The sequence below is a fragment of the Euprymna scolopes genome, chromosome 5 (genome assembly GCF_053919585.1).
Source record: "Euprymna scolopes isolate OS-2025 chromosome 5, ASM5391958v1, whole genome shotgun sequence".
NCBI lineage: Eukaryota > Metazoa > Mollusca > Cephalopoda > Sepiida > Sepiolidae > Euprymna > Euprymna scolopes.
Genome location: NC_136486.1, coordinates 143,653,355 through 143,725,443, shown reverse-complemented (window position 1 = coordinate 143,725,443; position 72,089 = coordinate 143,653,355).

Sequence of the window (72,089 nt, the reverse complement as noted above, 5' to 3'; positions counted from 1 at the left end):
AAACAAAGGCTTCAAAGTCAGTTTTGAATTTCGAAGTGACACGTTCGTATACAAACAATCGGCCATCTTATCCCTATATTAAGAGACTAACAGGGACCCGTGGAAATTCCACGGTACTTTCTACATCAATCTGTATAATTTGCTCTTTTTGTTGTTATTACGATAACGATGATGATGATGGCGATAATGCCGACGACGGCGACAATGATGATAATAATGACGATGACGAGGATCAGAATCAGAAATGACAGGGTCATTAATATGCAGAAAAAATGTCTCTTTCTTCTTTAGTAAAAATAATTATTATTTTCAGCTAAATATTATTTAAATAAATAAAACGATTATGTTTCTTCTTCCTTTATTTATTGACTTACTAGGAGGGCGCCTGGTGTTGCCCAGTCGGAAAATTCGTTTAAATATGTTATTTTGATTTATGCATATTTCGTGTTCTTTTGAGTGTATTGTACCCAATATATAGTAGTGATTTCAATGCTATAAAAAGCATGACTTAGATGCCATCAGTTAGAATCGAAGCCAAAACATTTAGTGCTCCAGCCTTAGTCGTTACTGTTTGATCTATTGTCAGATGGATGGGAAATAGTTAAAAATGAACCGACTTTAACTTATAAATATATATATATGTGCTTTCGTACAAATAAATACGTTTGTAAAATTCCATTTTTTTTTAATCTTTTAGCTTTTAGCAACTACTTTTATATCGAATAAAAACATAACACAACAATCAACAGAAAATGCAATCATTTGACCCGAATCGCACGGCTCTACAACCTTGCATTTCCCAGACAGATAGACATAGTGAGTTTTATAAATAAGAATTATTTAAACGTTTCGTGATATCTTTTTAATGCTATATTCTCTGTAATAATAATATTATAATATGCATCTGCATAATCTATTGAAACATCATTAGTAGAAGAAGCAGAGCACGACAGCGAGAAACATACGTTGACAGTCTGAATACCTGGGCAACATTAAAAATGATGAGCAACAATGAATTCATTAAAACTGAGAAAGAAACAGATGGAGATTTGTACCAGATAGGACACCGCTTGATGAAAATTATAATATATTGTAAAAATGATTGACTAAGTATTGTTTTAATCATTAAAACGAATGTCACTTTTAAAAATAGTTTTGTATAAAATTGGATTGTTTTAGTCAGCGTAACCAAATAATTTGGTTTTTGAACAATTAAGTTTAAAATAGGTAAAGTCGGAACTGTTTAGGTTAGCTACATCATATAAATAACTAATCACAAGAGAATATTTTCCTCATTGTTTTGACTCTCGGGTATATATCTGACACAGACACGGTTAATCAATCGAAGGCCACATCACTCTATCTAAAAGTACATTAACTGATATATACTCGAGAGTCAGAATAATGGAAAGAATATTCCCTTGTCATAGCTCTACTAATCACCACCTCACTCCCGGGGTAATTCTCCACCTATACAAGAGACAAATGCGTCCTAAGATGGAGTCTTGTTGCCATATATGGGAAGGAGTTCATAAGAATTCACTTTCCTGCTTCGATAAGGTACAAATGTGGCACTATATGTTAGTGCCCTTGTGGTTAACACATCCTTCGGCATGGCCAGGTGGTAATTCGACCGTGGGCGGAAGGATACACAGAAATGCAACCCCATTATTCCCTTTCGTTTTTAATCGGCCTCTTTCTGCCCCTACAGCTATGAGATGAGCACGCATATTTCTGTCTCTCTGTAACTGAGGGGGGGGGGGGCACCCTTCCCTAAACAGTCAGCTGGAAAGCAGGAAAACGGAAGACAGTTCCAGGGGCGTGCAGTTCTAAGAAAGAAGCTTTGTTCATGGAATCTACGTTTAAGTTTAGGCACAGATAAAGAGTGGAGGGAATTATTGATAGTGTTTTAAGCTAGACGAGTGTTTCGTGTGAAAGTTTGGCGAGGGGGTACCATAGATTGAAGTTCAGTCAATTTTGTGTCATTTAAATATTCCTATTCCAATGGAACGTATCGTCTTAAAAAAATTGCTTTATGACAAAAATAAATTGATTAGTTAATTTACAATCCTAAATGAAAGGAAAAAATATTAACTGTACTTCAGTGGTATGAAAGTACTAAATGAAATATGAAAACTGGAAAAAAGAACATCTTTATAATCAACTCGCGCATTCTGTGCATAGGGGTTGCTTACTAAAATTAAAGAATAAAATAAAACACGTGCCCCTACAGCTGCGCCTCATGTATGTATTTTATTCTAATTTTAACTATGTATGAATATTAATGTTCTAAGTTTTTAATGAGAATTGGCTATTTGTACTATAGCAACACTTTAAAGGCCAACAACGAGCAAGATCTCTTTAAGTATCTCCACTTCGACCTTGAGCTCGTGGTGAAATTGTTATTTAGGGAGGTGGATTGATATTCAAACAGTTATATTACATAGTGAAAGTGGAGGGGAGATATTGTTCTTATAACTGGATCAGATATAGACGTATAAATCGTATGTATGTTTGTTTAGTCAGAGTTAGAGATATCGACGTATAAACTGAGTCATGTTGTATCAGAGAGTTATCACACGGGTATATTTTACAGTTCATATATAAGAATAATACATGCTTCATACCGTCTTTCTTCATGAGTTCTATCTTCCTGCTGAGCTCCGTGAGGAAACATGAAATGACAAACACCATCCAATTGAGAAATATGTTCTTCCTTTATTTTGTGGAACCACAGAACAACACTTTATATTTTTATAATATAAATTTATTTCAGTTGTCTCAAATGGTCGTCACAAAGAGTCTGCTTACGTGTCTACATGCTTGTTCTTACAGCCCGCTTCCTGGCTTGGAGTGCGTCTATTCACCTGCGTGACTAGACTCCAAATCTCTGACTCTTCAGCTGACTAAAACTCACGACCTCTTGACCTCAGTCCTGGTGACGTAACCAATTAAAAGACAAGTCTCTTTAATGTGACCTCCTTGTCACGTACGCCTGTTCAGTGTTATTTTGTTTATATTTAACTTAACTCATTTATATAAACATCTCAGCTAAAATCCCTTGCTACACTTTATTCTATAAACAATAAATAATTCACAATATAAACTATTTTAAGAATATCGTTGAATAGATGGATAAATAGATAGACAGATATATCGATAATAACTAATATACTTTTAACAAAATGAGGCACAAAAAGTAACTGGTTAATTTTAACGCATCCAAAACCAAACTTCTATAGTTTTACCATAAACGCTTGGATTCCTCACTTGTCCTTAATTGATATGAATAGCTTTCGCCTAAAAAAAATCCCTGCTTTCACAAGCTTATGGGTTTGACCTTTACTCTTGACATGAAATCGAAGACTTACATCAGTTATGTTGCCAAAATCACCGGAAAAATACAAAAGATAACACTAAAATAAAAAATCAGTAATTAGTATAAAACGCTATGCGGAAATTGTGCCTCCAAACAACATAAAAAATACATACTAAATATATACAAGTATATACACGTATGCTTGCATATACTCATAAATCCAACCATGTACATTTAAAAAGATAAACTCACCAGAAGCAAACCCAATCAGGAATCAGGATAAATCTATAGAGATATCATTCACCGTATGAATAGTACATTATCTTATACAACCCTATGTGCATAAACACCAAGAAAAAATATTGCAAGTCCCGAAAGTCGCCTGGGTGATCTTGTAAATAGTTGATTGTAAGATCGACTATTATTATTAAAAGTTAGATGTTTATTCAAAGAAGCTATTATTTTGAAAGAACATTATTATTATCAATATAAAAATTAGATTATGTTACAAGGAAAAATGGAATGTAGTGGTGATCTTAGGAACAATAAGCAAATGAATAGGAATGTCAAATACATAAACAAAATCGGTTTGCAAATATATGTATAAACAATAAATTTGGCCAGAGAAAACGTGACTGAGAAGTCACCTGTTAAGTCAGTGTGTAGCCGAATGACGTAAGCACGAAAGATTAATTTTTAATATATACAAGTATAGTAATTAGTTGAAAGAGGGGGTTGAAGAAGAGACGTCAGATAGTCCAGACAGGATGTAGAAGTCGGAAGAAGAGTTGGTCTCTTAGAAGCGATGTATTCCGAGATAGCTAAGAACGTTATAATCCCTAAATATGTCCGGACGGAAGCAGGGAATAGATGTTCTTATATATAAATATAACAATTGTGTCACGTCGTCTTTGTACAAACAGGTGTGTGTTTATTTGTTGTTTAAAATGAACTGTTTTACATGTATTGTCTACAACTGTTGAACATACTATCATCACCCGATATCTTAAATATATGGACGGTCAATAGACCGTCCATATATTTATACCACTATGATATACACTCTCTTCGTCATTCATCAAAGAACTCGTCTCCCTCTCGTCGTCATGTATGAGCATTCGTTTTTACAAGTAAGTGTCTCTCCCTCTCTGGGAACATATTGTCAATACGTCCAGGTCATTGTTTCGTGTCAACAACACAACACAAGTAATACGTCTATAAGATTTGACCTGCCACTGACATGTAAAATTTGTTGCAATCATTTTATTCATACAGAATATATATATATATATATATATATATATATATATATATATATATATATACGCGTATACAAGACACCCGTTATGTATATGCACCTAACTATGTAACAATCATTCTTTTTTAGAATCTGAAAGTTAATCACAATAATATGTTTTAAAAGCAAGAATAGTAATGGGAGCAATTTAACGAGGTTCGAGTTACCTTACATTTACATAGAAAACTGAACACTTTACTAAAATTATAATAAAAACAGCATCTTATCTTTGTTATGTTTAATGTCCTCCACTTAGCAAAGTTTTATTACTATACTAGCGTTAACCCTAACTAACTCCCACGCTAGCCTTTACCCTCCCCTCGCATAGCAGAGGGTAATTCATAAATGCATAAGGACAACAGAACTGATACTATACTGTTCTTTTAAAGGAAGATGAATGCCTGAGAGGATGGTATCAAGTTGGATAAACGTGCATGATACAGCCTTCCTTCCCCGAAGGAAGGCTGTATCATGCACTGCCCTTGAGGATAATATAATGACGAACGAAGGCACATATAATATGAAGAAATTTGCGTGCAGGACATTTAAGGGAAATAACCCGAAAAGTATATGCGTAATGAATAGTTATTTGTTTCGTGAACAGAACAGTTTTAAAGACGGGGAAAAACTGCCATTTCATTTCGCTATTTTTAGAAGTGTGTCTTTAGTTTTTCTTATTCATTTCTTTTTTATTGATTGGTAATTGTAAAGAATAGGTATCCCCGTCATTTCAGTGCTTGAAGTATCAACGGAGAATCCCAGATCAGTACCGGAAATTGAATTTTTAAAACCGTGAAAGAAAGAAGTAAAAAGGCCAGACGATACTATACATTCAACGAGTTAGTTTATTGGCTAAGTTTATGATTTAAAAGCGAAATTTGCTTCTAAAAAGTTATTTTGAAAAAGTTGAAAGGAAGGTGGTTTTCCAATCGTTAACTGTTTCAGACATTTTTGGGACTAGCTTGGAATTTTCCTTCGGGATAAAATTGACTAATAACTTATTTCCTTTCTCGAAAAATAGTTCATTTCAAAGTTAATTGAAGAAAAGGAGGTTGATTGAAGCCCGAAAATTCAGAACCGAAGTTGAAAAATGAAACGAAATAACAGTATAAAACGACAGTGTTTTATTCTTCCTGAAATAATCACACAATTATTTAAAAGTGTATTCGAGCCTTGAAAATCGAACAAAAAACACAATAAAATTTATGACAAAATGCTGACAGAAATCCACAGAAATGCGAAAAAAAAAACAATGAAAATACTTTTTAGGCTTTTTTCTAAATAAACCCAATAGCATTAATGTAATAATATGTATGCACTGAATTTCTGTCAGTATTTTCATTTTTCTTCGATTTAGTTTTGGTTGGTTGTTTTTGTTTTATATGGCATATCAACCTTTTCAGGTTATTTAATGCCGAATCCAAAGATTTTGAAGAAAAATTTTTTAATAGATTATATTTGCTGTTTTCAAGTCGGTTTCTATTTAACCCATAGTTGGGACCCTAACAGGTACTACCACTCCGGGTCAGAGTTGACCTGGGAGCAATGGTAATTAAAGAGTGGCTCCACACTCCCCAAAACCCGCAAGCTGGGGCCTCACGATTGGATATAGTTTAAGGTCTTATCCAGGACCTCGATTTAGTTTTAATTATTTCATTCTTTCAATGCAAACCTTAATAAAATTCGAAAGGTAACCACCACATATACTGACAAATGAAATGAAATAAATAAAATCATAAATAAAACACTATAATAGTAAATAAAATACCACAACACATTAACTTTTAATTGACATGAATTTATTGGGAATAAACATGCAGCGTAACATTTTGCGTTATTATTTAGAGGTCAATTCTGAACATCGAGAGAGTTTTTTTGTAAGTTTTCTGCACTTTTACCTAACAATTTAATAAAAATGATAATGTAAAACTTGAATTTAACTTGAAAAATTCTATTAAAACCAATAGCATGGTAACTTGAAGGCATAAGCACAAAAAATAAATAACCCTTTTTTAATATTTCGTAAAACTTGAATTTAGCTTGAGAATACAATTAAAATTTAATTTAGCTTGAGAATACAATTAAAATTGAATTTAACTTGAGAATACAATTAAAATTGAATTTAACTTGAGAATACAATTAAAATTTAATTTAACTTGAGAATACAATTAAAATTGAATTTAACTTGAGAATACAATTAAAATTGAATTTAACTTGAGAATACAATTAAAATTGAATTTAACTTGAGAATACAATTAAAATTGAATTTAACTTAAGAATACAATTAAAATTGAATTTAACTTGAGAATACAATAAAAATGGAATTTAACTTGAGAATACAATTAAAATTGAATGCAGAAGCACGAAAATAAATAAATTACTTTTAAAATATCAAAATAATATTTCGTTTCATTTTCCATTTCGGTGTTTTGATTTCTTAAATCAACTTCGAGATGAACTATGTCGTCTGCGGTGATTCGGGCCGAATCACTTCGAAAGTAAACGATTATTCACTTTTATACTCCCCCTATACTGGTGACTAACTTGCTAAATATTGCAATTCTGCGGATAACCATACTTAGCAAGCATCGATTGATTTACCTACCGTATATAAGTTAGCATATACTCAGGTAGGTAATCATTTTCAAGTATTACGAGTCTGTATATAGGAAACCAGCTCAAAATCATCAAAGTTAAATTCTCCCCGTCAAGAAATGTAGACCAGGATTTCATAATTAGGATTCCGCAGAAACCTGGGGTTCTTACAAGATATGGTAATCTGGAAGAAATAGAAAGAGCCTGTTTCCTCTGTTTAACTATAGGTGGCGTTACTGTCTGTCCACCCAGTTATGGAAGCACAAAATGTATATAATGGCACCCTTGAAATAAAAATAAATGTTTTTGTTATATTTTAATTTTAAACATTTTTTTTGCAAATATATTTAAGTTTGTTTTTTTTTTCAAGCATATTTACGTTTTTTATTTGTTTTTGCAAACATATTTAAGTTTTATTTTTTTAACCATTTCCAGATTACCCAAGATATACGGATAAATGAGCTAATATTATTATGCTTTTGTGCATATGTGCAAATGCATTTTTCAGTTTGTTTTTATCCACACTCCTTTACTGATGAGGTCCTTAAATGCCAGAAAGCTTCCTACTTTAATAGCTTCCTCTCTCGAACAGCTAGACATTATGATTCTCTTCCAACATCCAACAGCGTAAACCAATATCTTGTTAATCTTTCCTGTGCACGCTCCCAATTAGTTAGTAGCCCTTTTACGTCCAAGTTGCGATATGCCTTGTTTGGGATGAAAGTAAGTAAAAAAAAACTTAAACAAAAAAAGAAAACTAGAAAACTAACTTAGACACGTAAGGAAATATTTTGTGAAATCCTTGGGTTATCGTAACGATATTTTGAAACAATAACATAAGTATTGTAAGTATAATAGCCACATATAATATATTTATAGAGTGCATTTGATAAAGTAAAAACAATAACTTAACTTGCTCAACAAGTGCAGACTGATTTCAGCAACACCTAAGTCTGTTAAACCGAGTATAAAAACGAAAATATGTTGCTTACATTATTAAGAAAAAATAAATAAAATTATAGAGTATTTTCTTATATAGGGGTTCCTTGGTACATTATTATTATTATTAGAAGAGTTCAGCAGAGGAAAACACTGTTCCAGACACTAAGGAAAAGTGTGGGATATCAGACAAAAACCCGAATGTGTATCCTACCTTATGCTTTTAAAATTATGTAAAACCACAAGATTTCTAATGTTTCCGCATCATATTGACATATGCTTTATCTTTAAGTCCGTTTTTTTTGTTCATTGCCGCTCTTTTGAGGTTTCATTTATGACAAAAAAGACTTTGAATAAAGAAGACAAACAAACTTACATGAGAAAATATAAAAAACCAACTATTAATAATTGCTCTCCGCCGCGCGATAACCATGGAAACGTAAACATCAGTTTAAACGTCCATTCTTTCTGTGGATAGTTCGCACATTAGATTCGTGTTTGGGTTGGAATACCGGGGAAAACCACAGGGACATAATAGAGAGAAAAGAAAGGATAAACAAAACGAACAGCCCCTCCGAGAGGGGGGGTGATAATGTGCTTGTTCAAAGGTAAGTCTAGGTATGTACCCTCAGGGAAGGGCTGGACCAGCCGCACCCACACAATGAGAGGCGGTTAGATAATTACAGTTAAAAACAATCGTCATGTGGAGAATTTGTTGTTTTTTCCCACTCGATGAAACTGTTTTCACGGTATTATTTATTTATTTATTTATTTATTTATTTTATTTATTTATTTTTTGCTGATTTTTCTTTGCTTCAAATTTTGTCGCCAGAAATTGAGAGAGAAATAAAGGAAAAACGAATGGATGCTCTTAAGATCCGTCCATTCTGTTTGCGCGGTTAGCGATCAAAATGCTATTTCATACTTGAGAACGATCAGTATACGAACAATGCCTTTTAGAGATGCGTGGAAGAATGTGAAACTTCATTTAAAAAACCGTGACAGACTGACGAAATAATATTTTGAAATTAAGCATGTCAATAACAAAATAACAGCGCGTTTTAAACAGCATAAAAAATTGCAATTTAGAAATGAAAACGCGCTAGACAAAATTGGCACTTTAAGTGATAGATTAAAGAAAAACTTAACATTTATATGGTGACAGACTAAAGAAAAATGTACACTAAATTGTGAAAACCCAAAGAACTATTCCGAAAAATACTATTTCAAATGTACACAAAAAACTATTTCAAATGTACACAAAAAAAACTATTTTAAATGTACACAAAAACACTATTTCCAATGTAAGACAAAAGCACTATTTCAAATGTACACCAAAAATACTATTTCAAATGTACACCAAAAATACTATTTCAAATGTAAACCAAAAAATATTAATTCAAATGTACACAAAAAATAGGATTTAAAATGCACAGCTAAAAATATTGTTTTAAATGTACACCAAAAATAAAATTCCAATGCATACCAAATAAATACTATTTTAAATGTGCACTAAAAATACTATTTCCAATGTACACCGAAAATACTATTTTAAATGTATCCCAAAACGTACTATTTGAAATGTGCCTTAAAAATACTATTTCAAATGCACATTAAATAAATACTATTTCAAATGCACACCAAAACATACTATTTTAAATGCACACCAAAAATACTATTTCAAAGATACTATTTTAAATGAACACACCAAAAAATATTGTTTCAAATGTACACCAATAAATGCTATTTCAAATGTACACGCAAAAATACAATTCCAAATGCACACTAAAAAATACTTTTTCAAATGTATGCTAAAAAAACTATTTCAAATGTACAACAAAAAAACTAGAATTTTAAACGCACATCTAAAAATACTATTTCAAATGTACACAAAAAATACTATTTCAAATGCACGCTAAAAATACTATTTCAAATGCATACTAAAAAAATAATATTTCAAATGTACACCAAAAAATACTGTTTCAAATGTACTCCAAAAAATACTATTTCAAATGTACTCCAAAAACTACTATTTCAAGTGTACCCCAAAAATACTAAATCAAATATACATTAAAAATACTAATTCAAATTTAGGTGTATCAGACAAAATGCTTTTTGAAATTGAGCGTGTCCAACAGTCAAAAATACTGTGTTAATGCATTTGGGACAGATGCTACACTTTATCTATTCTGACCTTGATTATTGAAAAAGAAATTCTACTTGAGGGAGGCAGTTTTTATTTTCTCTCAATCGCTAATGGCTTGACATTTTTCATTACAAAAGTTCAGAGTGATACTTTTCGAAGCTGAATCTTCCTTATATTAAAAACGAATATCGTGGGAAGACAAGTAAATAGAAACAAACTGACCGACGGACAAAACATTAAATATGCATTCAATGGCACATCTTAAGAATGGCAGTAGCAATCAAAAAAAAATAATTAAAATTTTGTTTTTCTCGAACTTATCTTTTTTCCTCCATTTTCGTTGCTATAAATAGTCATTTTTCTTTTACGATTTTGCCGCTAAAATATAACAAATACGAAAATAACGCCATAAGTACTTTGAAAAGAGCGTTTAATAAACGCTGTACTGCTTTTTACTTTTAACTTTAATATAAAGTGTACTTTTTTGTTTTGTTCGCATCTGTACTTCTTTCCTATATTTTGCCAACCTAGTTTTGTTGATTACATAAACATTACGAAGAGAAATAAGGGTCGAACAAAAGAGACATTAAGAAAATCAAAAGGTTTTACTTAGGGAAAAGCGGCACCTGTATGTGTCGACTGAAAGACTAAAGTTTAAAAATTACCTCCCCCTTTTGAAATGCGACTAAAAAGGTCAGAAATAAAACAAAAATAAAACGAGCCGCTTTACTATCTTTCAAGTTTTAGAGGAAACTCTTCACTTTTCCATTTTGCTTTCTATTTTTTTTTCAGCGAGGGGAGGGAGTAGCAACCCCGTTTGCACAAAAAGATAAAGAGAAAGTAAATGTTCTCACGAAAGTAATAAATTACCAAGCGTTTTAGTTCAATCGAACATAATTTGCCGTTTGAGAAAAGTGTTTGCTTTGTCTACCGATTTCATATTCTGTTATAGTTTAATATCTTACTGAGCATTTCTGTTAGGTTTGCGGATTTGATATTACGTTTCTGAATTTTTTAAATGAAGGTTAGTTTTCTAAATAGTAATTTACTTGTCCATACGTCCAGTGTCACAAAAAACTTCATCATCACAAACAATAATTAATGAGAAACGAATAAACTCACTCTATAGTTGCTTTTTATCAGTTCAAATTTATTAAACCCATTTCCTCTCCAAAATTTTCAAAATAGAACATGGCTGTTTACGATTTCATATTGCTATTTTATTTTATAATAAATACGCCATGTTGAGAGAAAACGAAGTTTTGTATTATAGTTTCGTTTTTAAATTTAAAAAATAGTTAATGAATTGCCATCTGTTCCTTAAATAATTTATATTAAAAAAATTATTCAGGAAAAAACAAAACAAAACAATATGCTGTGTGCTGAAATTTCATTGAAAAATATGTCAATTTTTTAAATCAATTCTTTTTGTTTTAAAAGATTAAAATTGGATTTGCTAAAAATTGTTTTAAACTCATAGTCATTTGTTTTATTTTATATTTTATTTATTGTATTTATAATGTGTTTAAAAAAGATTTCGAACAACCGTGGAATTTCCACAGATGCTACTAGTTCGTATTACTTGGACTAGCGGAACCTGTGAAAATTCCACAGCGGCATCTGTCATGCGTAATATTATTACTGCTGGGCATTCTGTGAGCGTTATTGTAGCCCTTTTGTTTAAGCGATAAAAGTATTGATCTAAATAACCTGTTTAATGTAGTGTCAGAATATATCTGGTTATAGTTTGTGGTATATATCCATTGTATGGACGCCCGGCTCGAATGGAAACCCCACGATATCATTATACCATATCTAGACATAACAGATACTACTTTTGGATCCTAGCCAGAAGACCAGGAAGTTATATTTTTATTCCGCTTACGGTCCAAAGACGATATCATTTTTATTTAATTTTTTTTTTTTTTTGACATTGTGTCTTCAGTGATTGAGAGATTTTATTTATTAAAAAAAGAGGATAAAAGGTTATAATATACTACGAATAATTACATTATCGTATCTATCTACTAATACAATGTTCGTTGTGTGTTATCACCTTCAATCCTTTATTTTAATAAATAGGATCTCCCGATCGAATAATTTATAATCTGGAAACCGTGACACAAATACGTACGTACGTTAAAGATACTCTAAAGTATTAATGTATAGATTTTTCGAACAACTGTTTTCATTATAATCACAACGATCTTATTCAATGCAGGCGACACTTAAAATACAGTTGCGAATTGCTTAGGACTTCTACCCAGTCATGGCTGACGGAACAAGAGTTGCAACCCCGTTGCTTAAATAAAGGGTCCCGTTGGAAATATCGTGCAGATTCCAGAGATCGACAGAAAGTTCGAAACGATACACTTGAGCAAAATCGAAGGTTATATCAGTAGAAACGTAAAAATACCACAAGATGAAAATAGTAGTCCGAAAAATTCAAATCATACGGATTGTAGACTTCATTACAAAGTTTAGATCTAAAGTTAATGTTAAGCTTCAAATCAAGAATGATTAGCTTTCAATATATTTATTTCCTTTCGTATTAATGAGATGATTCTGTGGTTGGCATTAGTTTCTCCAGATATCTTTCTAGTTAAACTTCTTTCTAGAACGATATTGGATACTTGCAGGCTAGGGAGGCCACGTGAACGTTGCCAAACTGTTTCTGTGGAACGAATATGATTCAAACTTAGCACACTCAAGTTGCCGATCTATATCCTTAACTACTGAGCCGATGTCACCTTGCTTCAAACTATATGACAAAGCAACACTTTGACAAAGTTCATTTTAAATAAAAAGATTACGCACAGATGGAGGTAATCAACTGTATCTTAATATCACTTATCTTTGTATAATCAATCTAAAAGAAAGTTTTTCACGGTATGTCAACCTTTTCTGTTGGATTTGGGACCATATAATATAATATTGCGCATAAATATGCTAAATTGTTTACTAGTCTAATAACTAGGGCTAGGACAACAACATATTTTTCCCTTGTTTTGACTCTCGAGTGTGTATCCGTTAATATATTATATGCTTTTATATAGAGTGATGTGGTTCTCGGTTGATTAACTGCTTCTAACTGTGTCAAATATATACTCGAGAGTCAAAACAATGAAAAGCATATGCTGTTGCCATAGTCCTACTAATAAAAATTTGTCTATTATCACGAGGTGCCTTCAATAAGTTTCCGGACTTTTTTCGTATGCGCACGTTTATCGATAGTACATGCATGAAACTCTGATCCCATTCGAAGTAATCTCCTCCGGTTACAATGCACTTGACCAGTTCCAACAAAATCTGGAAAGCCCCATCAAAATCCCTTTTGTCAATGACTCTTGTCACAGCCTCTTTCATTTTCTCAATTGTCTCATACCGATAGTCTCCAAGGTTTCCTTAAGCTTAGGGAATAAGTCACAGGGGGCACGGTCTAGAGTATAAGGAGGGTGAGAGACTGTCTTGATGCCCATCTGGTTAAATATTCTGTGACAAGGATGGCTTTGTGGACTGGTGAATAGTCCTGCTGGAAATGCCACTGACCCGATTTGAAGAGTCCTGGCCTCTTCCGACGGTATCTCTTCCTGAACTGCCTTAAACCTCAACATTGGGAACCCAGTACTAGTAAATCATACCCATGCTGTCAAAAAAATAAATAAATTTCTGAGCGGATTTGCTCTGTTTGGCCTTCTTGGTTCTGGAAGAGCCAGCATGCTTCAACTGGGAACTTTGTCTCTTGATCTCTGGATCATAGCAGTAGATCCAGCTTTCATCACAGATCACGAACGCATCAAAAACTACGGGATCTGAATTGATCAGATCAACCATTGTCCTGCTGTCATGACGTTTATTTTTGCCCTCTTTGAGCACTCTTGGGACAAACTTCGCACCAATCCCTCACATCTTCAGTTCCTCGCGAATAATTGTGTGTACAGTGCACACACTGACATCAGACTGTGCACTTATTGTCGCTATAGACACACGACGGTCCTTATCCATGAAATTATTTATTAGGCCAATCATATCTAGTGTTCTAACTTCCTTACTTCTCGCACACATCTCATCATCCCTCACAGACTCCCTGCCTTCCTTGAATCTCTTATGCTACTGAAAAACTGATGCATGCAAGATGGTCCAAAAATAGCCTGAAACATTCTATACGTTTCTGTGTGATTTTTCCAAGTTTAAAACAGAATTTTATTGCGTATTGTTCTTTAAATTGTCCGCACGTCCAGATCATATTTTTGAAATTCATCAGCTGCGACAATCGGGCTTTAGTTGGGTGTACTCCAATTCCTGCTCTAGTTGTCCATTTGAGGCTGAAATCATAAAAATTGGTAAGTCATCTCATAAGATGTATAACAATAACATACTAAGTTTTCAAGAGTGTACGACAATTTCAAATCGTTGTACAAAACAGTCTGGAAATGTATTTAAGATCCCCTCGTATATGCACGTGGAATTAATCGCCTTTTTTATTTTTATGTACTTTGTGCATTAGTTTCCCGTATAATGTTATATAGTACCACGTGTTCATATTTGGGTGCCAATGAATTTAATCTCCTGTTTTCAATGAGATTACTGATTGCTCATTATTTAGTTGTTAAAACCGTCTACACACACTTCTACTTTCAAAACTTGACTAATCTTAATCAAAGTAATTAAATTCAAATTGTTTTTCAGATTTAGTAAAATTAAACTTATAATCTAAAATCCATTTAATGTATTTTAAGACAAATTTACTTGAATTTAGTTGTGGCATTGAACACATATTGAGATAAGTTAGTAACTACTTGTGACGGGATGATTCCAATAACTTTTCCTGATTCCGTACGCAATTCCTGATTCCGATAGCATAACCGATTCTTTATAAATCACTTATTATTTAACTATAGAGTTGTTATGTTATTTTACAATTACCACAAAATTTTAGTTGTATTAATAGTTTAAAATCAATAAATGTTTTATAGTTCATCATTACGATCAGCAGTGGGAGATATTTTAAACAAAAGCAAATAAAAGATATAATTAAAGAATCATTTTTGGCGTCGGAAAATAGACACAATTTTTTGCGATTTTAATACCTCCAATACTTCCGATTTTTTCGATTCCCGATTCTGATTAATTATTCCAGCACAAGTAACTACATAATATAAATACTATTTGATACAGAATGTTTTGTTAAGTAAATTAGGGTCTGTATAATTGCCCTTGCATAAAAGCGCAGGACACAAAAGATTTTCTTATTCTAATTCTGTTTATCTAACTATATATATATATATATATATATATATATATATATATATATATATATATATATATATATATATATATATACAGGGTGAACAGAAAGTCCTTGGACCAATTCAAAAGTGGTTTATTAATAGAAACTTACAAAAATATAAATTAAACATGAATGAAAATTATAAGTTAGGAAACCAAGAATAAATTAAAATTATTCATTTTCAATGTGATGTCCCTTCTTTACGATTAGACGTTCAATTCTCTGTCTGAAGTTACCAACCGAGGCACGCAGCGTTTCCTGGGGTATTTTAGCCCATTCACTCAGAAGAGATGTCTTCAAAGCATCAACACTTGGATGAGCAACAGAACAAACCTTTGCCTCCAACAAAGACCACACCGAAAAATCCATGGGATTCAAATCAGGCGATGCAGGAGGCCACATCTCCTTACTCCAGAATCTTGGAAAATGACGTTGGCACCAGTCCTGAGTTTTTCTGGAGGCGTGGGATGGTGCTCCATCTTGTTGGAAGGTGAAAGGCTGATCTTTGAAGTGTTTCTTCATCTCTTCAAATGCTGGAACCAAAATATCGTTAATGTAGCGATCTATGTTGATCTTAACCCCCTGCTCCACGAAAATCAGGTGGACTTCCAAGATTTGGAGACTGCAGCCCACACCATCAGGGAAGACGGCTTTTGTCGGCGGAAAACTATTTTCACGGAGTCATCAATGTCTGCTGAAGATTTTGCGTAGACTCTGTCATTCTGATTGTTAACAGTCGCTTCAATTGTGAAGAGTTTTTCATCAGAAAAAACGATCTCTCGCTCTGCCGTGCCAGCCTTCAGTTCTCCAAGAAGAAGCTTTGCTCTTTCAAGTCTCTTGTGCTTTTGGGCAGGTGTGAGGTACTGTCTCTTTCTCATCTTGTAGGGGGACAACTGGAGATCGTTTTTCACGATGGTTCTCATCGAGGTTACGCTCACATTTATGTTTTTAGCCATTTGTCTTGCAGATCTCTTCGGGTTCCTCCTTACCCTCTCTCGGACAGCTTTAATCACTTTCTTTGTTCGAGCAGTGCGAGGTCTTCCACTCCTAGGACGGTCTTCAGATGTACCAAGTTCCTTAAATCTGTTCACAACATGGTACACGGTTGATTTAGCCACTTTCAAGAGCTTAATAATCTCTGAGTTTGTCATTCCCGCGCAATGAAGCTGAATTATGGCCTCTCGTTTGCTCATTTTTCTGAAAGTTTAAACAAAATTATTTTAATATTTTTGTTGAAAATAATTAGATCAATAGTTAGACTAAATACTTACTTTATTCGAAAAGAGAAAAAGTGATTTTAACAATATTTAATTTTAAAACTAAAAATGGCCCAAGGACTTTCTGTTCACCCTGTATATATGTATAAGGAATGAAAAAATACCAGCGGTGGTTTACGTTATGTTTTAAGAAAAATAGAAAAACCGAATGAAATTATTAAAAATCAACGTTTCGTCCTTATTTCAGAGGACATCTTCAGGATAATTGAAATAAAAATGTAAGAAAAGAAAAAGTCATAGATCGTGCAAAAAAGACAGTTTTGGAATCCTACCCATGTCGGGAAGGACAAATATGTGTGCGACATGGGTAGGATTCCAAAACTGTCTTTTTTGCACGATCTATGACTTTTTCTTTTCTTACATTTTTATTTCAATTATCCTGAAGATGTCCTCTGAAATAAGGACGAAACGTTGATTTTTAATAATTTCATTCGGTTTTTCTATTTTTTTTAAAACATATATATATATATATATATATATATATATATATATATATATATATATATATATATATATATATATATATTAGTAGGCCGCCCGGCATTGCCCCGATGTAAAATACGCTTAAATATGATATTTTCATCAGTGCAGATTTTGTATTTATTATTATACTAGCAGTTCAGTCTGGCTTTGCTCGGGTCTTATGTATTGTTCATAACTTTATGTGCATATGTATATATAAATTAAAAAGTTTAACTCAGGCCAGGGTAAACTACATCTAAAATTTCAAGTATTTAGATCCAAAATTGGCGGAGAAGTTTGGTACATCTGCAATGGTCAACTCTTTCAACTTTTACCTCTTGGCAGCCAAATTTTCGCCCAAAAACTCATTTAAAATCTTGCTGCATGTCTGAATACCCTTTATGTAAATTTTCAAAATTGGCTGAATAGTTTGCTAGAGACCGCAAAGGTCAAATCTTTTGAACTTTAACCTCTTGGCAGACAATTTTTCGGGCAAAAACCGATTAAAACGCTTGCCCTATGTCTGAATACAGTTGATGTAAAATTTTAAATGTTTAGACCAAAAACTGGCTGAGTAATTTGGTAGAGACCGCAGAGGGCAAATGTTTTTTTTTACTTTGACCCCAATTTTGCTCCCTTAAGATTCATTGTTTTGGGCTCAAATAAAATTAAAAAGTTTAATCCATGTCCAAGGAACCTACATCTAAAATTTCAAGTGTTTAGACCCAAAATTGGCCGAGGGGTTTGGTAGTTTTCAAATGTCAAATCGTTGAACTATGACCCGTTTACAGCCAAATTTCTAACCGAAACGGATTAAAAACAGTTTCCTCAATCTCAATACCCCTTATGTTACATCTCGAGTCTGTGGACCGAAAATTGATAGAGTAGCTTGGTAGGGAAATGTACACACACGGACACACACAGACGCATACACACATAGACAGACAATTTCACTTTTAAAGATATATCGATTATATTGGACCTAATATATAGTAATAAATTTTAAAGTTTTTAAAAAATGTCTCGCGCACTACCACCGAGAACCGAAACCAAAACGATTAGCTTATAATTTATTTTTTCTTTTGACATTAATGTCTGATCTATGAAGACATGTTTGCTGCAAGGCTAAAATTAAAACATGCACCAATAGCTATTACGTTACGCATGCATATTCGTAGTGGCGTCGTTCGGCCGTCATCTAGCAAATTCCATTTCTTCACTTTGAATCCTTTTGCACCGATTTTCCCCGGCTAAAACCCAAGTATAAAGTTTTGCATGAGTTTGAATACCCTATATTTTAAGTTTCATGTCTGTAGACCAAAAACTGACAGAGGAGTTTGGTAAGCAAATTTTTAAACAAATATATATACGCATACATAAATATATACAGATTATATTAGTCTCTCTTATATGTAAACTCTTTTACTTCAATAATCGTAATACTAAACTCTCAAGAAATGCTTTAGTCTCTTTTTCTGTATACGCTAAAACGTTGTATTTAGCTCACTCAACTGATGACAAATCACGATCAGGCGGAAAAGGAAGACAAATGAAATTGTAAATAAATTTTTTACGGCGGCAACGAGGGGGACAAAAAATGCGATGCAACAATGAAGATCAAAAGAAGTTATGGAGAAAGAATATTAAAATTTGTCGTTTTAAAGAAAAAAGACAGAGGTAACCTTTTTACGCAAATATTACGCAAGTATAAATCATGTAGAATATCTGCATGGATATAATTACACTAAATAATTAACTAAAGATGATAAAAAAAACTAATAGGGAATTGATTAAAATTAATTTTCCAAAGAATATGCAAAATAACTACATCTTTTGCAAATGAATACAATTCCAAAACCTATATATATATATATATATATATATATATATATATATATATATATAAAATTTTAATTTCTTTTTAATAAATAGAAAATAGGATTTTTATATGAATATCAATACACAAATATTTTTATAGAAGTACTGATATATATATATATATATATATATATATATATTAAAAGTAAAAAACAAGGATAATGAGTGCTCGATATGTTAGTAGAGCTAAATATGAGTTTTTTATTATTACAATCTCAAGTGTATTAACGTAATTCATTGCAAATTGTTTCAATAGACAGGATAAAAATCATCCGTCCATATCGTCAGATAATTCAAGTTAAAATAAAAATAAAAAGTGAAGATATGGTTTTATTAAAAACCAAGAGAGTGGAAGGAAGTGCGCGAAAGAGAAGGAAGGAAACTAACACCTCAAATACTTACTATTGTAAATACTTCTTGTTTTTGTTAGACGACTTCAAAGGCAGCTATCTAGATTTTCTATTTTTATCGTTCTTATTTCTGCGATATAACAGATTGGCGACAAATAAATCTGAATTGACTATGAAATAACTACAAATCTAAAACATCATTTTGGAATTAAAACGAGGAAAAATAATGGAGGACTCGTGTTATCCAATGCACAACACACTACCTCGACAACACAGTGTTTTTACTTCATATCAATGTAAAAAAAAATCAAGTTCAGCAACGCCTTACAACATAACAACCTTTTCCAGCAACAGACGTGGCAAGCAACACACAGAGACATTCATCAAACATTGTAAATTCCCGAAATTCACGGCGACCTCACTGACAGAAGTTATCCCAGCTAACATAAGTTAAGCTGCAAAATGCACAATACAAAACTTAATTCTGGGCGGTCAATGATTTAACTCACTCACTTTTTATTTTCCTGCATAAACAGTCAATTGCGACATTTCAATCCCAACTTCGATAACGTACTTAAACGAAACGGAATCATTTCCTCGCAAACTCTTTGCGACCGTGCGCTACTAACTTAAACTTCATCCAACAATTCACAACGGTCGTCTTGTGACCTTTCCACACTAGTACACGGTTTCGACATGCCATAAACTCTACTTCTTTGACACCCTTTTTTGTCGCAATCTATTTTCTCCTTAGCCTCCGGTTATCTGGCGGGGTATATTATAGGCATACGCTTTTCAGGCTGATATGCGAATATGTATGTCGCGCGCACATGCACACAAACATTCAGCGATAACGCAACGGTTATTTGCTCTTGCTGGAGTTTTCGATTTATTCAAAAGGTTGCGTCTCTTCTTCCTACTTTCGTTCTTTACCTATATCGATCTCTTTTGCTCGAACTGCTGATGTAATCAGACGTAAATTCCTTTCGCCTTAAGATAAAACGAAAGTACATCTTTTCTCAAGATAAGACCACACCTGTGTACAACAACATTAACGAACTTATCTAAATATTCGCTACACACGCATTCACAATGAAGTATTTCGTAACTTACCAGTTCTCACGCATTTTCATACAATGAACTGAAGCATGATATCCACGTGGTATCATCGAAGAACTTATGAAAACTTACGCTTTCGTATGTCGACGTATTGAGAATAGATTTTATGAATATTAATTTACTTGTTAAATAAATGTTTATTTTATATAATATATCTCGGTTTTAACGTCCCACCTTTTGATGTCTCTCCTTTAAATGTATTTCCTTTAATGCAGTCATCCCCTTTTATCCGAAGTTATACGAACACGTATATCTGGTGTATAAAAGATCAGTGTCGAATATCTCTTCTCAATATGCTTAGCGACCTTCCAAAAACAGCCAACACTACAAGTTCAAGAAAAAACGTCTACAAAGTTGTAGAAGCCTTCAAGCAAATATAGAACGACAGTGTAGTTTATATGTATTCGCCCCTCGCCCAAGAAAATAGTTTAAAAAAAAAAACAAGTCGAGAGCGTACGCAAATCGAATTCTTGGAACCGAACTAAACAGCTCGGTACGTAGAAAGTCGAATGTACACCACTGCCAACAATCTTCTTTCTTTTTTTAATTTATTTATCACATACAGGAACCAATATTTCATGAACATGTTTAATGACAAGAATTATGATTTAAACTCAAGAACAGTTTGGCAAAAAATGATTGAGCAAACTAGAATTCTTTTCAGAAGGGTCGATTTTATTTAAGAGTCGGTAATTTTATTTTAAAAAGAATAAGTTTCATTCAAAGCATACGTTTAAAAAAAATAAATAAATAAATAATGATAATAATAATAATAATAATAATAATAATAATAATAATAACAACAACAACAACAACAACAACAACAACACTAAATTCTCGGTCGACTAGAAGAAAAGATTTTTACTCAGAAAATTCGGGACAAACATGGAAAATATGCAAATTTTATCCTGCCAAGTCGACCCGGTGAAGTGATATTCCAAGAAAGGCTATTTATTTGCTCCCCCCCCACCGAGCAAATAAGGCACAAGGCTGATTTTGAAAGTGAGGAGTGAAGGGGAAATGGGGACCAATTCCCCGGGGAGTAGGGGAGCTGGATAGTGACAATTGGTATGAAAGGTTGCCCCTACATTGACCAAAGTCTTATATGTGGGGTTGCCCTCACATATGGTCTTTGCTTGACACTTGTTGTCTAGGCCCCGAAGGACCTGGGCCGGGGAAGTATGTGATATTCCAAGAAATTATACAAAAATGAACAAAGATGTATTGGAAACAAAGCCAACTATGTAATACTTGCCGGCAATATCTAAGTCTGACGAAAAATGAAAAATGAGGAATACACAAAGTATGCCAGTTCAATGATTATATAATATGGAAAGTCCTAGTTAATCGGGACAACGTCCGTCATGTTTAAATGTTTAAATTCTAATATTTATACAATGCTTAACCTCCACAACAGAAATAGAAATCAGAGCCCTGTTACTAACAAAGAGAGCAGAATCAATAATTTAATAGAATGCCAGAGAATTCTAAACTTAAGAGTGGACAACGTAAAAATCAAATAAAGTGCTATAGCAGATATTCACACGTTAGAGAACAAGTCGCAGCGTTATACAAATTTAGCGCTGTTTTTAACGAATAGATACGCGTCCATGTTCTGTTGCTGATTGTACCAAGAACTATTTTGCCTTTATGGCGGGTTATGTAATTCATCTTTTAGTATTATTTCTCGCTTGTTATTATGATCAGCGAAAGGATTTGTTTTTACTTGGAGTCATCATTTATCAAGGCCTGAAGGCCACTCGAGAATAAGGGGTAATAATTGTAAGGTGGTAGTGTAGTAATCGGTAATGGTGTAAATTGGGTACGGGGACGGATCAACAAGAACTTGTTTTACATTAGATTTGACGGCTACAATGTTGTATTCAACCGGGAAGCAGGCCAGACAGTGAAACTCTGTTAGCGATTATAATACGTTATTCCATAATCGCCAAGATAGAAGACACTCATTTGACGTTTTGGGGAGGTAATTCCCGTAAATAAGAACGATTCTGCTTCCTCGTACGATCCATTTTTAGTTCTTACACCATCGTCTTTTAAATTTAGATCATTTTTTGCTGCTGCACTCTGATTCTTTCCTATCGCGCCAGGACTTCGGGAAGCTATTATTCTTCTAATATACGGCACAATCACGTTGACACACCGGTTCCCTCTAGATCATCGAGGTTAAGCAACGTTGAGCCTGGCCAGTACCAAATCGGTGACTATTTAGGAAGGGGGTGCTGTATATACCGCGTGGTAAAATACGAAGTTGGGAAACTGGCGCAGTCTATCCTTCTCTTTAGCCGTGGTAGGCAACCCATCTAATGATGGCGTCACGATAAAAATACCTTTGATAGTCCTGGCGAAGCATCAAGTATTTAGCTTCGGACAAGATTTGAATTGCACTATAAACTCGTGTAGTGAGTTCAATCTCGGTTGCGGCCGAATGTTACATTATTTTTTATTATTATTCTAAACTGGACACCTATTTCCATCGAGTGGTCTTGAATTGTCTGTCTCGTCGTAGCTTTTGATACAACTTTGAACACGTTGAATTTTAATTCATCTCTTCGTTAGGTTATTAATGCATGGAATGCTTTAGAATGTTTGGCAATTTCGTTCGAAGCTCTAATATTAATAAGCTGTCCGTTATGGTTTCAGCAAGTGTTTTAAGTGGCACGCCAGCATTTTTTTTTCTCAAAGGCCATTCAGGGATTAGTTTAAAGACTGTCAAATGGACGGTGAGAAAACACCGCGATTATTAGTTATAAAGGAGATGATTGGACAGGATTTGATTATCTAAGAGGGCGGCCCAACAAAAACTTGTCAGCATTTATTTGAAAACGATCATGTTGTAGTTAGCTGGGGAGCAGAAAAGAACATTGTTCATAAAAGTTTAGTTTAGCGTTAGAGAAAAAGAGATGAAAACTATTTATAGTGGTTGTAGCTAGACAAGTTATTGTTGCGAATAATTTACAGGAGAGTGACAGAATTGAACAGATTGACCCCATGGTTCAATTGAACTGATAACGTCTTGGTAAAATTCGCTTTAAAATATCTCTTAATCCACGCCTATATACACTTGGTCATATTTCCCGTAAAAATGATGTGAAAATTTGCAACTAGCTCCTACAGATGATAGCACCTTTCTTGAGAGTAACATTCACAATTAACATGAATTGAAATAAATACAAAGAAGATGCTGTCAAGTCTGCTGCAGAAAAGATAGGCTCTCTCTGCCAACCTCGAAAAATTTTCACACCTCACAGTATCCGATAGTTTATAAAAGCACTATTCGATCGTGCATAAAATAGTGTTGCCACATCTGTGCTGTCGCACAAACTACTAGTTGTTTCCTTCTTATACAGAAATCGAAATGCTCCACTAGCCTATTAAGGTTCACACTGTCTACCACTCTCCAGCACCTGTCCTATCACCATACTATTGAATCTCTGTGCTTGCTTTAAAATTACTTAAATGGAATGTGCTTCGTCAAACTTACTGTACTTGTGTCCCATTCAACGTAAATACTTCATGACAAACTAAACAAACAACGAAATCTTACCTCTTCAGCTTATTAAGATCACCAGATACCAAAATAATAGCTTGTTCTCCAAACCACTTTCCTTTGGAATTCTTTTACTGCTTTCTCTTTTAATGCCCTCAAAAACAGTCATGTATTTAAACGTTATGTGAACAAACAACTTACTACACCCTTACCTTAGGTTACAAGATCTCTCTGATTCTTTTTCTTCTGATCTTGAGAACGTGGTGCAATAGGGAAAAGGGTGGCTGGTTAATTTAAATGCATGGAAAACCAAGCTTCTCTTCTTTTATTATAATCGATTTGATCCCATTACACCCCAATTGAAATGAATGGCTCTTGTTTTAGGGAAGCTCCGTATATTGACAAGCTTTTGAAACTCTCCTTCACTCCTGATCTGAAATGGAACACATACATCAAATTTATTGTCAAAACCGCTGGAAAAATAGTTGGATCACTCTACCGCTCCAGTAGGTATCTAACTGCCGATGCAATCCACTATCTGTATAAAAGCCAGGTATGGCCTTAAATACATTAGTGTTGCCACATCTGGGCAAGAGCTACTCAGCACACCCTATCCAGTCTTGATAGAGTTTAAAACCGGCTTCTAAACCTAGTAGGTGATCCTCTTTTCTCTTTCCCGCAACCTCTTGCCCACGGAAAACCTGTCTATGCTCTCTCGCTATTTAATTCCAATCTATAGTTTCCTCCTTGACAAACTTTCACAAAAAACACTCGACTAGCTACAAAGGATTTCTCCCACTTTCTATCTATGCCTAAATCTAAACGTAGATCTCATGAACAAAGCTTCTTTTCCAGAATTGACCGCATGTGGAAAATTGTTCCGCTGACCTGCTTCGCAATTGAATACAACATAGTAGTCTTCAAATCCAATGTAAATAAGTTTAGCCGTCCCCATGAATAATCAAATTCTACCAAATTTACATTATTAATGATTACTGCACTACCATCTAACATTCATTTACTCTTATCCTCGACTGGTCTTCGGGGCCTTAATAAGTGGTGACTCCTAAGTAAAAAGAAGTATACCCTTGACTCTAATCTAGAGTAGTTTCTTATATTTCAGAAGTAATATACTTTGTTTGCGATGAATTTAAGTAAAAGATTTAAAAATAGGAAACACTCATCTCATGGAACTATTCAGTTTGCTCGAAAGTTTCGTCAGTGACATTAAAAAGGTGGGTAAAAAACCTGTTAACTAAACGTACAAAAGCTTCCATTTAATGAGTGCCTTTCGGTTTGTACTTATCTATTGTAATTGTCGAATGACTGGATCCACAAGGCGATGAGCTGAGGCAACAAACAACCACAAAACGTGTTATTGTTTTTATGCGCCATGTGGGCACCCGAAGTTACTAAAGTGCTCGTTAAATCAGTTCGTATAAAAAGAAAGAAGCAATGACCATATATTAACGTCCTATGCACATATATATTTTTTTTGTTTGTTTTTGTTTTGAAGGTTTTCGTTTTTGTTTCACTTTTACTTTGTTTTTTTTTTTTTGTTTTTTTTTCATATAGTTATTGGCTAGTGCACGTGCGAGACGGCATGAAATTGACTGAAATTGGCGAAGGGGCGAACCGATGGGGATGGGAAGTGGTAAGAGGCATCTGTGACGTGAAGTGAATAAAAAAGGGGCCGAAAAAAAAAACAAGCCGAAAAAGAAAGGGAGTGAGAATTAAGGTATGGTTGTATCGGTCTTATCGGCTCAAGTGACTAGCAGCTTTTTTTTTTATAAAAGCAGTAAACGCCTCGAGAGAAGGTTAGAGGAGGGGGTAAAAGTGAGCGTTTTATGATATGAGCTAAGGTAAAGAAAGTGCAAAAGTTGTGAAATATATGAAAAGGATGCGATAAAAGGGAGGAAATGACAAAAGGATTAACCAAGAAATGTTACAAATTCAAAAAAAAAAAAAAATAAATAAATAAAAATAAAGAAAGAAAAAGAAGGAAGCAATTTACGGATAAAAGGGACAGACGAACAAGATAGAATGAAAAAGATGGAAAGAACGGTAAAGAGAAAAAGAGGAAAACGTATAAAAAAGGAGAAAAACGCATAGACACAGGCGAAAAATAAATATATAAATAATGAACGTAAAGTAAAAAAGAGAACAACGTATTAAAATAAAGAACGGTAAGAACAAAAGAGGGAAGATAAAGAAAGATGAAAAAAAGAAAAGATAGAAAAATAAACGCAAAGATACATAAAAGAAAAACGTATAAAAACAAAAAGGAGAAGGACAAAAAAGTAAAATGTATAAAGAAATATATATATATATATATATATATATAGTAAAATTGGTAATTAGTAAAAACCTGAAGAGAGTGATCAATACTATTGCAGAGCAAATATATGTTTTATTATTTAAAGGTTTTTCTGTAAGGTCTGAGGAGGCTGTTGGATCGTAAACATGGTCCAACATCCGAAACATATGTAACCAAACAATTAAAACGGTAATAAAAATAAAACATATATATATAAATATATAAAGGCTTCCTTCAGTCATGACAGACTATGGATACCCACTGTAAGGGTGCCTGCGCTTGAAATTTGTGTAGCAAGAGTTGCGCAATCTCAAATCACACCTCTCCTGAGTCGACATTTTTGAATACTAATTGAAAGTGGAGGTTCAGGACGACTGAAAACAATGCCGAGATAAGCGGAAAGCACATACAGCGCCTAGCCTTCCCAAATGATCACCCATCTGATACTGGCCATGCTTAACGTTGCTTAACTTCAGTGATCTGACGAGAACCGGTGTGTCAAAGATTCAGCCACTCTGATGAGTCGTAGACGACGAAACACGTGTCAGTGAAAAATTATATTTTAAAAATAATACATATATATACCGCTCCCCATGTGGGGGTACCAAATTGGTTAAAGGGAGAACTATTCCCAACTCGCATTTAGGTAAAAATGCACTTTCGTAAATAATTGAATTCATTCAAAACGTATCGCGAAAACAAAAACAAATAACACACACACACACACACATATATATATATATATATATATATATATATATATATATATATATATATATATATGAGAGAGAAAGAGGGGAGAGAGAATTACGTAAGAATACTTAAAGCAAAACATTATACAGGGGATACACTTTCGTAAAACAATGTCTTTCTAAAAACAGTACACCATAATTGGTCTCCTTTGAAGGACGGAAAAAGCGAAAACTAAATATAAACTGACTAGATATTGAAAAAAATTTTTTTTAAAGAGAGAGCATAAGTTTAAAAAAAGAACAGAAAATGCAAAGAAAAATAAACTCTGCTTTGAGGAGCCGACACAGAGTTGAATGTAACAACAGCTTCCTAGTTTTAAAACAAAAACAATAAAATCCTTCTAAAATAACATTCACAAGAAAGAAAGAAAACGCCCAAAAATTAGCGCTCTGTGTGATTAGACGGTGCGTATTTTAGTGTCATGCTGTGGTTAATTGTGGCCTCCCACAACGGCTTCAAACTGGCCAAATTTTACAAACCTACAAGAAAATGAAAAAGAGAAAAGAAAAAAAGGATCGAAGCGAAACTTGCTAATTGTGGTAAGGCTAAGGCGAGTCCGGATTAAGTAGAAGGTGCTGGAGTTTGCTTTGTAGCTCGACAATAAAGCAAGCAAAATGTTGTCAATGTCTTTACCCCTCGCGGCCGAAACAGAAAACCTGGCGTGGAGATCAAGACGTTAGCCACCCGCAAACCGCCAATTTGGACACTTACTCTCCAAAGATTCCTCGCCTTTATTAGCCACTTACCACTTTTCTTTATTTTACTTTGTTCTCCTTTTTTTCTGCTGCTGTTGTTGTTGTTGTTGTTGTTGTTGTTGTTGTTGTTGTTGTTGTTGATAGTATTCTCAGCACCGACTGGAAACGGGTATGTTTGCCAGAGGTATGTGTAACATGGGCAGTGAAGCGAGATGGAACACGTCGGTAGAGGAAGAGACGAATAGAAAGGAAAGGTTAAAAAAATCAAAACTAAATATTTAAATGAATTTCGGTTTACTCTACTTAAAAATCCTGTAGCAGAAAGACAAACTTTTCTGATAGATTGCCTATAATGAAATTGTCAAACGATCAAATGTAACTGTTCTAAGTAACTTTTAAAAACGTTTGGTTAAATTTTAAACAAGTCTATTTAATCAATATAATTGCCAAAAAAAAAAAAAAAACTCTATTTCAACTAAATTTCGCAAAAATACAATTTTGTAAAAAGGAGAACAGGGACCAGCATATAATCAGTTGTTTAACCATATATATAATAATGCGTCTAGACAACTTGATGATCGTACGTACCTTATCACCTTTCACCTACTTTAAAACAATACAGGATTACTCGATTGCGAAAACGCTGTTGACTAGTATTCTGGACAACTCCGAAAGTATTGCTGGTTGTGCAAACGCATATGAAGCTGGGTGCACACACGTAAATATTGTTGACAAGTCTTCAAACCAAGAAATGTCATCAAAAATCATAACAATTGGGAAGAATGTACAAAAACTTGAAATTCAACATTCTTTAGTTGACCAAGTTTCGAAAATATAAATAATCATTTGAAATGTGGATTTCATTGACAATTGGCAGATGTGTTGGTAAACAAATGGAGTTTTGAAAAAGACAGAGAGAAAAAGAAACGGTGGAGGAAGCGATCTCTGGTCATCCAGTCATCAACAAGTCACTTGTCACTGAACATCCCCTCTCTCCTTGTCTGTCTGTCTGTCTGTCTGTCTGTCTGTCTTTCTCTCTTTCTCTCTCTCTCTCTCTCTCTCTCTCTCTCTCTCTCTCTCTCTCTCCGTCTATAGCATACGGTGAAAGTATTTTGAAGAGAATAAATTGTCACTTTTTATATGCGCAAAATTGACAGTGTTTGTTATATATATTCGTCAAGCAGTTGGGTATACGATTTATGAAATAAATAGACTAAACAGGTAAAAACAATAAAACTACCGCATAACGTAACAACGCGTAGGATCGTTTTATCGCCAACGATGCAATGCCAACTTATTATTATTATCATTATTATTATCATTATCATTATTATTATTATTATTATTATTATTATTATTACAACAACAACTGATATCGCTATTTTTGTGGTGGTGGTGGTGTTGTTTAGCATCAATCGTGATGATTATTGTTAGCATTCTTTTCCTCGATATCATTCTGTTAAGAATTCTTTCCAAAAGGATATGGGATACAAGTTAAGGTCCCAACCTGAAAGTATTTCTGGTGACAAAACTGAATTCGAACTTGGCGCACCCAGGTTGTCATTCATGCATCGTTAACTTGATATTATTAAGAGAATTAGACTTCTGCATAGAACTCACGAAGATCGTGTCTCGGAATTTTCATTTAGTCATTTATGTTGGTCACAGCTATTCGTTTGCCTGCTACGGGAATCGCAAGGCTCAACAGTTGTATGCGAAGTCGGAGAAAGTTGGCCCTAGAACACACAAAGGAACAAGGCATAAGCAACGGTGTCAATCTCACTTCATTGATTATGGTTGTGTACCTGACATACTTTTTCTTGTTGCAGACAGAAGTTGCGACTACTCCTGATTTTTTTTACCAAAGCCCTGTTAACAGGATAGTTCTGACATTAGATTTCAATCACCTAATATTACGCTAAGAAAATGTTTGAACTTTAGAGAGGCTATACTGCTGTGAGCATGCCCTTTCTTTATCTTCGAACTAGAATAAAGTGCAGTGTCTTTTCTGTACAAAGACGGCGCTATAATATCGCGTGGTATTCATTCGGACCGAACCTCCATAGAATGGAAATATATTATAAACTCCAGGAAGGATATTGGAGATAAACCTTATCACCAATATATTCTAAAAGTGTAACTGGGTGCATCTGCGCGTATAGTAAAAGTAAAAGCAGATGTACGGCAGCCAATGTATGCAAATGACCGAGTCGTGTGCGAATTGACGTCACAGCGAGGAAGAAGTAAAAATAAAAAAGGTGCCCGAGAAAGACAAAGAAATAGACGTGGTACATATGTGGGCAGGGGGTGACAGGTAAAGACGTGTCCTAAACATGGTCGCACAAAGGCAAAGTACCACGTGTTCGGCACAGCAGTCTTGAGCACAATAGAGTACGAGAATATTTTTGTACAGGAGACAAGCCGTTTTTTCTGGAAAGTACCTGTAAATAAATCTCTTGTTTCAACTGTAAAAATTATTTCCTTGTCTTTGTTTCCTCGCGACTATCTGCATACAACGTGTGGGTCCCGAGCATGGACAAACTCACAAAAGTACAAAACTTCATTAATCATAATATTTAGATTAGTATGTTTCAGTTTGAGGAAAAGGTATAATATCTGCATGATGGCCATAAAATTGAAATACGTTTAAATACGACAGTTGTACGCAACAGATAAAGAGGGGAAAAACTGTGAACTTATCAACGAGTCCCGCTATTATATATTATTTCATATAATTTCAACCACAAAAAATAATAAATTATTTATGGGATTTCAATTTCAACATTTATTTTAACAGTCATATCAATTTTGGTACCAAACCGATTTTTATGATATCTATCTCTCATTGAAATATTATATGAATTTTTCATGTAAGTAATCAATAAACATAAATTCCAAAAAGGGGCAATAATTGAGCAAAACAAAATTGAAAGTAAAATCATTGTTTAATTCTTTTACATTATATTATAACAGTACAATGTTGATGTGTATAATTATAAAGCTGGACTATTTAGCAAAGCTAACGCTGAAGTTAAAAGCTAAATTCATATTCACCAATAACTTCAGGGAGGTTATAATGTTGGGAGCATACATAAGCTAGTCCATTATATTGATCATGTGCATGTAAAATTAATTTATTTGCATATTTCTTTGTAAAAGCATATCTCATTAATTAACTATTAGTTTTTATGGTTTTGCACTTGAATGATTGTTATAATTTTATCAATAGTAGTATTTAGGAATATTTTTGTAGCTTAATAAATGTTTAGTATTTGAGGGGAAAAGAAACTGCCCGCTAATTCCCGGTCAATTTACTTCAGGCAGTTGTGAACTTGAGTTGCCTTAATTTTCCCAGAGTTGGAACACGTAACTCATTCTATTTTAAAATTAAGCAAATGTCGGAAGTATTTTTGAGATGTAAATTTCAATTATGTTTTATTGACAACAAGATTTTTTATGATACGCATTCAATCATTAAATTGTCTTCTAAAACCATCAAGGTAAATAAGATTGGCACGATCAAAGATCAAACTTAACTCCTGCTTTCTTGTGTGTATCATAAAAGTGCGAAATTCCGAATCACTTCACTAATGAAAGGTCTGGACTTTTTTTTTACATGGAGTCCACAACTTATCAAGGCCCACAAGCCACTCGAGGATAAGGGTTAATGGGTATACATTAGTCATTATGCTTTTAGCGTAGTAAGCATTAGTTTGAATTTTGTATCTTGGATTACTTAACGGGACGGTTCAATACGAACTTGCTCACGGTGGACTTGAAGACAATCAGATTGTAGTCAGATAGAAAGCAGACAAACAGAATAGAGTTCCACAGGCGATTAGTTCTAAGAAGCCCTGTTCATGGAATCTACGTTTGGGTGTAGACACAGATAAAGAGTGTGGGAAATTGTTGATAGTGGTTCTGGCTAGACGAGTGTTTTTCATGAAAGTCTGACGAGGGGGGACCAGAGATTGATGTTCAGATGAGCACCTGCCATGAAAATAACGATAAAGCAGGGACTGGCTCGCTACGTTTCTTCTGTGGGAAAGAGGTTGCAGGGAAGAGAAAAGGGCATCCTCCACTAAGCTACGAAATCTATTTTGAACTCTGTCAAGACAGGATAAGCTGCTTCTAGCAGCACTTGCCTAGATGTGGCAACAGTACTCCATTGTTGGCCGAACCTGGCTTTTATATAGGTAGAGAATGGCATCAGGAGTGAGATATCTACTGGAGCGGTAGAAGGATCCCACCATTTTTCCAGCGACTTTGGCAATGGATTTGATGTACGTGTTCCATTTCAGATCGGGAGTAAAAGTCAAGCCCAGAAGCTTGTCAAAATATGAAGCCTCCCCCAAGACGAGACCCATTCATTTCGATTGATGGCAGATGGGCAACAGAGCATCGATGATATAAAAATATAAGCTTGGTTTTAGATGCATTAAAAGTAACCAGCCACTTTTTCCCTATTGTACCACGTGCTCAGGATCGTAGGGGAGAGAGTCAGAGAGAACTTGGTCGTTTACGTTTTACGTTTCGAAGTCTTACCATAGATGGTAGTATCGTTAGCATAAATGTCTACGAATTTGTCAACAAATATCCATTCTTTACAAATCTGTTCAAATAAATAGAAATAACATCAAGATTTATTTCAGTTGTCATCTTGTCATTAAAAATGTAAGTTTAACTGCACTGTTGTCTCCATAAATTTTCGAAACATGATCGTTCATCAATTTTTCAAAGTCAACGTCGCATAACCAGAAGATTAACTAAGCCTTTAGTAAAAAATGTAAAGCAGTGCAGTAACTTTTAATCAAGCGAAAACTGTTAATCTCCCAAACTGAAACTCATTTCATTCTGGAAAATCTATGACATAAGCAAATTTATTGCTTTTCTTATGATAAGTATAACAAATATATTGTTCTTTATACGTGGAAATGTGCCGGCGACTATCTCAATTACATGGTCGATCATTTCACTTTTTACTAGTTGCAAAAAAACAAATCCCAGGGGCCCTTTTTCTGGTTGCAAATTTCTAATTTCTCAGCGACTGGAACCCACCTCATTTGAATTATTTTGTACTTACAAAATCATTATTCATGAAGCATTATTCCTGAATCTTTTAATGTTTGTATCAACATTATTTTCTTAGCTAGAATAGTCATTTTTTACCATTCCCAGTTGTTCTTCTCATTTTCCATCATTATTTGTCAAGCATGCTCTTATTCATCTAATCGCAGATGTCTAAAATAAATTTAAACTCTTGAGATTTTAAAAGAGTTACTAAAATAGTTTATTATTGGGAGTTGAAGATAGAATATTCTGTTACTAATAAGTATTTTTTTAATTTCTTAAAACTTTTTATTCTAATTTTCTCTCTACGTTCTGTCATTGATTTCTTTGTTTTTGCATATTTCTATTGGTGAACTTTTTATTTTTTCTACTGCATCATCTTACCTTTAATTTCTCTCTCTCTCTCTCTCTCTCTCTATATATATATATATATGTATGTATATATATATATATATATATAGTTTTATTCATTTATTTATTTCCAAAACAGTAATCTACGTACATGATGCATGTTTCAGGGCCCTACCTCTCTTCAGCGTAGCTTGACTGTTATTAGGACTCGAACCCTGGACCTTACGTATTTCAGTCCAGCGTCTTATCCATTACGCTATGCTGCCATAGACAATTTACTGTTTAGTTTTTATCGTTTTTATATATTTACGTAGTTTTTTTGTTGTTGATTTTTTAAACGATATTGGGGTTAGCATCTTCACCTTGAATATCGGATGTTTTTTGTTTGCGTTTTTTTTTTTTAGAAATTGCCCATTTTTTTATTTTGGACGTAAACAAATATCCTAATAACAGTCAAGCTACGCTGAAGAGGGATAGAGCCCCGAAAAAAACATGTACGTAGATTACTTTTTTAAAAATAAATAAATAAATGAATGAATAAAAATATTATTTGTTTACATCCAAAATAAAAAATGGGCAATTTCTAAAAGAAAAAAAAGAAAAAACATCCGATGTTCAAGGTGAAGACGCTAACATATCGTTTAAAAAAATCAACAACAAAAAACTAAAAACTACGTATACATATATATATATATATATATATATATACATATATATATATACATATATATATATATATATTTGTAGTCATCGACATACAGTCCTGTTTCGTTGTATCACAACTCATCAGTACTGCTAAACTAGCATCTCTCCCAAGCCAAGGATTGAACCTAGAACCGTCGTGTTGACAGTCTGCAATATATATATATATATATATATATATATATATATATATATATATATATATATATATATATATATATATATATATATATATATATATATGGTGGAACGATCAAATTGGTACCCAAGAAAATATATGATTCCATTTCCATCTCATGAAAAAGGGTTTTCGTTTTTGGTTGCACTAATACTAGTTGGCCAATTGTGTACACATCCCAAGAGTGATAGAGTCCTTCTATAATATCGAAAAGTGGCACAATTTTACCCGAGCGAGATCAGATATGCACTGCTGTATAATTTATACTCTCTACCAATCCAAGTTATGACAACAAGACCATTACCAGCACCCTCAAATGCAAATCCGGGCGGTTCAACGCTTGAGGGCGTAGATCAACGAAGTTTCCGGTCACGGTTATGATCTTTGTTTTTTTTTTTTCAAGTGAAAGCCACATCATGCCACCTTACATCATTAAAGTCAGCTTGAAAGCCAACACCAAAGTTTACCTGAATGTGCTGAAAAGTCTAATTATCCCTTGGTGCAATCAGGTACTCGCTGGCAGACCCTGGGTGTAGCAGTAGAACTCGGTACCGGTCCACAAGTCCAAAGTGACCTAAGCTTGGCTTCAGAAGGAGTGCTACGAATTTTTCCCCTTTTTCACTGCCCCCCTCTCCCTAGACCTGCACTCGCTGGACTTGTTCGTTTAGTCATACATCGAGAACATCACTAACATAACCTCCCACAACACCAAAGCCAGCCTAATCGCCGCTATCCCCGAGTACTCGCTGAGCTCCCGTCAGCGCTTGCGAAAAAGGAATACTCCCAGTTCTGAACCCGTATCGAGGCGGTAATTGAGGCGGAGGACGGCTACATTGAATATATATCAGCTCTACTGTATAATCAAGTTACCAGGATTGACTTTTTAATAAGAGTTTACAAATAAATCTGTAGTGTGTTTTATTATTATTATTATTATTTTTATTATTATTATTATTATTATTATTATTATTATTATTATTATTATTATTATTATTATTTAGAGTAACAATAATTTTGTTCCACCGCTTGCGCCGTTCAAATAAAAAAGGGTATTGTAAATGGTTTGTACGAAAGTTTTACCACACGGCACTTCTGGTAAAATCCATACAAAATTGTTTATTTTTTAATCCAAGCAACTGTTTCTGCTTAATTGAAACTTTTGTTTCGCGAGCCAAAAAATATTCGTCAAAATTATAAAAGGCGACATAACGCAGAAATTACGTCAGTAGAATTTAAAGTCCTTAAATTGTTGCCACATCTATAGCACCCTACATCAAGAGATCACTAACAACGGTTTCGTTTTTCAAAGAAAAATTATTATTATTATTATTATTATTATTATTATTATTACTATTATTACTATTACTATTATTATTATTATTATTATTATTATTACTATTACTATTACTATTATTACTATTATTATTATTATTATTATTAATAATAATAATAATAAGAAGAAGAAGAAGAAGAAGAAGATTATTCGTCATATTGAATTCTGTTGACTATTAAGCTTTTCATATTTAATGCTAATGTTGTCCTATAACCTATGTCTGGCTATATGTAAGTAACACCATATGAAATCCATGCCCTTGATAACAAAACGTTATTATTGCAAAAATTTAATTTCTAAATATTCTCCGTTGCAATTGCACTATTATAGCGAAATTCGGAAAACGATAAAAATCGATTTAAAAAAAAACAAAAACAATGGGATCCATTGAGTTTTTGTGTCAGTTTCAACTAAAACCAATGATATCTACTTAATTGGAATGGCAGAAATACTTAAATATTATCGCATTATTTAAAGAAATACGATTTTTATTTATATCGTAAGAAACCGTCGCCATATTTCTTTAGTAACACGTGACATAATAGCAATAGGAGGTACCTTAGTCAAGCTACAAACGCACAATTTATAAACATTGGCAATAGTTGCACGCTACTTTCCTCCCTTTGTAACTTTCTGGTGTTTTTTTACCCAAACATTGTATTTTCGCTAATTTTCATAAAAAAATGTTTTCTTGAATATTTTTTAACTTATCGGTAATTTTTTGATATATTCATTACTGTAACATGACAATTAAGTACAAACCATTGGTTTGCTTCGAAATTCAATATAGAAAATTTCGAATTTTGCTATTATAGTTGCACCCATTCTCCTATTTTCTCTCAAGAGTGATTTTAGTATGTTTAAATATACGTAAAATGTATAAAAAAAAAAACTTCTGTCTCTCTATCTACAATCTACTATTAGGCCATGTACGCAGCACTGTTGTCATGTTTAGTGAATTTCTTTCTCCACTTCAGCTACAGTTAGATAGCGCTTGTTTATTAAAGATGATGACTCAGCAATAAATTATTTGCATGAGACTTGAAAACAGATATGTTATAGTCAGTTGGGAAGCGGCGACTTATCAGATTATTACTCGAAACTGAAGCAAGGTTTGCTCAGCTACTACAATGATATATAAACCTTTTCGCATGACATATCAGTCTTAAAGAAAGGTTTCGATCTGATGAATTCTGGGGGAGATTAAATGTATGCAGTATACGGAAATACGTTAAGGACAACAGATGTTAACTTCAGTACTGTGCCTTTTGGCAAGGAGTAAAGTGTAGTACCTGTTCTGATACTGCACTATATCTTTTCTATACTCGGTCAGTGGAAGTGAAATCTTTCTTGACTGAGACAATTTTTATTGTTATCCACCCCATTAAAAACCGACTTTGTGCCTACTTCTATCTTCGTGGGGAGGAAAGTAAATAGGAATAGAAGACGTTATTGATTTGTTACAATGGGCGAGAGTGCTTGGGGTAGCAGATATAGAACAGTTGAAGTAGCAGGGTCTGTTGGTAGCGAAAGTCAACGAAAATCATGTGACGAATAGGGGATGGGTAAAGACCTGTGCAGAGATAGGCTGGTTTGAAAGTTAATTGATGATGGCGATGATAACGATGATTTCTTGGAGAGAATATTGGGCTTTAGTCTCGTAGTACACTAATATGACTCAATCATTGGACCAGTATTCTAGCTACTTTTACTTTGATGTATTATTCAAGAAACACATGTTAACAGTGAAAAGTGAAAGCAATTTCTGAGTGAAACAATCAATATACTAGCTGTGATATCAAGGTGGATATCATAAAAGATGTTGTAAATACTTACAAACATTCGGCCTAATCTATATAATATTCTGTTTGTTCCTTCCTTAATAAGTCCGTAAGTCGTGAAAAACAGACAATTTCTTTAAAGGGCAAACTGACCCAGAAAGCCAAATTCGCGAAATTTGGCTTTAAAACGCCAATTTACCAACCTTGAACAAGTATTTGAGAGTGATCACTTTGTTTTCGAATATAATTATAATTATATATGATAATTGTTGTAATGGCGTGAGAAACGACTACGTAGCAATTTCAACGTGCAACAAAAAAGTCAGTGAAACGTAACGCAGAAAAAGAACATTCGAAAGAAACAGGGAAATAAAAGAAAAACATAGTTTGCTAAGAGTTGTTAGGTTGAAGGAGTAAATTAAAGATTGCCTCTTGCTATGCGAATTTATTGTTTGAATTAAAATATATAGTACAATATTATTTTCTAAATATTTATTAGTACTCCTTTATCTCATTTATGTTTATTATATTTAAAGTGGAATGAATGGTTATTTCATAGAACTATTAATAAACTCATATTTGCTGCATGTTATTGTTATTTTCTACCTCCGAAATCTATTTTTTTTTGCGTTATCCAGAAAAATATCAGCTTTATCAAAATATAATTGTTGATTCAATATATTTCTCATTCCGTGGAATTTCCACAGATCCTGCTAGTTTGTATTTGTCTGATTATGATTATTATTCTAACATTGAATGTTATTTACACAATTTTAAATATGCATTGAATATAACTCATAGATGGAAGATAAACATTTTAAAATGTCTACCGTCATTGGAGAAAAATGTCCAGTATATACTTATATGTCGAGATTTGTTTCTCTATAGATATTATTGTTTTAAGATTAGCTTTTCTAACACAATTACACGCAATCTTTATTCTTTTTTTCTCTTTGAAAGAAATGTTAAAAGAAACCACATTCCTTTCATATTTATTTCTCTTTGTCGAGAAGCTAAACCAAAATTAAGGCACCATTATGAGTGTTGAATATGAAAATAACCGACACTCAGCTTCATGTTCCTTTCGTATTTCTCTTCTCTTACGTAAAAAAAAAACAAAGAAACAAAAGCGGGAAGTAAAAAAAAAAAAAAAAAAAAAAAAAAAACGGCCATTTTAACTTTTTTCAGTGAAGCAAAAAAACACTCTTTTGTGTTTATTTTTGTTTGTTTTCGTTTGTTTCTTTATTTTAATCATAAAATTACATATTACGTGCATCTTAGTATGTGTATATGCGTGTATGTGTGTGCATTTCTGTGTTAATGAGTTCATGTGTGTACGGGACAGTAAGAATTTTTGCGTCGACTGTTCCTCATTCTTCTATTTTGTTTTGATGTGCTTTCATTTTTCCTTTTCCTTTGAAATTTAGGTATAAGTATTAAATACGCGTAGTTTCTTACCTATACCATATCCCAACCTAATGTGACTTTATGAAAAATAAAAAAAATAAAATAAAAATTTAAAAAAAACGAGAAAGAGAGCGAGGGAAAGAGAATATGTTTTTCATTCTTGGCCTATAGTATCCTATTATACACACCTGAATAATCATGTAGGTATCCTGCATCTGCTTTACATTCACGTCTCTTAGCTTTATAAGAAAACTAGCAGGAAGACCCAGCGTTGCCTCGGATGGAATAAGAGTCAATGAATGTTCTATATTTTTAATACCTTTTTGTAATCAAAATCGATGAAATCACCCATTTTTCAATCAAATCGATAGATTACCTGCTCCAGTCGGGAACTCATCTCGGTACACTGATTGGAAGCTTCACACACCTTAGTAAACGATACATTTTAGTCTACATTGCACTGTAGTAAAACTACTGTTGATTTTATAAAATTACTAGCAGGACGCCCAGGCGTAAGATACGCTTAAAGATGATATTTTAATTCATTAAGATTACGTATTTATTATTAAAGAAACAATTATCTATCGATTATTATATTTAATCTAATAAATAATAGTGAGACCAAAACTAATATATATATATATGTGTGTGTGTGTGTGTGTGTGTGTGTGTGTGTGTGTGTGTGTGTGTGTTTGTTTGTTTGTGTGTGTGTATGTGACTTGGGTAGCATCAACCAGAATCGAAACTAAAACATACAACTTTCTACACGCATCCCTTAGCATCTGAGTCATGTCTATCAGTGTATATAATTTACCTGTCAGCCTTTTTCTAACAGATTGAACCGCCCGATCGTCGAAGGACTGACGGTCTATGGTGTTCGATAATTATATAGATTAAGTTAATTTCCCATTACATTTACCAATATAACTTTCGAACCAACATATATGCACATAATAACATGTTCCGCCATTAACTTTATCTAATTCTGATGCGTATTTTCAGAAGAAAGCCTTTCGTTTCAGTCCCTTTCTTAATTTATTACATTTTCTGTGGTTCGACAGCTTCTCTTAATACGGTCATCTAGAGAGGAGGTTGGGGTTTTTTTTACTCTCACGATAACATGTACTTTCACATACACTCATTTTATCGGGGCTTTTCTTAATAGGTTGATTCTTAAACACTAACACCGTTTGTGCTTATTTTTACGCTGTCATTTTAGATTCTAAACTTAATGGCCGCTTTTTCACGTTCCAAGCGTTCTGATATTTTATCTAGAATGCGTTGTTCTATATTCTAAGTTCGCGTAATATAAAAATAGTATGTCTACAAAACTAAAATACTCATTTTTATTGTTACCATTTATACATATTCATTTTTATGCGAGTTAATTTCGTAATTTCCACACGGTTCGATTTATGTAACAACGAGAAACATCACCGCGTATATATTAAGCTACTTTTATCTTGTTGCTCTCAAGAAGCCGAAATTATAGCTAAAATTGTATCTAACAATAGTATTACAGTTTAGAAATGCGTCTTTTATAAACAGATACAATTCTTGCAGCTAAATTCAAAACACTGTTCCTTTATAATTTCACATATTATTTCGGTTTTAATTCTACTTCCCTTTCGAAAAATATTCTTCGAATATAAATTAGCGAGTTTCACAGTTTTTTCCCCTTATTTAAACTTAACTAGCACTTGAAACTACTCACTCATAAAATTTATATATGAATGCAACGTTCTAGGTTTTAAAAAGATTTACATTATATATATATATATATATATATATATATACATATGTATGTATGTGTGTATATAACTACTTCATTACTCACATAAAATTAATATACGAAAGTATAAAATATGCGTAAACTTTAAGTATTTACTTCAAAAGTGCTCAATACGTAGGTAGAGCTAGTTAGTAAGTTATAAAATATATATGGCGATTAAGCTACACTGAATATTCCGCGTTTTATCCACTCTAGGACTCTTCAGGCTTATGCGAGAATTTTGTGGTTGTCTGTCGTTTTTATATACGCACATTCTATTGTGATTTTAGTTAACCAACCAGCTTTCTAGTATCCATCGCGCCCTTCCTATCAGCCAATGAACATGCACTTACCAGACAAAGGCCTATTTGGCCTCTGGCTGACCTGTTCCTTTGTGTGTTCTCTATTTAGCCTGGATATCTAGTTTCTTGACCTGTTTTAAATCTAGGTTAGGGTTGTTTTTTATGTTAGTTTGTATATATATATATATATATATATATATATATATATATATATGCGTGATAGTTTATGTATATTCGTGTTTATTTAATTTATTTATTTGTTTATTTTCTATTGGTTTATTTCTATTGTTTTTGTTAGTTTAAAAAATATTTTGTATCTCTATCCTAGATTAATTTTATCCTGTGAACACAGTTGTTCGCTATTTCTCTTCTATAGTTTAATAGATGTTGGGGTTCTTTAAAGTACAGGATAGCAAATTTTTCATGAAGGCATAATCTACATGGATCGTCTAGGTCTCTACATGTGGTAGCTTGTCTTATTATTTTCCATTCGACTACCGGCGAATGTCCGCTTTCCCTGAGTTCCCAGTATTTATTTGCAAGCGGCGTTTTCATACGGTGTTTTTTAGTGTTGAATGTACTTTTGTGGTCATAATATCGAGTTTTTAAATCTAAAGAATTCATACCTACGTAATATTCCTTGTTATTCGGGTTTTGTTTCGCAAATATTGTGGCCTGGTAAGCTACGCTTTTAGTTAGACATTTATTTTGAAGTGGGCAAATATATATATATATATATATATATATATTAAACAATATATATATATATATATATATATATATATATATATATATATATATATATATATATGCCACTCCCCATTTAGGGGATACCAAATTGGTCAAAGGGAAAATTATTCCCAACTCGCATTTAGGTAAAAATGCACTTTCGTATAAATAATTGAATTCGTTCAAAGAGTATCGCTAACAAAAAACAAATAAAAACATCTACATAAAAACGCGATACATTCAGTAGTCGAGCGAGGTGGTCCCGTGGTAGAGGTTTAGGCTTCTTACCATGGGGTACTGATTTCGAATCGCGATAGATTCAGCCACTCTGATGAGTCGTAGATGACGAAACACGTGTCAGTGGATAATTATATTTTAAAACTAATATATATATATATTTATATATATATATATATATATATATATATATATATATACTTATGAAGGATGAATGGTGGAAGCAGAAAAGCTGAGGAAATACAGCTCGCCTCGGATTCGAACAACACCAAGGTCTTATACAGCCTACTGCGTGCGGTTTATGGACCATCCAGATCACCTATTGCTCCTCTGCGCTCGAGGGATGGTGGGGATCTTCTCCGAGACTCTACCGACATTCTTCATAGATGGAGGAAGGATTTCGATGACCTGCTGAACAAACCTTCTTATATTGATCAAGAGTTTGTTAGGTCGATTCCTAGCAATCTGATCAAGGATATCTTGGCAGAGGTTCCTTCTCTCCAGGAGGTTGAAGCAGCTGTCCATAAGCTGAACAATGGAAAGTCTCTTGACCCGAATCGTTTGCATGCGGAGATCTTTAAATGTTCTGGACCCAAGATGATGCAATGCTTAGCAGACTTGTTGCAGACTGCTTGGCGGGATGAGTGTATTCCGCAGGATTGGCGGGATGCATTGATGGTAGTGCTATACAAGAGGAAGGGTAGCAGAGATGAATGTGGAAATTATCGAGGCATATCTTTGTTGTCAGTAGTCGGTAAGGTGCTCTGTAGGATCATGCTAGACAGTTTTTTCTGAGTCGCAATGTGGTTTCAGAAGATGTCGAGGGACAGTGGATGTGATTTCTACAGCCAGGCAACTACAGGAGAAATGTATAGAACAGAAAAAGGGGCTGTATCAGGTGTTCATCGATTTAACTAAGGCCTTTGATACAGTCAATAGGGATGCTTTGTAGGAGATTTTGAAAAAGCTTGGCTGTCCTGACAAGTTTGTAACCAACTTAAAGCTCTTCCACGATGATATGAAGGCTGTGATCCACGTTGGGGGAAACTGGCTGATCTTATTTCAGTAGAAAATGGTGTTAAGCAGAGAGACATTCCAACACCCAATCTCTTTGCGTTGTATTTTCACCGTTGTCTTTCGGATGGTGGTCTTTCGGATGGCATTTGGGGGTGCTCTGATGGTATCTATATTCGTTACCGAACTACTGGAGGGTTGTTCAACATTAGGCGCTTCAATGCAAGTACAAAGGTACTCACAAACGCGATTCGTGACTTGCTCTATGCGGATGACTGTGATCTGGTGGCTCATACGGTGACTGATATGCAGCATCATGTGGGCGCCTTTGCGGTTGCCTGCAGCGCATTGGGCCTGATCATCACTCTGAAAAAAAAACTCCGGGCATGCCATACTATGAGCCATCAGTTTATATCTGTGGGTCAAGGATAGCGGTTGTCACAAAGTTTGTATACTTGGGTAGCACACTGAGTATGTCCGGTGCCCGAGATGATGAGGTATCGTTACGAATCAGCAGGGCAAGTTGGACGGGCGTTTGTGGAGACGTCATGGGATCTTGCTGCCAACTAAGATTAAGGTTTATGCCGCATGCGTTCTCTCTTCTCTTCTCTATGATTGTGAAACTTCGACAACATACAGGGAGCATTTGCGACGTCTCGAGCGGTTTCATCAGATGTGCCTACGGCGAATATTAGGTGTGGATTGGCAGATGTATGTCAGTGATGTGGAGGTGCTTGAACGGACCCAATGCCTTAGCATTGACGCCCACGTTATCAAGCACAGATTGAGATGAAGTGGACATGTGGTGAGGATGTTAGACAGTCGACTTCCAAAACAACTCCTTTATGGTGAGCTTGCCGAGGGAAAACGTCTGGCTCAAAAGCCTAAATCGAGATTCAAAGATTGTTTAAGATCCACCTTAAAAAATGTGAGATTGATGAAAGAACCTGGGAGAGTCCTGCTTTGGATCGCGGAGCGTGGAGAAGGACCTTGCGGGAAGGTGTGGGCAAGTTTGAGGAGGATCGAACCCAGTATGAGCGGCTGAAGCGCGATATCCGGAAAGGTGGGGGGTGAAAAGAGCCGTGGATGGGAGGGGGCGCCAAGTTGGTCTGGAATGTGAGGTGTGCGGAAGAATATGTCTGAGCTGGGCTGATGAGCCACCAGTCTACTAATCGGCGCAGTGGGCCACAAAGCAGTCTTGAGTTGCCAGAATTAACCTGTGCCAATTGCTGGCGGACATACAAAACAGCAGGCGGTTTGAAACGGCATTTGACCCTGCATAAAAAAGAACACCAAGAACGTGCTGTTAGTGGGGCACATGTCTGTTCAATGTGTGCCAAGGAATGCCAGATTTTAGCAGGGCTTAAAAGCCATATTCTTGCGGCCCATCACTGAATGTGTTCGTGTTTTTATATACCTGTTTTGTGCTATATCGAATGATGGTAATGTTCGAAAGCGAATTTGTTGCTATCATATATATATATATATATATATATATATATATATATATATATAGAGGTTATCCGAAAAATCCTTAGCGTATAGCAAACCTATAAACTATTTATTTCAATCACAGGTGTGTTGCGCGTATTTCTTTCATCGCTAAGAAATATTTTTCGAATTTACTAACTTTAAGACACTCATCATTACAAGACAATGGATTGCAATAAATTTCATGTTCAGGTAGTTATGCATTTTTTTTCTTAAAATCAAACAAAAAGTAAAACAGCTGCTAAAACTTTCAAAATGCTTGTGAAGTTTATGGTAATAATCAACTGTTCTGAAATATTTTGCAAAATTTCAAATAAGATACATCTGTGGGGATTAATGAGAATTGGCTGCGGACCGGAAAATGCGGAACTACCGGTGGGAAAAAGGAAGTTTTGCTTTTGGCGCGTTTCTTGAGTTTGGAGAGAAGAGAAGGACGGTTGATTTCCACACGGCCGGAGGAGCCCCGAAAAAGGGATGAAAGTCAAAAATTGGACAAACTCCAGATAGTCGAATATGAACAACTTGCTCAGTAAACAAAAGCAATAAGGAACCTGTAGGTTACGAAAGTCAAAAAGACGTACTGGCCCCACATTATGGTCCGAACGCCTTAAATGACTAAACACTGCCTAATTCACATAAACTAGAAAAAGAAGACACCGAAGTAAATTCAAACCAACTTTGTTTCCATCTAAACCGATAAGTATGATTAATGAACATTCTTTTTGTTAATTTTTCCCCCCACGTTGACTTTTTCCACACACATTCACGAACATTTTCTTCTGCCACTAAAACGAACTTTCTCTACATACCTCCCACTAATAAAAAAAAGTTGCTTTTTTTACCCTTAAAATATAATGGCTGTTTTATTTACTTCTATGGAGTCAGATAGTTAAAATCAAACCTGATAAATCCACCACTTCTATACACCATACATCTGTATTCAAGATGAACGCTGGCAGTGAAAAACCCTCAAAATGTGAAATTGTTTTTTCTTAAACAAATTTTTTTTAAATCCAAATATTACAACTGAGAAACTTGCACAAGTGTTTAGAAAGTTCAAAATACAGTTCATGACAGTTTCATTGAATAAATATTGCTAGAAATAGTAAATCGTTTTTCTATTCATCTTGTGTTACTAAATAAACGCTGGAACCTTCTATGTATCTTTCTCTCTCTCTCTCTCTCTCTCTCTCTCTCTCTCTCTATATATATATATATATATATATATATATATATATATATATATATATACATGATCAATATATATGTGTATATACATGTATCTTTCTCTATATATACATATGTATATCCATGTATCTCTATATGTATACATATATATATATGTTCATGTATCTGTCTGTGTACATATATATTCGTGTATCTCTCTATATGCGTATATATATATATATATTCGTGTATCTATATATATGTACATATTCAGATATCTATAAATATATATACCTAAGTATTCATGTATCTATACTTATACCTATATATATATATATATATATATTCATGTATGTATGCATATGTAGATATATATAATCATGTCTCTATATAGATACATATATAAACCCATTTACCTATGTATATATACATATATATACATTATTAAAAAATAAAAAAAGATATTACAAAACAGAAGGTTTCTGTTGTCTGTTAAAATATCTATAAATATATATTTATATACTTCTAGATATATATTTATGTCTCTCTATATATACATTTATATATTCATATATCTATATATATACATATATACATATATATATTCATGTTTCTATATATATATACATATATATACATATATATATATATACATATATTTATATTTTTGTACAAAATATATTTTCCTATAATATATACCAACCCTTATTTAAGAAGCTCAATGTAATTACAGATCAATATAATGAATACATAACAAAATACTATATTAAAAAATTCATGATGATGACCATCTAATAATTTATTCCTTTAATTCAGTTGACATTTACAATTCTTGACAGTCTCTGTTTCATAGTGCAAAATCAATCATTTAATTATTATATCAATCAGTGAATATATTATGCCCTTAACTCATCAGAAGACATAGCAACAACCAATCCGTAAAAAGGAAATAAAGTGTGATGTGACATTATTAAAATCCGAAAATTGGAAGAGCAGCTGTATATACCATTAATATGTTTCTATTACACTATTTTTTATTTTAAAAATAAAGTCACTAGACCCAACTATTCGTACTAAAATTCTCTATTAAATTATGAATATTCTACCAAAGTATTCTATTTAATAATTAGTAAATTCATTAATTCTAATTTATGTATGCATACTTATGAAAATAATATCACTGATTATAAACTATTATACAACTGTAAAGGTCACTCGTTTTTTTTAAGTTTAATTTGGTTTTGTATATGCAAACATGTGTATTGATATTAATATTAAAAAAAACCCTTTTTACAATTTATTTAAAAAGAAAATACAACTTTGTTTTATATGGGTCGTGGAATTGCATTCATCTGCAAAAGATCAAGCTAATTTTCATATTCTTTTAAAATTTATTTTAATTAATTCCCTATTAGTTTTTTTCAGTTTTCTCATGGGATGATCATCTTTAGTTAACTATTACGTGTAATTATATTCATGCAGATATTCTTGCAGACTGTTTGCGTAAAAAGGTTATAGTAAACGCAAACCTCTTTATATATATATATATATATATATATATATATATATATATATATATATATATATATATGCATATATATTTGTTTAAAGATTTTGCTTATAAATTTGTCTGTCAGTTTTTAGTCTACAGACATGAAACTTAATATATAGGGTATTCGAATCCATGCGAAATTTTATATTTGGTTTTTGGCCAAGAAAAATCGATGGAAACTGTGAAAATTTAAAAAAATGAAATTTGCCAGGTGAAGATTGGCTGACGGCATTACAGAATATGGATGGTAACATAATAGCTATTAATTCATGTTTTTATTTTTAGCCTTGCAGCAAACATGTCTTCATGTCTTATGCATTAACGCCAAGGAAAAAAGTAAATCGTAAGCTAAACGTTTTGGTTTCGATTCTTGGTGGTGGTGTCATTATTTTGACCTTTTAACTTTTTAAATCATTACTATATATTGTATCCAATATAATATGATAATACATACGAAATCTGCATTACTCAAAATATCATATTTAAGCGTATTTTACGATCGGGTAATGACGGGCGACCTGCTATTATCAGATATCCTTCTTCGCTCCATGTTTAAAATGAACGTGTCCTCATTATCAGACCTGACTGAATGGTTAATTGTCGGTATAGATTGTTTCATACCATTGAAAATATTTTAGTAAAAACCCAACAGCCAGCCGTTGTTCTCTCCAGAATGTGCCGCTGCCATTGCACACAGAAAACATATTTGCACTGCGTTCACTGAAATAGATGTACTGAGACTAAAGCTGTCTTAAGGATTGCTAGCAACCACTGTAAAAGAGTAATAAGGAACGCAAGAGAGTGGTGTGCTCAGTTCGTCAAGTCCAAAGTAGAGGAGCAGCGGTTCTCATGAGTTTGACAAATAACACACATGACTCGACCCGAAGCGCGTTCTCTATTCCAATCATCATCAATGGACCTGGGGTAATCTCATCAGCATTAGACAAAGCGAAAGTCAAACTTCTTTGCCAAGAGGTTTGCAACAAATTCTACCCCATGCGATCAGGACCGCCTACTTCCTGTATTTCCTCCTGTGACTGAAAACACTATGTGACATACAAATAAAAGTCCGTGATGTTGCCAAGCTTATAAAAAATGTTGATCCCAGTAAAATAACGGACTTCGATAGCATTCCAATTATAGTGCTCAAAAAGCTTCATTCAGAACTAGCCCCTGTACTTACAAAGCTTTTTAAACGTTGTCTTTAGGAGAAATACTTCCCAACATCCCGGAAACCCTCTTCAGTCAGCTCCATGTTTAAAAATTCAGGCGATCGGTCATCTTCCTCTCAGTACAGACCAATCAGTTTCCTGTGTATCAAGAGTAACTACTGGTATCACCTCAACAGAAACAACCTCCTCGGTGACATGCAATATGGTTTCCGCTCGTCTAGAACTACAGCTCGTGTGCTAACAGTAATATCTCACAGGATTAGTGAATATCTCGACCAGGTTTTTGTTTCTAGGACTATTGCTGGCTATTGCTGTTGACATATCAAAGACTTACGATAGGGTATGGCATAAAGATCTCTAGCTACAGAATAGCTGGAAATGTCTTCTCAATTATTAAAATCATTCCTCTCTGATAGGTTTATAAGAGTAGTGTTTGGTGGACAAACATAGCATTAATTCCAGCGTCCCTCAGAGTTACATCCCTGACCCAACTTCTTTCTTGATCTTCATCAATGACCTTCCAATTCCCATTCTTAGATAATTCATAGACATTTATGCAGACGACACTACCATCTATGGCAATATCCTTCAGACGAGAAACGGTCAAGATATCTCTGATGCAATGCGGAAAAAGGTGGCTTGTTAATTTTAATGTGTTTAATACCAAACTTCTAGTTTTCCATCATCAACGCGCTGACCCACATCTGGCTCCTACTGAAATGAACGGCTCTCACCTTGAGGGCGCCCCATGTTTAGACAAACTTCTTGGTCTGACCTTCATTCCTCATCTGAAATAAAACACTTACATCAAATGCGTTGGCAAGGTCGCTGGAAACATGGTTGGAACATTCTACCGCTCAAGCAGATATCTCACTACTGAAGCCATTCTCTACCTGTATAAGAGCCAAGTACGTACTAGGATTAAATACTGTTGCCACATCTGGGCAGGAGCTGCTCGAAGCACCGTATCCTGCCTACAGACTTCGTAATCTAGTAGGCGATGCCCTTTTCTCTTCTCTGCAGCCTCTTTCCCACAGAAAAAAACTGTTGGGAGTCTCACCCTGTTCTATCGTTATTTTTATGGCAAGTGTTCGACTAAGCTCCAATCTATTGTCACCCCTCGCCAATCCTTCACAAAAAACACTCTAGCAAAAATCACTATCAATAAATTCCCCTACTCCCTATCGTTGCCTAAACCTAAACACGCATTATTATGAACAAAGCTTCTTTCCTAGAACTGGTCGCCTGTGGAACTCTGTTCTGCTGGCCTGCTTTCCAGATGACTACGATATCATTATCTTCAAGTCCAACATAAACAAGTTCTTATTCAGCCGTCCTCGTAAATGATCTAATTATACCAAATTCCTTCTACAAACGACTATTACGCAACTGCCTCAATGACTACAATACACACAACACTTATCCTCGAGTGGCCTCCGAGCCTTGATATGTGGTGACCCTTTGTAAAAAAATATATATATTTATATATAAGTAACCTTGTATGTCTGTCTGCGTGAGGAATTATATCTACCAAACTACTCTGACGAGTTTTAATCTACGGAGTTGAAACTTGATACATGGATTTGGACCTGTGGAACCAATTCGATTTGGTTTTAGTCGGTAAATATAACTTCTAAGTGGTCAATATTGAAAAAAAAATGGAACTTGGCAGGCGTAAGTTGACTGAACGCTTTATTCATACACATGCATTATATCTTTAGAAATTTTATTTTTTTAAGGGTTTATATACATATGGCTTAGATTAAAAAAAAAAAAAACAAGGTTGGAGAGGTACTTTTGGTTTCGATTGTCACTAATAACGCCAAACTCATATTTTTATTTCTTTTATACTTTTGAAATCGCTACTATATATTAGGTATAATATGAAAATAAAAAGAGTATTTGCTCTATTCTAATAAAAATGACATCCGCATAAATTAAAATATCATATTTAAGCGTATTTTACATTCGGGCCACGCCAGGCGATCACTATTACATATTGAGTACAATATAATTATCAGTAGAAAAATTGTTTTAATACTAATAAATATCAAATCTGCATTAACATGTGAAAGAAGGGCATTTTAAAGCTATATTTTTTCAGATTAGCGAATGGATACGGCCAGGTTGGTTGTAGACAAGTTCTATAGCCGTAGCTGGAACATCCCCTTAACACATAGATTGACAGTTTATTCATAAATCCTCATAGAGACATAATCCTTGTGTTTTAGAAATATTTGTTATTTTTAACTTGCACAGTAAAGTCCAAACACTTTTGTTTAAGAACAAATCATCATTTTTGGATAAATGCAGTGACAAACTAAACAAAGCAATTAATGCATTCAATCAAAAAATATTACGATTCCAAATAAGACAACGAGATACTTAGTCGACTTCCTGTGTGATTTCCAAACAACGGTTGTTCTGGAATGTGTTTTCCTTGTTTAAGAAAGTCAGTTTAGCAGAGGTGGGGTGCTCTCCCTTTCCTATTTTAGTTAATCAAAATTTACTTCGTCAAATATTTGAGTTCCTTCTGTTGAAAGTTATTTTGTGGGAGTTTATATGTATTAGAATATCCTCTTTTAAGTAAAATGTGCAAAAAGCAACATTAATTGTAATAAACCCATTTATGCAAACACCAATAATATTATTCAGAATATTAAAGGGCGCGATAGCAATATGTGTTATTTTTATTTACAGACATTAGTCTTTCATGTTTACGTAATCTTCAGCGTTGGAAATGATATCTCACGAAAAAATACTTGTTTTCTGAATTTATTTTCTTGACATAATATTAAAACATCAATTTTACATACAACCGGCAAAGTAGTTAACATTTGACGTATCACATGATGGACTTTTTTATTCAGTTTAAAATTCGATTTGAAAGAAGATAATTATCAAGAGTTTGTAAGTAATGCCCACGTTCTAAACCTCGTTGTTCCATCTTTCTTTCTCGATGTGAAATGCTAATGATCTCAGCGTTGTGCATGGATACAACTTTTGACTGCATATAATAGAGATATTATGCAAATGCTTCCACCTCCTGCTATAACACCGCTTTCCTCCGCACAACGCAGGTCGTAAATGAATCCAATAGTCTGACTGACGCCCTCGCTGCTTGGAAGGCATTCAATTTTTTTAAATCAATCGTTGTTTGCGGCTGGTCTTTGGTGTCATATCCGATACTCTCCAAACAAAAGAACCAAACCTTCCGACATTGTATTTTAATTTTCTGCGGTAAAAAAAAATAAATAAATAAAATAAAAAAAGTTATGCCTTTTTTCTCCGCGGTCTTTTCAAAACAAACGACATTCCGGCTGAGTAATCTAAGGTTTTTAAAATGATAATAGCCGTAAGATATTAAAAAAGGGGCATTATAACAAACAAAAGTCGACCACAAGAGGTTGTAAAAATAGAAGAATAAATAAATAATTAAACTCTAAGAAAAGCAATTACGGTGACAAAGGAGTTACAAGTATCGAATTTCGTTTTAAAAAACTGAATTCCATTCTTGAATGTAATTTCTGTTGAGCTGTAAACAGGCAGACACGTGACCCATGCGTCGGCGAGTAATACAGAAGCATTAGCCGCCATTTTTGTTTACGATAAATGTGTCTCGTCACTCGGTCGAGATGCACGTGTTGAAAATGTTGCCTGGTGTAAGACTCGCTCATATTTTGCCGGATGGTTTTTGAAGATTGTATTTTTTATGATTAAAAAAATATATATATAAAGGCAAAAGAAATTACTTATAATTACAAAAACTAAAGTAACATGGTATATTGCCTTTTTACAATTTCTTAAAGATCAATCTTGTTTATTGTAGTTCAACTTCGATTTTTACAGACTTTATGTTAAGAGTTTAACAGTAAAAAGATTCAACTGACTTTATCGATTTAAACCATTAAGTTCCGGAACATTTTATTTGTTTCAATGTGGACTTGGACCTTCGAGAAATCACTAACAATTCGTTATAATATACTAATTGGAAAGAAAAAGGTTATTTTATTTACAAAGCGAAATATACTCTTCTATAAATAGGGCACTGAGTACATGTGACGTATTTCAGAAATCAAGAGGTTCATTCAAGATAAAATCTATACATCGTAACGCGCAAAGCAGATAACACAAAGAGTTACATTACATATTTGGCAATAAGTTAATGGCTTACTATTGTAAGACACATTTACAGAATCTCACACATCATCGAAGAAATAGAATTTTCGCAAATGTCACAATAATTTTTAAGAGTTTCGACGACTCTCGAAGTTGATGACCATAAATGAATGTTATCCTGTTTTCAGAGTATAATGCGGTTAGCAGTATTACTATATTATTGGTGCAAAAATAATGTCTTTTATACATATATATATATATATATATATATATATATATATATATATATATATATATATATGATTAGGTTTTTTTTGGAAAAAGAATTCCAGCAGAGTGCTCAATTAAAAGGAAAATCCAAATTGTAAGAGCGTATTTATATTTTGTATTTTATGTACAGAAAGTTGTTAGTTGAGACAGATCATTGGTACCGTCGGTTTCAAGCCCGATAATAAGGCCCGTTTAAGGTATCCCTATCAAGCTCTCTTCAGCCAATATTCGTCTCCATTCTTAATATGGGAGGCATATGTTTTTTCAACTATTCTATACGTTCACCTAAGAATTTAATAAATAAAAAACTGACATGCTTAATACGGACCGTGCTGAAATAATAACGCTAGACAAGGCATGAAGCCACTTGAAAGTGTATATGTAAATCACTCCAGACAAGGAATGAGGCCACTTGATTTTTTTAAATCGCGCTGGACAATGCATGAAGCCACTTGAAATCTTTTGTTATCGCTCCAGACAAGGCATGAAGCCACTTGGAAGTTTTTCTTTAGATTACTCTAAACAAAGCACGAAACTACTTGAAAGCTTTTATTGAAATCGCTCCAGACAACGCACAAAGCCACTTTAAATACTTCATGGAAATCGCTCCAGACAAGGTATCATGCCACTGAAAATGTTTTATAATAATCGCTTCAGACAGGGCTTGAAGCCACTAGAAATTTTTTATGAAAATCGTTCCAAACAAGGCATATAACTACTAGAAATATTTTTTATTGAAATGGCTCCAGACAAGGCATCAATCCGCTAGAAATATCTGATGTGAAGGTTAACTGGGCAAGTTTCTGTTGGGGGTCATCAACATTTTTCTGAAAAAAAAAATTGTGGTCGTTAGTGAGGAAAGAATATTAAACACAGGAATGTTGAATTTTATAATGAAGCAAGGGTTGTCTGATCTCTAACCGTGTCAATGTATTTGTGTATCAATTTGAAAATCCTGCTGAGACATCTTCCAAAAATGACATCATTTTTCTTAAAATTAAAGTGCTGTTAGTAAGGAAGGAAAGAAACCCAATAATGTGGGAATATATGGCGAAGTAAAAGTTGCCTAATCATTAACCAAGACAATGTATTTATGTATTACTGTGGAAATCATAATGATCCGTTTTCTAAAGATGACTTCATTTTTTAAAAAAAATTTAAAATTACGGAAGAGAAATTATTTCATATATGTTGTAAAATACCTGTCGAGAGTATGTTAAATTGTTTCACATATGTATTTAAATTTCCCGTCTACTACATCGGAACGTTGTTTTAATAGGAACTACTACATCGGAACGTTGCTTCTACATCAAGACGTTGCTTCTACATGAAGATGTTATTGTGATGGCAACTACTAGATCGAAACGTTGTTTTAATTGCAACGTCTACATCAGGGCGTTCTTTTAATGCAATTACTACATCGGAACGTTGTTGAAATGGCGACTACTACATCGAACCTTGTTTTAATGGCAATTACTACACCAGGACGTTGTTTTTTATAGCAACTACTACATTGGAACTTTATCATACTAGCAACTTCTACATAGGAACGTTGTTTTAATGGAAACTACTTCATCGGGGCGTTGTTTTAATGGAAACTACTTCATCGGGGCGTTGTTTTGATGGAAACTACGGCATTGGAACGTTGTTTTAATGAAAAGTTTTACATCGGAATTTTGTTTTAATGCAACTATTGCATCGGAACGTCGTTTTAATAGCAGCTACTATATTGGAAAATTGTTTTAATTGCAACGTCTACATCGGGACATTGTTTTTATGGCAACTACTAGATCAGAACGTTGTTTTAATTGCAACTTCTATATCGGAACGTTGTTTTAATAGCAACTAATACTGTTACATGATAAGGGCTGTCCCTTTTTCATGTAAGTATGAAAATAGAGAGATTTAGTTAAAATGAAAATGAAATAGAATAGACGAAATTGGTACCTCGTAATTTAGGTTTAGAAATAGATTACGAGAGAGAATTAGCAAATGAAATGTAAAAAACAAACCATTGTTAAGCTTAGAGATAAAATAGTTTTAAGAAAAGAATGTGCGTTGTCAATTCTGTTATGAAAATTCAATTGAAGAATGCAACTATAAGATAATTTAATAAACATGTTTTTAACATATTGGAAATATAGGTTACTGGGAATATAGGTTAAAATTCCTTTTGTAAACAAAGGAAAAAGTTTTGGACACGCATTTCCAGAACACGTGAAAGAAGACACATGTTTTAACATGTGTATGACGTCATGGAAAATGGGACGTTCTCGATATAGTTAGAAACTTTAGAGTTAAGCGGAGAGAAACTGAGGGAGAGTCTGAGAGAGAGTCTGAGGACGACAGACGACAGTCTGGACATGGGAGTCGAACGTCTGGAAGCGAGACGGTCACCTTTGAAACAGATGATGTAAAACTTTGAATTCTTGACTAAGAAAACCACGGCCGGTCGAAGAAGAAATAAACCCATCATGTGTTTTTATAAACGTCGTCTTTGTGTTGTAATTCTACCAAAAGGTAAAGTGATTATATGTCTTATATATCTTGTGTTTTAAAATGTCTTCACTTACACAATGTCTCGACATCTCATATCTACAATGTGAACACTAAGACTGTCTCAACACTACCTCCTCACTCAAAGAGCTTCTACACTTCTAAGTATGAACATTTTATATATATGAATCCCTTCATAACACGAACACAGAACGCAACATCCCTCTCTCTAAGACTCTCAACATTCCTCTTAATAAGACTCTCTAAGACTCTAAGACTGCGCTTTTAATAAGACTTAATAATAACAATAACAACGAACAATAACAATAACAACGAACAACAATATAACAACAACAAGAACAATAATAATAATAAGACTATTATATAACAATACATCGGAACGTTGTTTCAATGGTAACTACTACATCGGGACGTTATTTTGATGGCAATTACTAGATTGAAACGTTGTTTTAATTACAACTAGTACATCGGGACGTTGTTTTAATAGCAACTACTACATCGAACGTTGTTTCAATGGCAACTACTACATTGCGATATTATTTTAATGGCAGCTTCTACATCGCAACATTGTTTTAATAGCAACTACTAGATCGGAACGTTTTTTTTACATTTTCGATAATGCAAACACGATTTTGACCTCGCATTTTCACTATTTTCCTACGCTGAAAAAAAAGATTTCAAAAATAGCTATCAGTTTATTTCAGGTTTTTTCTATAAAAAAAGTATAAAGGTTATGGTGATAATAAAGCTGAAAGTTACCTCGAATTATGTACAAATGGGGGTAGTATGCTGTTGTGCGCATTGTAGTACGCTCAACAGTTACAAATTCGAATTATTTTTGGAATAAGCTTTGGACATCTATCATGTTTAGAGTTAATTTCTGATAATAAAAATTGGTAAATTCTAATGTTTTTTTAAGTTGCTTAACATTTACAAATCTAAATTATTTTATTGAATAGAGCGCACTATGAAAATAATTTAAAAAAAAAAGCAGCAACGATGGTAGACATTACATAGATTTTTGCTGGTCGGGCTTTTTAGTAAACTATAATTAAATCACCATCTGCTTTTGCTTTTTCTCCTCTCTTGTAGATATAGAAAACCGGTATGACAGATGCGATCACGAGTCGGATGGAGAGTTAAATAGAAAAAAATTAAATAAATAAATCCACAAAAATAAACAAAACAGTCATCTGTACTTGAAAGAGGATGATTGTTTTTGGAGTGTTTTTTGTTTGTTTGTCTTTTTGTTTTGTATTTGTAATCACTATCGATACTTGCAGGACGACTTTATATAGCAAAGATTAAATGTCAAATAAAAACGGTGTCTTTGTAATGAGTGAGTCGAATTAAATACTGTTGCTGTTTTGTGTATGTGTGTGTGTTTGAGAGAGAGAGAGAGAGAAGGGAGTGGACGAGTGCATTACATTAAGACAGACTGTGTAGCTAGAGGACGCCCCACGTTGTCAGCGACCTATCACTACCCAGCTGGGTACACATTTATTAATATTATTCCAATTCTAAAAAAAAAATTTTCAGCAGATGAAGCTGTCCTGACTAATGATAACCAAAATAAGCATACTCCCTAAAAATTCGTTTTTTTTTTTTTTTTTTTTTTTTTTATTACAAATCGGGCAGTCAGCGATCTAATATTATATTCGTCTTGGTTTAATATGCCCAGGCAACATAAGTTGGAAGTAGTATATAGAAAATGCTTCCACGTTTGCTGCAAAGAAGGTAGGTTTCCTCTACCAGACTAGAAAACTTCCTTGATCTTCCAGCATCCTATATCTCTATAAAGCCACTATACGCCTGTGGATAGAGCATTGCTGGCGCATCAAACACTAACATCTCCCTCATTGATTGGGTAAAAAAAAGGTATTTATTATCTAATAGGTTCCACACTGTCTGTCAAGCTTCACCCCCTGTCACATCACCGCGTACCTGTCCCTGTTTTACAAGTACTTGTACAGAATGCGCTTCAATGAACTCACTGCACTTGTACTTTCTCCAACATAAATAACTTCTAATCATCTAACTATCAGTGAATTATCTCTCTTCACTGTAGAGGTCTTTAAAAGCTAGAAGATTTTCTACTCTAATAGATTCTTTCCTCCGACTTCTTCCCTTTGGAAGTCATTCTCCGCGCCCTGTTTCTGGCCGTACAAATAGGCACAAATTTAATAGTAATGTGAATAAAGATTTTGCTGCCCAGCTACCCACCAAGGCTGCCCTCCGCCCCTACCCTGCCCCCAAAACTCTGATTCCTATCATAGTGTATTTAACGGAAATACGTTGTGGCTTGGGTGAATCAAACTAAAAATATGTACAGTCAATAACAAAAGAACTTGCATCAAATCTGTTGCTAATGCGGCAAAATCATAACATAAGGTGCAGTACGGCTGTGATATCTTAAAATAATGACGTACAGAGATCTTTTTCAGGTCAGGTGCTCTTGAAAAAAAAAACGGTAAAAATATCGTAATGAACACAGTCTCGGTCGGCACAGGCCTATAACAAATTTCTCTTAAAAGGACACTTTCCAAACAAGATTAAAAGGAGCAGTACCCCTCTGCACGCCCCTGTGTTGGAAGGCACTGCTCGGAGAACTGTCTTACTTTGATAGTGTAGAAAACAGACCGTAATCTAGTGGGCGACACTTCCCTAAAACTGAAAGTGATGTTACTAGCTGTCTCTACTGTATAGCTATGTTCATGTTAGGTGCCCGACTGAGCTCCGATCCCTTTTCTTCTCTTGTAAAATATTCACAGTAAGAACTCACTTCGCTACAACTACACCAAAGAAATTACCGCTTTTATCTATCTAGCTCGCTTTCTCTCTACCCCCAGCATTGTTCTAATTACCCATGATTCTCAATTTAGAAAGGTGGCATTAACTAATAATTTTCTAGTCTTTGATAGGATTTGACTAAAAAATAAACCCTGGTCACCCAGCCCGTCAGTAAATAGCTTAATTCCAAATGAATCGGTGAAATTAACAATAATAAATTCCTTCAAACTCCTCGGCTTAAAATTCACAGATAATATCAACTGGAACAAATACAGTGAGGACATTGCCAAGGCTGCTGCAAGAAATGTGGGCTCCCTCTATCATGCTAGAAAACTGCTCACGCCTGAGAGTATCCTGTACCTCTACAAGGCCACCATTCGCCCATGCATAGAGTATTGTTGCCACATCTGGGCTAGTGCGTCAACCATTAGTCTCTCCTTCTTGAATAGGGTCTAAAGAAGAGTTTTCAATCTAATAGGTCCCGCTTTGTCAACAAGGCTCCAGCCCCTGTCACATCGCCGCAATATTGCATCACTTTGCCTATTTTACAAGTATTTTAATGGAATGTGCTCTGATGAACTCATTGCACTTGTGCCCCCTCTGTGTACATATCCTCGACTAAATCATTTAGCAACGAAATCTCACCTCTTCACTGTTGAGGTCTCTAAATGCCAGAAAGCTTTATACTCTAATAGTTTCTTCCCTCGAATAGCTAGACTTTGGAATTCTCTACCTGCTTCCCTGACTGTACTGATATGCAGAAGTTCAAATTTAACATAAATCAACATCTTCTTAATCTGTCTTAGACACGGTCCTAATTAGTAGCCGCTTACGTCCAAGTGGCAATATGCATGTTTGGGGTGAAGGTGAGCAAAAAATATATACCAAAAATGGTAATACAACTGAACAATTGTTTGCTTGTTTTTGTTTGTTTATTTGTTTGTTTGTTTGTTTATTTTAAAGTAAATTTTTTGATTCTGTTAATATCTCAGGTGAATGCTTTCTAATCAATTTGGAGGTACCTTGTAAACGCATGGAAATAAAATGGTTGCGCGAAATCAACGCTGATTTCGAGACGAAAAAGAACGAGGAATAAAACAGTCTTGGCACGTGCCTTGCCAAAGGTTGATCTAATGAAGAGAAAAACATCAGCGGTTCCGTTGGTGTGCAGAAAGTAAGCAGGGAGTAGAAGGGGGATGAGGAGGGGTCTGGACTCTATCATCAACCACCCGACCACTCAAAAATGGCCGAAAGGAAAATTAAAAAAAGAAAAGTAAAATGACAACAAGAAAACGTTCGGGTGGGTGGTGTAGAGACGCAGTAAATTACGGATGGCTACTGCAATAAAAAAAAAAAAGAAAGCATAAAATGGGCGGTTGTGCCGGGTGTATTGAGCTCTAGAAGTAAGTCGAACAAGCGTGCGTACATGCGATTTGCTTATAATGACAGAAGGAATTACGTCAATACAAATTGGAAATTAAGGCCGACTTAACGCCGGTGTAAATCTACCGGAGCCGGAGTTGAAAAACATTAAATTTTATTTTGAAAGTTTATCCAGCAAGAAGAATTTTTTTTTCTTATTTTACTGCTCTGGATATTGTATTTAGTATGTTAAGTACGTTGATAGAAGACAATTAAAACAGTTGTTTTTGTAACATTATTATAAAAATAAATAGTGTACAGTTTCTGTCAAAACTGACGGAAAACGTAATGCTTCAACAGAATTGCGTAATAAAAGAGTTGGAATGCAAAACGCGGTAACGGCCATTTTTTATTTTTTATTTTTTCATCCAGAAAAGTCTCGTTAAGATCGACACGATTTCAGAAAACCCAAGTTTTTAAAGGGACGGGGATGTACTTTGCGTTTTCAATTTATTATTATTTATATAATCTATTATTTAAATGTGGAATACGTTCTTCAGATGCATCAAGGTTTATCATCAGTGTAGTAATGCCTTCAATGTAAGTTTTATCTGCTCATACGCTCATAATTCCATTCTTTCGGTTGCTTTGCTATTATTACATTACGCGAATGTTAAAAACATTTGAAAAAAATGATAACTTATTTTCCTATAATTTTTATAAATAAATACGTGTGATAAATGTTTAGCGTACGGTCACACATTTAATTACTGTCCAGCTTTAATATTTCCTAACCCCGATAACTGAATTTATAACAATTATATACTTACATTATATTCTTACGTACTCATGGAAGGATGGGCGGAATTGACTTTTATGCACCGCTAGTCAATTGGATCAAACAATCTTATGGGTTTACTGACATATTCGTGCACTCTCAGTCAGGTACTCTTGCAGTGCAACTGTTTCATGAGTAATATTTCAGTTTATGCCACAAGCCTTAGTAGCGACAAAGGAATTATTTTGTTCTTTTACAAGCATCTGAGAGATGTGCAGTACCATTTAGGAAATCAGCTGGAGTTGATTGCATCGCTACTGAACTTCTTCGCTATTGGACTAGCAAGCTCTCCGCAGAACCTCATTATTAGATACCTTATGTTTGGATGGGTACTCCTGTTTCCCTGGACCGGATGCTATTATTATCTCAAGTAAACAAAAGAGTAAAAAACAATCGGTTTATGATAACTAGGGCTATGACAAGAGAATGTTATTTTCATTGTTTTGACTTTCGAGTATATATCCGACACAGTTAATCTATCAAAAAAAAACATCACTTTATCTAAAAACATATAAGATATAAACTGATATATACTCGAGAGTCAAAATAATGAAAAGAATATTCTCTTGTTTTTCTCAAAAATCTTGTTTAAGCAGCATATTAGAGTTGTATGTCTATCTGCTATCATTGCAAAAGAGCAGCGTTAGAGCTGATCGTGGCCCGATAATCATGCGCTTTGTTGTATCAGTGAACTAAAGCAAAAATGTGTCAAACAACAGGTAGTACTTTGGTTTTATGAGCTTGATGAAAGCTTTACACACTTTAAGTAGGACGAAACCTTGGACAAGCATCGACAAACTTGGATGCTCATCATAATTTGTCACAGTGTTTAGACAGTCAGCTTCTATTCTGCTGATGCATTTGAAACCAATGACCATTGATAATAGTATTAAGCAAGATAGCATTCTTGCATCGACGCAGCTCCTGATATTTTTTACGATGATCCTTTCCTATTCTTTTCATGACTCTTCTAATATATATATATATATAATGAATACGTATGTATTAAATGCGTTTGAAAGCCAAATCATTATATATATATATTTATATATATATATATATATATTTCTGTAGAAATATATTTTCTTATAATATATATCAATCCTTATTTAAGAAGCTCACTGTAACTACAGAGCAATATAGAGAATATAACTTTTTGTCATTTATTCTATATATATATATATATATATATATATATATATTTATATATATATATATATACACACACACATATATATATAATGAATACGTATGTATTAGATAGTTTGAAAGCCAAATCATTATATGAAGTGATTAACACGGAGTTAAATATGTGTGTGTATGTGTCTCTGTGTGTGTGTGTCTCTGTGTGTGTGTGTGTGTGTGTGTGTGAGAGAGAGAGAGAAATCAAAGGAGATGCAGTATTTACCTGATATAAGCTATGGTAAACTTCAATCTAATATACATACCAGTATTTATATATAGATATTTTAATCCCAACCAAATAAAAAAGCTCAATCCACACACAATAGGGAGTAGAGCTTGTTAGAAGAGTAAAGAAATTAAGAGTGTAAGTTGAAATTTACAATCAAATTTATTGTTCGACCAAACACTCTCAGAAACAATTTACAACGCGGAGTTTCAAAGAAGCTATTCTTGCTATTCTTCTTATCGGAGGACAGAAAGAAATCAGCAAATTTTGTCAATTGCTTTTTGGAGTATTTGGTCGAACAATAAATTTGATTGTACATTTGAACTTACAGTTTTAATTTCCTTTCTCTCTCTCTCTCTCTCTCTCTCTCTCTCTCTCGCTCTCTCTCACACACACACACACAGACATATATATATGCATATATATATATATATATATATATATATATATATATATATATATATATAATTTTTACTATAATTACTGTTAATACTTACAGGCATTAGTGTTTGGATTCTTTTGGGGAATCATCAGTGCAGGGAGTCACAATTACTGCCGCTCGAGAAATTCGGACCTGATTATATATATATATATGTTATATAGACCCCAGGTTCGGTTTTTGCATCGCTGATGCAAACTGGTTCACGGGCACCAAAATATGTATATGTTATATTTTGTTTCATTAAAGGGTCTTATTATAAGTGATGCTGTTGAAGAAGGAGAAGAGAGATGTTGTTGTAAGAGACTTAGAGAGATTGTTCATGTTATGAGAGATTGTTCATGTTATTACGATTCTTATATATTAAAAGTTCATTCCTAAATTGTGTTTATGGAAGAAGAAGGGGAAGCTCTTTGAGTGATGAGATAGTGTGCACTGTTCAGACATTGTGTAGACATGAGATGTCGAGACGTGTATGTAATGACATTTTATAACACAAATATATAATACCATTTTCACTTTACCTTTTTGTAAGAATCATAAGACAAGACGACGTTTTACAAAAACACAGATGAGTTTATTCTTCACACGACCGGCCGTGGTTTCCTCATCAAGAATTCAAAGCTTCACATTTTAGTTTCAAAGTGACGTCTCGCTTCCTAGACGTTCGAATTCCAAAACTCCAGACTCTCTCTGAGTTTCTCACCGACTAGCTCTCACTGACCGTCTTCTTTTACTCTAAAGTTTTTTCTCTATAACTAGAACTTTCTATTTTCCGTGACGTCATACACATGTTAAAACATGTGTCTTCTTTCACGTGTTCTGGACATGCGTGTCCAAAACTTTTCCTTTTTCTACAAAAGGAATTTTAACCTATACTCAGTAACCTATTTTTCCAATATGTTAAAAACATTATCTTATAGGTACATTCTTTCAATTAAAATTTCATAACAAACTTGACAGGGCACATTCTTTTCTTGAAATATTTTATCTCTATTCTAAACAATCGTTTGTTTTAAATTCTCACACGTAATCTATTTCTAAACCTAAATTACGAGGTTCGAATTTCGTCTATTGCTATTTCATTTTCATTTTAACTAATCTCTCTATTTTTATACTTACATGAAAAGGGGACAGCCCTTATCATGTAACATATATATATATATATATATATATATATATATATATATATATATATATATATATATGCGTGTGTGCGCCAGCGACATTCACCCTAGGTGGTTTGAACCGGCTTCCCCTGAAGGAGAAAGTTTCATAAGAATATGAAGTTCACAAACTGTACCCAGTCACATGTATATCATGGTCAGGAGAAATGTCGACGTTGGTTTTCATAGTTAGTGCAAGGTGTCGGATGCGTCCTACATACAGAGCCTGGTATTTGCAAATAGTCATCTATCTATTATTAAACAGGTGCAACGTTGCATAACTTCGGTGAATTTACAAGAACATGTGAATCGACCTGATACTATACAATATATGTGTGTGTGTGTGTGTGTGTGTGTTTGTGTGTGTGTGTGTGTGTGTGTGTGTGTGTGTGTGTGTGTGTGTGTGTGTGTGTGTAATATCGGAGATCTTTCAGGTTTTCGAACCAATGGCCGGTTCTTTAAGCTCGCTTGCTTAATTTAAGACTTTCCAAATTGTGACACAGGAATTCCTCTATGTCTAAGACACGAATTAAAACTGTAGAACGTTAAACCGGAAATCTGTGTAAAGGTGACTGCGTTAAGTATGGTATTTGATAACACTCTATGCTGGGACGGATCATTCACCTAAAATTAAAACGCTCAGTCAGGCTTTCGGCAGATCTGAAAACATGTGTAATCAGAAAGAACCATTCCTATCAAAACGAAATCTCCTGAGTCGGGCGTTTTCTGTATGTACTTATAGTCCTCAAATATGTTGATTCCATACTGAAACACTAACTCAATATCAATCACCTAATTAAAATAATACTATGATTTGATAAAACTACTTGAAATAATTACATAATGTTATAAATATAATTTGAATTATAACAATAGTCTAAAACAAATAAAATAATAATAAACAAATTTACTTATTGACATAATACGATTGACTAATTGACATAATACGATGATGTCATCAAACGAATTAAAATAATAATGCAATATCGGAAAACTAATTGGAATAATATCACAAAACTTATTAAAATGAGAACATAATGTAAATACATAATTAAATAATAAAATTAAACAGATGAATACATATTTGAAGATGTTAAGAACGTAAAAATCTCTGTTACCTAAATGACAAAATTAAACAGGCCATTTCGCTAATGGGCCGGGAGATAAAGGTTCAATTCTCGGTCGGTTCATACCAAATACCATAAAGATGGTGTTTGACGCACCTTGCTAAATATTTAAGATGGCTCAAGGGCAATTGGAGTAGCACTCTTACCTACACCTCGGTGTAACAGCCATTGAAAAGGGGGACTTCTAGTCGCCCTCGACTATAAAACGGACACTTAGCTTTATAGCCCTACAAGGCTTGATATACCACAAAAATAACTTATATCCCTTTCAATACTCCTCCCTTCTCTCCCTCTCTCTCTCTCTTTCTCTCTATCTCTTTCTCTCTCCCTCCCCTTCACCATGGTTTCTTTCTTTTTGTTCCTAATATATTGCTTGGAAATATTGCGTATTTGCTGCAGAGAGAAATAGTATACGACGCTTAACATGTCAAATTTGGCTTTCTCAACGATTGGTATCATTTAAATTTTGATGTACTGTCAATACGTAGAGCCTTGAAAAGATTTTTTTTTTTTGACGAAGAAGAAGAAGAAGAAGAAGAAGAAGCAGAAGTTGTTCATTCCTTTAAAAAGTCACACGATAATCTCATTATCTTCTACATCTTTACCCACTTTGGTTACGCGATCTCAGCCAATTGTACAAGAATCACGTATCAAAAATCTCGGTGAAATAGTTGTGTTTTCTTTTCTTTTATGAAGCATTTGATGTATTTGGCGTGTACTCAATGCCGAAGCAAGCATCATAATTTTAATAAAATCAGATATTTATAAAACAGTTTAAGAATAGGCTCCACTCTTTTAGATGAGTTAGTTGCATCGTATGCCAAAGAGCGAAAGTGTGTGTGTGTTTTTCATTCTTTTCTGAGTACATACGGAGTCACTTTGACTTACAAATAAAGATTGACGCATATCTTTACATAACAAAACAAGTAAAGGAAGCATAATCTCTCTCTACGATCGCTACTATATGAGCAAGGGAGAAAACACCAATCATAACATCTATTCAAGTTTTAAGTAAATATAATAAAGATAATTTTATCTTTCCTTTCTATGGGAAATCACCGCTCGAAGGTCACTCGAGAGTAAGGGTTAATCCGTGTCACTATAATGATGTTGTAGTAGTAAAAATTGTTGAGAAGTTTATTAATTTAGAAGACAGCTCAACAAGAACCTGTTTACGTTGGACTAGAAAGCGAACATGTTATAGTCAGCTGGGAAGCAGTCCCACAGTATGTTTTTCAGAGATGACTAGTTCTAGAAAAGAATCCTTTATCACAGAATGTTTTTAATGTCATTTTTACAAATTTAATTCGCATTTCTTCAGTACACATAAAAGGACAAACCTACTTTTCTTGGAGGTGAATATTTGTTTTATGTAAATAGCCAGTGATTCTAATTTTTAGTGGCGTTTAAGCAAACTATAACCAAAAGAATTTCAAATATGTAAAATAATAATTATTATTATTATTATTATTATTATCTCACTAAATGTTCTCATATCGAAGATCATAAAAGATTGCTCACTGACAACAACCGGTGGTATTCCCTAGAGTCTGGGTGGCATCAAGTTTCCCCCAGTTTACCAGTACTCTTCACCTCCTTCGACAACCTTTGGAAATGAATTTGCATTCTCGCAACTGTCGCTGTCCATTGACTTCTCACTGGCAACGACGATTAGTCTTCACTGATATTTGAATAGCAATAAGCCTCCCTTACTTCGCATCCACCTAGTGGAAGTGTAATCAGATTCAATGATTGATATAATAATTAAGTGATTGATTTTGTGCTACGTAACAGATGCTGTGAAGAACTGTAAGCGTCAACTGATTTAAGGGAACAAATTGTAAGATGGTCAACATCATGAAATTTGGAATATATTTTTTTTGTCATTCATTCATTATATGCTCGGTAATTACATTGAGCTTCTTAAATAATGATTTGTATATCTAAAAAGGAAATATATGTAAGTGAATATAGAATATTTCCACACACACACATGCCCACACACACACACACACACACACACACACACACATATATATATATATATATATATATATATATATATATATATATATATATATATATATAGCAAGACTAGCATTCTTTGAAACTCCGCGGAATAATGTATATGATGTTTTATACATACAATTCCTGTTTGCATATATTGCCGCTGATAGTTTCCAATTTTTCAATTAGTTTTCTTGTTTCTTGTAAAAACTTGCTGATGTAATTGTCGTCGTAAGTTTTGATCCCGACTACTTTCAGATCCGCCGGGCTCAATCGCCAGGGGCAAGTAAAAATATTAATAGCTCTCATGTTACTTTTAGAACGTTTTAAGAAAATTGTCGCTGTTATTGGAATTTATTTTGTTTATATTTGGTTTCTTTCATTTAATTAGTTGTGCTTGTATAGGAAGAAGATAAAGATTTTCATGACCATTCAAGTATCTCAGTGTGTTTTTTTTTACATGCATCAGAAGTGAGATATATTCTGGGGCGGTAGAAGGATCCCACCATTTTCCCAGCGTCCCTGGCAACAGATTTGATGTACGTGTTCCATTTCAGATCAGGAGTAAAGGTCAAACCCAGAAACTTGTCAAAACATGGAGCCTCCCCAAGACGAGAGCCATCCATTTCAATTGATGCCAGGTGGGGATCAGAGCGTTAATGATGTAAAGATAGAAGCTTGGTTTTGTGAAACAATATGTATTCGACATCAATTAATAAATAATCTCTAAATTTCAGTTTCTTTTGGATGTTTTATAGGTTGATTTAGAAGAGCATAATATGGGCATTACCACACAATTCAAATTTATGAGATTTGCATGAAATCATATTCATTATATCTTTATTAAATAAAAAGCGAGCATCGAAGTGATGCAAAATGGTACTTGTCTTTGCAAATGATGCCAAATCGGTATTAGCTAGAAGCAATTGTGGTCATCTTCAAGATAATCTCAACAGAATCCGGTTCTGATTTAACTGATATTTTTCTCTGAGTTGTGCAGTATGCAAGCATCTTCCATTCGGCTTTCATCCAACTAACCACACTTGCCATCGTTCTTTACTTCAGCTACTCAACATCGTCGCTAATGCAAAGAAACTTGGTACAGGTGTGGGTAACTCCTTCAATACAACATATCATATTATTGAGATGGTGAACAAAACAAGGAGGGTTCCTTCCCTTATCCGCCTTTCGTACCCTATCGATAAACTCTAATACGGCTCAGTTTTAATTATGTCATCTAAGCAATAAATCACTATCTTCAAAAGAATGTCATACATTTTAGGCATGTTTAATGCTTGCCAACAAAGAATTGTAATAGAATTATTCATGCTTACCTAAAAAAACGGCTTTAAATATTAAATCTTTCTTCACTTTTCATTTTGTTTTTACTCTTTATTCACCTCAAATAGGTATAGTGTCACTGCATTTGGGGACAATATCTACAGGTGAATATGTAGGAAATTGCAGGATGTTTATTCGCATTACATTTAAACTTCTACATAATAGTGCAGTCAGAGAAGCAGAAAATAGGGGAAGAATTCCAACTTTCAGCACTCTTCCGGCACCTAGGGACCTTTACGGTGAGAGACTGGGATTTTGCTGTTTATCAAGTAGTCGTAAGTATGTACTTCTATAAGTGCTATGAGTTCGTCAGAGTTCGTTCTAGTAAAGTATAAAAAGTAGGAGTGCAACATTGCGGCGATGATATACGGGTTGGTCCTTAGGTGATAGTACGGGGCATATTCAATTGGAGATACTTTTTGGACCCTGTCTAGGAGGGAAAGACTGTTGATAGATGCACCAGCCAGGATGCGGCAATAATAATGGCTGGATGAATAGTGAAGCTAACGATGAGAGAGGGTTTGATTGGCATACAGCATCAACAGCGGAATGTAAATCCATCGTTACAAAAGTTTTCACTGCACCACCCAGTCACGGTATACACGAATACCATCGTCGCTTTCGTCTCAACAGCAGCAAGCTAGCATTCATTGTCCGTGTTCCTGCTTCCTAAGACAGCTTGCCAGAGGAGGTCGTTATAATCCTTCCCATATCCAGACTGAAAGTGGCCTTATACAAAGATTTAAACTGTATATAGATACAATATCATTTAGCTGTCTTTTTACGTGGATTGCTGCATTTCGCTATTCTTTACGAATCACTGCAATAAAGATTGCATAGGGATTTGGGTAATAATAATAAATATTTGAATAAAATATGGTCATCATTATCTTCAAATCAAATATTAGAATTCTAGGAGAATTTAAGAGTATTCAAACAAGCCGTAAATTGATGCTCCAGCCTCTGCTATTGAACACTAAATGATGTATTATTTACTGTATATGACCTGATTACAAGACATCATATAAAGTTTAAATTCTCTTCATCACCATGTTAATTGAGGTTGGCCTAGGTATTAAATATCAAGTTTCAGTGTGAAGATGATTTTGCAACTGGGTTCAAATCCTTCAACCTGCAGTTACATCTTTCACATTGAACACTACATTGAAAGTGATAATAATAAATATTTATATAAGATATTGTATAAATATGTGTGTGTGATTTCGTATATACGACTGGATTTCCAAAAACAGTACCTCCTTTTTTTATTCTGCACGAATGGATCAGAAAGGGGATTGCAAATTGCAATGTTATGATGACCTATGCATTGTCGCCTAAAAGTTTCACGTCTGTTTCAGATATTGACGGTGTGTGACTATAGAAAAACACCTGTACTTGACCGTCCCTCAAAAGCCGAGATGTGCCATTCAATTCCTGGCAAAAGTGCATTGGGAATAATGCTGACTATGTAGACAAAATAAATTCTGAAGCACAAAAGTTTGCTTGTTTTAATGGTATTACTCCCGGCTTTCGTAGTTCTCCAACTTTTGAGTTTGAAAAATATAGGAGGCTTGGTTTTGGAACGCTCCTTGTACGCACACACACACACACACACACACACACACACACACATATATATATATATATATATATATATATTTAATTTATGTATTTCTGTTTTATTAAATGCTAGCTTTTTTCTCGCCCATAAATGTTTATTTATCTACCAAGTTTATTGCAAAAAATAGATTAGGTAATTGTATTAATTTCGTGTGCCCGACATGACGGTCAGTATGTGAGTCTACTGGACCTTTTTCTCACAACTTGCCCTGCACTATGTTCAGTCTCTGTTCTGTCTTCTCTTGGATCTTCCGACCACTCTGTTGTATCAATTAAGATAAAAAAATGAAATGTAATAAGTCCCCAGACGTACATCTCCATCGTACAGTATATCGATACACTAAGGCTGACTGGGATAGCTTCCGTACATTTATATCGGATCTATATCTACGTTTCATGTTTAAAAAGGATGTGTCCTCTATAGTATCAGACCTGACGGAATGGTTAATTGTAGGTATAAACCGTTTCATACCCTCGAAAAAGTTCCAGCAAAAACCGAACAGCCAGCCATGGTTCTCTCCAGAATGTACTGCTGCCATTGCGCACAGAAATCACTTTTTCCACTGCTTCCAATGTAATAGATGTATGGAAACTAACGCTGCTTTTCAGGACTGCCAGCAATCATTGCACGAAAGTAATAAATAACGCAAGAGAGTTGTATGCTCAATCCGTCAAGTCCAAAGTAGCCGAGCAGGTAATCTCGTCAGCATCAGACAAAGCCAAACTCTTTGCCAAGAACTTTGCAGCTAATTCTACCCTTTGCGACCAAGGCTGCCAACCCCCAATATTTCATCCTGTATCAAAAAGCACGCTATGTGATATACATATATCTGTACGTGATGTTGCCAAGCTAATCAAAAACCTTGATTCCAGTAAAGCAACTGGCCCTGACGGTATTCCAATTATAGTACAAAAAAACTTCAACCAGAACTAGCGCCCATACTTACAAAACTGTTTCAACGTTGTCTTAAGGAGAATAGCTTCCCATCACCATGGAAAATCTCATCAGTATGCCCTGTATTTAAGAATTCCGGTGATCGCTCATCCCCATCTCAGTACAGGCCAATAAGTCTCCTGTGCGCCATGAGTAAGTTGCTAGAATCTGTGTTAAATACAGAAGTAATCAACCATCTCAACAAAAAAAAACCTTCTTAGTGACACTTAATATGGTGTCCGTTCTGCTAGATCTACAGCAGATGTGCTTACAGTTATATCTCATAGGATTAGCAAGTCTCTCGACGGAGGCAACCTTTCTAGGGCAATTGCTCTTGACATATCTAAGGCCTTTGATAAAGGTTTACTTCACAAGATCTCCAGCTATGCTATAGCTGGAAATGTCTTCTCAATTATTAAATCATTTCTTTCTGATAGGTTCATAAGAGTAGTAGTTGAGGGGCAAAAATCAGAAGCTCACAGTATTAATCTGGTGTCCCTCAGGGGTCCATCCTGGGCCCAACTCTTTTCCTGATCTACATTAATGATCTTCCAAATCACATCCTTACATCATTTGTAGACATTTATGCTGATGACATTACCATTTATGATAGCACATCTAAGACAGTAAACGACCAAGTTCTCTCCGATTCTCTTTCCTCTGATCTTGAGTACGTGGTACAATGGGGAAAGGAGTTGCTGGTTACTTTTAATGTATCTAAAACCCAGCTTCTCTCTTTACATCATCAACATTCTGATCCACATCTGGCATCAATTGAAATGAATGGCTCTCGTCTTCAGGAGGCCTCAAGTTTTGACAAGCTTCTTGGCTTGACCATTACTCCTGATCTTAAATGGAACACGTACATCAAATCTGTTGCCAGGGCTGTTGGAAAAATGGTGCGATCCTTCTATCAATTCAGTAGATATCTCACTGCTGATGCAATTCTCTATCTATATAAGAGCCAGGTACGTCCAAGGATGGAATACTGTTGCCACATCTGGGCAAGAGCTGCTAGAAAGAACTTGTCCTGCCTTGATAGAGTTCAAAATAGACTTCGCAGCCTTATAGATGTCCTTTTCTGTTCCCTGCAACCTCTATCTCATAGAAGAGATGTTGCGAGCTTGTCTCTAATGTATCGTTATTTTCATGGAAAATGTTCGACTGAGCTTCAGTCTATTGTCCCCCTTCGCCAAACTTTCACAAGAAACACTCATCTAGCTGAAAAAAACAACCAATAATTCCCCCCAATCTTTATCTGTGCCTAAACCTAAACGTAGATTCCATGAACAAAGCTTCTTACTTAGAACTGCACGCCTGTGAAATTGTCTTCCGTTTTCCTACTTTCCGGCTGAGTACAATGTGGTTGTCTTCAAGTCTAACGTAAACAAGTTCTTGATGAGCCGTTCCATATAAGTTAACAAATTTACCGAATTTTCATTACTAATGATTACTATATTTTCCAATTTCTAGGGTACACTCTCTAACCCTTATCCTTCGGTGGCATCTTGGCCTTGATAATGTGGTGATGCCTGTGTAACTATATATATAAATCCATATATTGCTCTCTGCATCCTTCTCGGTATATATATATATGCATATATATATATATATATATATATATACATATATATATATATATATATATATATATATATATATATATATATACCGAGAAGGATACAGAGAGCAATATATGGATTTTAAAACAGGGGCACAACGTGTATTATTAGACATTTTATAACAAGTGTTAATTAAAGTTTTCTTCATCTTATATAGGTGTGGCATTGCAAGGATATGACGCGTGTTTTCCCCTTTTTATGTAAGAGCATAAAGAACATAAACGAATTTGTAAACAATAAGATTAATCTTGAAAGCTGACGATTTGATATATGTTGGGTGGGGAGAACAAACAAAAGGACATTTGTTCGAGTTTTACTAGCTAA